The sequence below is a fragment of the Lacerta agilis genome, chromosome 2, assembly GCF_009819535.1.
Source record: "Lacerta agilis isolate rLacAgi1 chromosome 2, rLacAgi1.pri, whole genome shotgun sequence".
Classification (NCBI taxonomy): Eukaryota; Metazoa; Chordata; class Lepidosauria; order Squamata; family Lacertidae; genus Lacerta; species Lacerta agilis.
This window is the reverse complement of record NC_046313.1, coordinates 64,299,924-64,372,012: the sequence shown is the minus strand read 5'-3', so window position 1 is coordinate 64,372,012 and position 72,089 is coordinate 64,299,924. Positions and strand designations below refer to the sequence as shown.

General features: G+C 44.7%; 1 protein-coding gene across 1 annotated transcript; it reads right to left on the bottom strand.

The window, feature by feature from the left end:
* Window positions 1-33,765: 33,765 nt before the first annotated feature.
* On the bottom strand, window positions 33,766-53,533 carry HRH2 (histamine receptor H2). Its single transcript, XM_033140394.1, has 2 exons — window positions 52,435-53,533; window positions 33,766-34,462 (listed from the first exon to the last, which is right to left on the bottom strand). The coding sequence occupies exons 1-2, from the start codon at window positions 53,511-53,513 to the stop codon at window positions 34,276-34,278; spliced, it is 1,266 nt and encodes a 421-aa protein (XP_032996285.1). The 5' UTR covers window positions 53,514-53,533; the 3' UTR covers window positions 33,766-34,275.
* Window positions 53,534-72,089: the final 18,556 nt, after the last annotated feature.

Below are 72,089 nucleotides of genomic sequence, written 5' to 3'. Positions count from 1 at the left end.
GAAGGAGAGGCACTGTAAAGCATGGGTGGGTGGGACCTCAAGCCCAGGGCCCAAAATGCAGCCCTCCATGCCTCTCTTCTCTGGCCCCGAAGACTCTCCCCAGCCACACCCCTTTTCTCCAGCCCACACCCCTCATTGGTCCTGCTACGCACCATCTGTGAGTGTTTTTTGCCTGGCTGAAATGCGTCCTCGAACTCTGAGCATGTTTTGCCTGTCTGGATGGAGAGCAGGGGTGGAGAATGTGAGTGTGTGGCTAGCCCACAACACAAAGGTAATCAATTCTTTATTACAGTCACCGACCAGCACAATAAATTGCATTACATCGTCAATATTAATTTTTTTGAAATAAACTAAAATAACTTAACTAAAAGGGATCAATCATCGTTTGATCCTTATATTAATATTTACTATACACTATAAATTAAAGCCTGGCGTGCTCTGGTCCATGGGGTCACGAAGAGTTGGACACAACTGAACGACTGAAGAACAACAACAACATTAAATTAAAACGGAGTCTGTCTGGCTCTGATCAGGAGTTGATTTGAATGCCTCCCTGTATAGGCGCACCGATTCTGATAGCATTGGCGCAGAAACTTGCCACCATAGCGGTGACCTTTGGGTTGGAGTCTGAAAGGAGCTATTTATTGCAGTTCTTCAGATCGTCCAGGTAACTCGTCAAATATCTTTAGGGTAGATTCATTTCGCAGGTCTTTATAAAGGGAGCAACCGAAAAAAATACATGGATGATGGTCTCAATCTCTCCAGAATTACACCGGCAGAGTCTGTCTTCTAAGGGGGACTTGTCTATACTCCCATATAGAAACCACTGACTGCAGAATATGGAACCTGGCCAGAGTGAACGCCCTTCTGTGAGATGGTATCTCTAGATGGGTTAGGTAATTAGCTGAAGCGACAATATCTTTGTTCTTCCAGTATCGGAAAAGACGGATAATATTGCATCAATTGCTCTGCCCACTTTGCCTCTGGTCTGGCCCACAACTAACTGGCATGCGGACCACAAAATGTTGCCCGGAAGGGCCTGATTTCCCCCACCTGTGCTGTAGAGTGATCTCTTGCTTTTTCCTTCAGCATCCCACTGTGTAGTCATCAGGAAGGCCAGCTAAGCTCCTCTCACCTGCAAGGATCTCTGTGTGAGGGGAGTAGGCTGGTAAAAGGGATATCAAGTCTAGCGTAACTACTGGAAACCAAGCGATGCTGGCATGGTGCTGTCAGTGGCTGCCAGCAACGTACCGATAATGATGATAGCTTAATTAATCAAACAGTTGAGGATGGACATGGCTGAATCACAGAGCAGGCAAAGTAAATGAACCAGCCATTATCCCGATCTCTCCCCCCACCCCACACACTGTTGAAGAAGGGTTTGTCTATAGCTGCATTTATATAAGGACAAATATGCAGACTGATGCGCACTTTATCCTATACTGCTCTATACTTATCCAGACACAATCATTCTCAATTGCTTTATTTCACAAAGCCGCTGCTCCAAGGTGAGTCATGGATGCCCTTCACCCTCCAATCATTTCCCGATGATCCTTCTTGCTCCTTTTCTCAAGGGCAAAAACACACCTGGTATGTTATTTTGCAGATGTGCTGAAGCAGACACATTTCTCCGAGAGGGAGCACTAGCCTTGGAGCCATGTTTTAAGATGAGGAATTTCCAAGGGTTGTGAGAGGCTAGCTGTTTAAACGTGTGTGTGTGTGTGTGTGTGTGTGTGTGTGTGGTGTCAGTGTAGGGAGACCCCTAACCAACCCTTTCAGCTGCGAGAGCAAAGTTCAGGAGAGTGTGAAACCTGATCACCCTTCCAAGGTGCTGAGTGGGTGGGCTCTCTGGTAGAAAGTTCTGCTGAGGCAAAACCACTTCATCTTCACTGCCTTGTCATGTGAATGTGCTGTTTGGATTGAGTATGGTGGAAGTATTGGCAAGGGAGAAACTAGAAAAAAACCTTTTTACCTTTCGTTGTCATTTCTCACAGTGGCAATAAAGACAGAGAAGCACTTCCTGCAAAACCCATTTTAAAATTTCACTTGTCCCACTTCTCAAGTAGTGAGGAACTCCGGGGTGCAGCACTTTACCTGGGCTTGGTTTCTTTTGGAAGGAGATGGCTTGGGACTTTGTGGTGTTTTGTAACATTTGAGCTGCTTTCCAAACATACAGGTTGAGCAATAGGTGTGGGCACAGCTTAGGCGCACTAACAGACAGCCACTCCACACTGGATATCTGCCTACTCCACACTGGATATCCAGAGAGCAGCAAATCCCTCAAAGGCACTTTCCAGATCTTGCTCTTCTCTTCTTCTCCATGAAGCTACCTTATATGGAGACAGCCATTGGTCATCCAAGTAAGTACAGTGGTACCTCGGGTAAAGAACTTAATTCAATCTGGAGGTCTGTTCTTAACCTGAAACTGTTCTTAACCTGAAGCACCACTTTAGCTAATGGGGCCTCCCCCTGCTGCTGCACCGCCAGAGCACAATTTCTGTTCTTATCCTGAAGCAAAGTTCTTAACCTGAAGCGTTATTTCTGGGTTAGCGGAGTCTGTAACCTGAAGCGTCTGTAACCTGAAGTATCTGTAACCTGAGGTACCACTGTATTGCCTCTTCGCTGATTAGTGACAGCCCTCCATGGTTTCAAAAGCAAAAGCCTTTCCATGATCTACCTGGAGAGTCAACCTGGGGCTTTTTTCAGGCAAAGTAATTCTTCGCTACTGAGCTGTGGCCCTTCCCTTCCCCTCCCTCTCTGTGTCTCAGTCAAAAATGTCAGTTAAGGGACATTGCCAGTTATTTCCTAGCCCTATTTCCTGTCCACACCCCCAACTCAGAACAGTATCTTCAAGTGTGACCAGCAAACCTGAATCACCAGCTTCATGTTCCACAATGGTCTTCTAGTCAATTGCCTTGGCCACTCTTCAGTCCCACTCTCTTAAGCTCAACTTATTCTTTCATTGGTTGGAAGCAATTATGAAGTCTTTATCCAAGGTAACTTAGGGAGGAGGAGCCTGTGGCTCTCTAGATGTTGCTGGGCTCCCATCAACTCCAGTCAGGGATGATGGCAGCAGCCACATCTGGACAGCCGCAGGCTCTCCACCCCTGCTGAAATGATTGCTCTAAGCTTCTTCTTCCAGCTTTCTGGAAGCTGCCTCAACTCTGCGAGAGCAACGCGTGTGGTGCCATCAACTCACATGTGGGGAATTGTTTGTTTGAAATACCTCTGATCAACAACCGCCCTGTCCTATGGCGCCTTTTTCTGCAGCCTTGTCAAGTGGAGGGAGATGTGTGTGATGCTCTCAGACAAGTGACATCCTGCAGGCATATGAAGCGGCTCAGTCATGTGAAAGCATTCTATCATACAAGCGGCTACACATCTGAACTGGCTATTAAAGAAGAGTCTTAAGGATGAAATATTACGCAAGGCATAATTAAAAAGGCTCAGAACACCAGCCTGCAGTATCCAGGCAAGAAAAGTATTATTCCAATTATTTAATGCACAAGATGAAGCTCAGTTTACAACACCTCATTGTGTCCCCTCAGGTTGATTTGTTTCTCCCACCTGTTGTATTTAATTACTGTTGCCCTTGCGCAGAGTTGGAGCAGATGTCGGAGGCCTTGTAAATTGGTTTCTGACAGACACAAAATCAGCGGCACTAAGGCTGGGCATACTTGGAGCGTCACTGCTTTAATTGCCCAGCTGCACCAGCCCTGGAACATTAAACATCACCTGTGAGCACTTCTCAGAGACTGATTAAAAAAGAATATCATAAGGATATTACATGCTAAACATTGATCGTGAATACATCACTTAATTGGGCTAAAGAGCATCCAAGTCAAGTGAATTTTTGTCATGCAAGATTAGGCTACAGCACATGGCCACTGCTGAAAGCAGAGGTAAGGGACTAGTTCAGCTCCAGGGCCACATTCTCTTCTGGGGGCCACATGCCTGTGATGTGCAGGGCTGGAAACAAAAGCAGGCAGATCAAGGATTGTGCATTTTACCTTTGTAGAGTTGGCTAGTTTCTACACTCCTCCCTGTGCTCCATCCAGACAAGCAATAAGCATGATCAGAGGAGTTCAAGGTCATGTTCTAGCTAGGCCAAAACGCTCAAGGAGGGTGTGAAGTAGGCCTGGTGAGCAGTGTAGCTCAGAAGGGTGTGCAAACTGGGGAGAGTCCTGAGAGACAGAGAGAGAGAGAGAGAGAGAGAGAGAGAGAGAGAGAGAGAGAGAGTGAGTCCTGGGAGGATAGCAGTTGGACCCTAGGCCTGAGGTTACTCATCCTTGTTTGAAAACTAGCATCCACCAATATATTCTGCAATGTGGTCACAGTCAAACATACCAATATTCAAAACTGGTACAGTCTGTGGTGTGTTGCTCCTGTGCAACCTGCACTGGACTGAAAAGGATTGACATTGAGGTGTCAATTGGTGAAAATCTCTCTTTCCCTCTCTGGCACCCAGGTGCCAGATGCAGAGGCTGGAGGCTTCTCTGGGTAGATTTGGTAGCTGACCTATGCAACTGGGCTGTGGAGATAATGTCCTGGCTAATCCTCTGATCAGCAGCCCCAGCAGTGCAGGGAGTCAAGACCTAATGCTTGACTTCAAGACACTCGGTCTGAGCTCTGTGGCATACCTGACTCTTCATTTCCACTAGAAAAAAAGGTGTTCATTTTCTTAGGCTTGCTTGTCAGTTTGATTGAGCATTGGCATAGCCAGAAATAGATACGCACTCCCTTGAGTTAGAGCATATGCACCAAGGCAGCAGTTAATCCTCAACTCCCAAAGTCAGATCTAATCTGATTTCCTGAGCTAAGGCAACATTTTTGCATGTGGGGGGACTTCCGGCTGGCGACGCCATAGCGGGTGGTCGGGGCTGCTTCGGCTGCGAGGCGCCCGATCCATCCCGGGGGTTAGGAGCCGCGCTACCGCAGCGCGCGGCTCCGGTTGGGGTGCGGGAAGAGCGTCCCGCACCCTGGGCTCCCCGGCTGTGCCCGCGGAGGCTCCGAACCCTTCCCCTACCCCCCTGTAAAGGGGGAGTGGGGGTGAAGGGACAACGGAGCCGGGCTTACGGGGATATGCCCCAACCGGGATGCAAATGCGGCGGCAAAGCCCGCGGTGAGCGTCCAAGTTCTACCTGTGAAGAATGGAGCTAAAGGAACCCGGTGGTCGTGAGTAAATAATCTTGGCAGAAATCGTGTTTTTGGAACGATCCGGGGGGAAGGAGAAAGGCAGCCTGCCTCCCTCCCTTCGAGCCTAAGAAATTAACCAATTTGAGGGATTGCTGCCACAGAACTGGTTATAAAGTATCTAAAATCGATACATGAGACTGGCAAACTTTTTTCTTGGGAAGCTAACTAGCGGAAAATATCTCTATTTAAAGTTGCGGTGTTTGCGCTCCAGCTTAGGAAAATGGCGACGAACAAAGAGACAGGAGAAGAAATATGATACCCACTTCCTCCTCCTCTGCCAGTATGCTGGGTTTCGTCCTTGAACTGGTATTGAACTCTGGACTAACAGATGAACAAAGGCTCACTGCTTGAAGGTGGAACTAATTTACAGAAAAGTCAAAGTCTTGTGTGGGGGTCTGAAATGGAACCAACTGCCCACAGAGGAGGCTAACAAAACTTTTGACACTTTGGAAGGAAATCTTGTCAAAGAGCTGAGAGGATGGATGGAAAGATGGGAAGAAATGAATGAGCTACTTCGGAGAAGAAATTCGCTTGTTGGGGGTGGCAGCCCCAAGGCGATGTCAAGATTTGCTATATCCAGTCCCCGAGGTGTGAGCTCGGGGGCCAGGGACAGAGAATTAAGGTATTTACAAGAAGAAAAGGAATGCTACAAAGAACCGGAGAAGCTGAGAGAGGGAGAGTTGGATACCTCGGAGCTCGTGGCAAGGAGAGCTTTGGACTGTGCCTGGATCTGTGGACGTTGGGAGAGGGAAGTTGCATGGAAGTTCAGTGCTGATGCCATCAGGAGAAGAAGAATGGACAGAGGGGGTGTGGGGTGAAGTATTAAGTAAAATCTAAAGCAATCTGTTATGGTATTTTGAAATCGGAGGGTGAACACTGTCAACAATAGTTTGTTTTATTATTTGTTTGAACATGAAAAGAGATATTTCAAGTTTTTATGTTATTAGCAGCAGTTCAAAGGATAGAAGAGATAGATTTGATGAGGATGATTTGTGAGGATTTATGAGGATGTAGTATAAATGAAGTCATTTTAAGTGGTTTAAGTTTATAGATTAAGACGATTAAGACTAAGATGAAGATTAAGATGAATGTTTTACTTTATATATATAATTAAGTTTAATTTTTTTAAATGAAGAGGTTAAAAAGTAGATTATGGATATAAACTCGAAGGTGAAAAGGCAGGGGAAGTCAACTGTCAAGATTGGAAAAAGAAATTTTTTTTTTTTGTAGATGTCTAATTAAGAAGAAAAATCATGGCAATTTTTGTATAAGATGTGTAATTGTATTTGTTTTGTATGTGTATAAATGTAGGTGTGGTTAAGGTTGTATGTTGTTATAAGTAAAAATGTCAATAAATTCTTATTAAAAAAAAAAAAAAAAACATTTTTGCATGTGGGATACATGCACTTGATGCTCAGGAGCCAAAGATTCACTTTAGGGGGACTTCTTTTCTGGTAGGAATCCCATTAGCAATATTCTTCTAAAGCATGCCTTAATCAGCGTATGCCTCTTCTTCGCTCAACAATTTCTTTTCTCAGATTGGGCTACTAAAAGGATATATGGACCAGAGTTGAAAAACAAAAACCAGGGCTGACAAGGCCAAGTTGTGTAGGGGTGACCATCTGAATGCACTGCTGTGTGTGTGTGTGTGTGTGTGTGTGTGTGTGTGATCTATCATCACTCCTTCCATTCCTGACGTTCAGAGGTGAGCACCGTTGCTTATGCAACCAAAATAATGCTATCCATGCACAAAAGGCAGACTAGTACTTTTGCAGAAAATAGTGTGTGTGTGTGTCTTTGTGTGTTTTCTTTTCCTGAGCTGGGAGACACCCACCCAACCCCCTGATGAAGCCTAAGTGCGCTAAGTGAAATCTAAGTGCTCACAGAATACTAACCGACTGCTGGAGCATGGAATAAATGAGATGGAGTTGAGTGACCAGAATCCTGAACAGGGAGCACGCCACACTGCAACATTTTCTTGCAGATCCCACTTGTATGTATCAATGGTTTTGGAATGCCAGTTTGGCTGTGCACATTCCATTGTCTGCAGTGCAGTGTGGTTATACCTCCAGCTCTGCACTGGGATGCTGAGCTGGAGGTATAACCCATTTAACTGTCTCCAATCATCCAGGTGTGCTAGAAGTTGGGCATAAAAAACATGTCAGCATGTCCTTTGAAGTCAATTTTCCCCACCCAGTTTAAGTTGTGACTGGACAGTTCCCCTCCTAGCTTGCAGGATCAGCCACTAACTGGAAACATCACAACCTCAGCATGCAAGAGGACCCATGTGGCAACCGTGTGCCGGGTGATGGTGGGTGGTTCTGTGAGTGGGCGGAGGCAGTGATTGATTGATAGGGGCAACTGTTTTGCCATCCTACACGCTCTACCACCTGAGACAAGGGGCTCACCTTGTCTAATGGGAGGGCTGGTTCTGACTATGGATGGGATAAAAAAAAAAAGGTCATATTTTGAATGTGTGATCCAGTGTGATGTGGTGGACTTCAAGCAAGAATATTTTGCACCTTTGTGGACAAGGTGCAACGACTAGGCTAGCTACTTAATGCCAGGTCTGATCAAAGCTCTTCAGGTGTGTTGAGATATGAATTAGAAGTGAGGGAAAGGAAGGCGAAGGAACTTTCATTTTCTGTGCTTGTGGGGGAAGAGGAGGAGAGAGATCTGCCAAAAGGGACTATTTATTTGGGCAGTTTCATATTCTGCATAGAAAGCCACATTCATTTCCAGAAGGGAAAGGAAATGAAACAGAAAAATGACTTCCATTAAGAATAAAGGATTTGTGGTGGTGTGCGGTAAGGCTGTCTAGGAGTCTTTTTGAGCTCTGCCTTGTATTACCAGAGCCGAAAGGGAGACATAACACATGATATATATGCTTTTTTGTGCAGTAGTGCCAGCAAAAACAAGTTACAGTTTGGCCATGCTACGGATGACATGGCAAATCTGAACCAGCCAGCCTTGTAGCCAGTTCCTGTTGAATGATGTCAAGTAGACAATGTTCTTTATTTAAATAAACATAGTGTCATCCTGGGCATGTCTACTCAGAAGCAAGTTCCACTGAGTTCACTTGGGCTTACTCCCGGGTAAGCATATTCAGAATTGCACACTCCTAACCAGATTTGCTCAGAGGTATATCCTACTGAATGCAATGGGGCTTACTCCCAGGTAAGTGTGTTCAGAGTTGCAGCCTGATGAAAGCAATCTGAGACATGTGCATTCCTGTTAACTGTTGACCAGGGAGATATCTTTGAGGAGAAGTGGATATAAAAGCATAAGGAGAAACCTTCTGAATTGGACCAAAAATCTATCTAGCCCAGCATCCAAATTTTATCTTATCCTTTTGAAAGGTTTAGGTGCATTGCAGGGGATTGGACTAAATGACCTTTGGGTCCCTTTCAACTCTACAATTCTGTGAATGCTTCTTCCCAGCAAGTGGTGCTCTCCTACTGGTTTCGATGAAAGGTCTTCCTTCCCTCCTGGGAGGAAGACCTTTCATCGCCTACAGACAGCCACCCAATCTTAAACAACTCCTCACCCACAATAATACAACAACAGGACTTAACATGGACACTGGTACCAGAGCCTGCAATAAACCCAGATGCCAACTTTGCTGCCACATTCACCCGGACAACACCATTACTGGCCCCAACAATATCAAACATACCATCTCAGGACTATTTAATTGCTCATCTTCTAACATTGTGTACGCCATCAAATGCCAACAGTGCCCTTCAGCTCTCTATATTGGACAAACAGGCCAAACCCTGTGCCAAAGGATAAATGGACATAAATCTGATATCAGGAATTACAAGACAGAGAAACCAGTAGGAGAACACTTCACTCTCCCAGGACATTCTATACAAGATCTCAAAGTAGCTGTCTTACTACAAAGGAATTTCAGAAATAGACTGGAAAGAGAAGTTGCTGAATTGCAACTTATTACCAAACTTAAAACCATGGAGACACCTGGTCTGAACAAAGACATTGGATTCTTATCTCATTATACATGACAAAGCGATCTTTAGCCACCTCACCCCTTGCTTTTTCCTGTAAGACCAATTGCAGTCGTTAACAGTCGTCAACAGGTTTTCCACACCTATCAGCCAATCACCCATTCCCACCACCCTTCTGAGTAATAGCCCTCCCCACTCTCTCACTATATATAAGGGTCTGGTGACTTCTGTTTCAGTGTATCTGAAGAAGTGTGCATGCACACGAAAGCTCATACCAAGGGCTTCCGGCGGCTGACGCCATTATGGGTGGTCGTGGGTTGCTTCGGCTGCGAAGCACCCAGTTCATCCCGGGGGTCAGGAGCCCTGCAGCCGCATAGCGGGGCTCCGGTTGGGGTGCGGGAAGAGCGTCTCGCACCCTGGGCTCCCCGGCTGTGCCCGTTGTGGCTCCGAACCCTTCCCCCGCGCCCCCTGTAAAGGGGGAGTGGGGGTGAAGGGACGACGGAGCCGGGCTATAGGGGACATGCCCCAACCGGGATGGAAATGCGGCGGCAAAGCCTGTGATGAGCGTCTAAGTTCTACCTGTCATTAAGGAGCTGATAAGAACCCAGAGGCTGTGAGTAATTGTTTGACTCTTTGTATTCCTGGAACGCTCTGGGGGAAAGAAGAAAGGCAGCCCGCCTCCCTCCCTTCGAGCGGGGAAAGAGATTAACCCTTTAAGTGACTGCTGCCACAACAATCAATAGAAAGTACTTGGAATTTGAAAACTGAGTCTGTTGAGATCTCCCTTCGGGGGTTAACTGGGGAAAAAATATCTCCGTTTGAAGTTTTGGTCTTTATACTCCGGCTTCGGAGAAATGGCGGCGACTTGGTTTGTCGTGGGGAAAAACTGAAACAAAGGAAGGAAGAGACAGGAACTGAAATCTGATACTCACCCTCTCTCTTAAAATGCTGGACTTTGCGATTGCACTGGCATCGAACTCTGATTTAAGCGATGAGGAAAGGCTCACTATTTTGCAGATGGAATTGCTTAATCGGAAACTACAGGTCTTGAGTGGAATTATTCATAAAAAGGATGTACTTTCCACAGAGGAGGCTTTTCAAAAGTTCTACACAATGGAATCAAGCTTTGGCAAAGAGCTGGGAGGGGCGCTTGGAGGATGGTCTGAAATGGCTGGGCGAACCCGGGAAAAGAAAAGATTTTTACAAGAAGAAGGAGGGAAAGTATCGGAGGAGCCCAGAATGGAGATGAGGAACGCCCTGAGGCTCGATGCTGGGTTTGTTGTGGATGCTGCCTGGATCTGCGGACACTTAGAGGAAGACAATGAGAGATTTGGCTGTGAAGAAAGACAGAAAAAGACAATGGACAGAGGGGGAGTGGGTTGAAGCCTTAAATGTATAATTTGAATGGTCTGCCATGGTATCCGAAATCGGAGTGTGAAGTCTGTTAATTATAAGTTTATTTTAAATAAGCAAGGAGATATTGAATTTTAAGTTAAAAGCAGCATGATAAAGGACAGAAGAAATAAGTTTAGCTATAAGAATATTTGGTTATGATTTAGGTTATAATGCAAAGATTGAGATAAGTATGTTTTCTTTTTTTTAGTAAAGTTAAATCTTTTTATAGAGAAAAGTTGTTAAGGAAATAGTATATTGAATTAAAATCAAAGGTGAAAAGGCGGGGGAAGTCAAACGTCAAGATTCGGAACTAGAATTTTTTGTGTGCAAGGTATATAAACAAGAAGAAGAATCCTGACTTTATGTGTATTTGTATTTGTTTTTGTATTTGTAGGTGTGGGGTTGGGTTTGTGTTATATTATGAAAATGCTAATAAAATTTTGTTAAAAAAAAAAAAGAAAGCTCATACCAAGAACAAACTTAGTAGTTGGTCTCTAGGGTGCTACTGGAAGGAATTTTTTTTTTGTCCTGTTCTAAATGGGTGGGATAATTGTGGGCATCAGCATCACAGACAAATGTGTTTCCTAAGGTAGAAGGCAAATCGGAAGCTGCCATATGCCATGCCAGATTGGTTAGTTCCCAGCTGTCTAGCTGTGGCTCTCCAGAGAGATGCCAGGGACTAAACTTGAGAAGTGTTTGAAATGCAGTGCATGTGCTCTGCTACTGCCCTTCCCTGGGGTGTCTGGGCCAAAAGCAATGGGGAGAAGTAGTGTGAAGGATGCTAACAGCCAAAGGACAGCATGCATTTAAAGTTGCTCATTGGATGGAGGGGCTTCTTTTTCTTTCTCCTTGTTTCCAGTGCAAGGAAATAGAGATGGGACAGGAGCAGCGAGGGACGTTTGTGACAACAAAACAAGGGAATTTTCTCAAGCTGGAGGAATACAGTGGTAATTCCTCCTTCAGATGAATTAATCACCAGAGCTGACATTGTGCTCAATCAGCATCTGTCACCACTCTCCCTTTGGGTTTGAGGAGATTAGTGTCTCTTTCTGTAACAGCTTTAGGTTCCAGTGTTGTTTGGTCACCGATCTTTCGGAAGTTCTGGAGTGGCCAGGAAGGTGAGAAGAACCAAGTCCTTTGAGAATCATTTGAAAGATATGTTTAGCCTGGAGAGAAGCAGATCAAGGTATGAAGAAGCTGAAGCAGACATTCTCTGTTGCTCTAATGGGCTGGACTAGAACCAGTGGGTGGAAATAGCAGAGAAGCCCATTTCAGCTCAGCATGAGGAGAAACTTCCTAGTGGTGCAAGCTGTTCAGCAGATTGCCTTCAGGAGGTGGTGGGCTCTCTGCTGGAGGCAGCAACTGGGCAGCCACCTGTCAGGGATACTGTAATTGCATCCTGCATTGCAGATCCTGCATTGAGGAGGGCTTAGAGGAGATGCCCTTCAGGTACCTCTACGATTCTAAGAGGAGGGAAAGGAAGAAGCATGGGTTAGGTATTGTCTCTGTGTTAGTGATTGACGCCTACATAGTGAGCTGTCCTTTCTACAGCAGGACCCACAAGCCATGAGAGGTCAAGACATCAGAGCATGCTGGTAGTTTCAGTACCTAGGTAAGTTCCACACTGAGCAACATTTTTCAATGAAGTCTTATCCACACTTCCATTTGCCCCACTGCTTTCCTCTGGGAAACGCAATCTTTAGCACTCAGTTGGAGCAAACAGAAATTGGGTTTCCTGCAAAATCCTGTTCGTTCTGATTTAGTGCTTAAAGAGTGGCTTTTCTGGGGGAAAGCAGTGGCCCAAAGGCAAAGCCAACTGGACCCATGCTTTCTAGGCAACCAGAAATGTGAATGAGCCATAAGGCTGGACTGAAAACTTCCCTGCTCCCACAGCCAGATCATTCTCCCAGGTGCTGCCCCTCAAGACTGGGGTATAGTACTTCTCCTTTCCAGTAAGTTCCTTCTGGCATGTTGCCTGTTTTTATGTAGTGACTTGTGACTTGTGGATATGAATCCCTGACACGCAGGATTAGTTCCCAAGGAGAGAGTGCAAGCTCCCAGAGTAGGGGTCAACAAACTTTTTCAGCAGGGGGCCAGCCCACTGTCCCTCAGACCTTGGGGGGAGGCTATATTTTGGAAAAAAATAAATGAACGGATTCCTATGCCCCACAAATAACCCAGAGATGCATTTTTAAATAAAGGCACACATTCTACTCGTGTAAAAACATGCTGATTCCCGAACCATCCGTGGACCGGATTTAGAAGGCTATTGGGCTGGATCAGGCCCCCAGGCCTTAGTTTGCCTACCCATGTCCCAGAGTACAGACTCCAGAGTTCCTGACTCAGGGGTCTGGGGCTCCAAAGCCCCATATCTGGGGGTGAGTAGTTCCTGTTCCTAGATGCTTGGAAAGTTGACATAATTTTAATGCTTTTGTATTTTAAAGTTTGTGTGTTTTAAAGTATGGTTGTGATTCCCCCCTTTATTTTACTGTTTTATATTTTCTCAACTATAAATTTATAAATATAATTTGTTTATAAATTTTAATGAAATAATAAATAAAATAAAAAAATAAAAATAAATAACTGCTGGGCTTGGGTAACTGGAAACCTGCACAGCCTCACACTTCATTATATACAGGGTCTACAGTATTGAGCCATACATTGAAGTTCCAATAATCCTGGTTTAAATTATGGGAGTAGCTGGAGAACTCAATTAGTAGAATAGAGCACTGCGTTTTGTTTTATTAGTAGAAAATTTCCTGTTACAAATTCTGAATCAGCATTTGTAAATATAGAATACAACTGCAAGCCTGTTCATATTATCGCCTTAGCAAGCAGTGAAGTACATTTCACAGCACCCCCCCACCAACTATTCACTTCAGAACAGCTTCAATTTATTTCTCTTTGTGTAAACCCCAGGGGGTGCTGATTGGGCAGGGATGCCTTTACCCTATGCAAAGGTGTTCACGCCCTGGCTAGAGACTTAGGAACAACTTAAGGACTGTAATTATGTGAAGCTGGGACATAAAACAGTAGTATCTCATAACAAAGTACAAGGTATCTATGCAATGCTTAAGCAAGCCAGCTTATATTTCTAAATAAATCTTTTCCTAAATGCATCTAGCTGCAGTGTCCGTTATATTTCTGCTTCTCCTTCACTGCACACGAACTGTAAAAAAATAAAACCCAAACCACAAATGATTTTGTCACTGACTATCCCCCCCCCCAACACCTCCACAATTAACATATGCAGATCCTCAGGTTTGGAAATTCTTTTAAGCTGAGATAGGCTTGCTGGGTCTAGTTAGTTGTTTGCTTCAGGAGCAAACAATGTGCAATTTTAGAAGGAATTGCCTCAGTGCAATGACTGGGAGTGGCCATATAACACTGGTCCTGAAAGACCTACATTGGCTCCCAGTACGTTTCTGAGCACAATTCAAAGTGTTGCTACCTTTAAAGCCCCAAACAGCCTCAGCCCAGTATACCTGAAGGAGCGTTTCTACCCCCATTGCTCAGTCCGGACACTGAGGTCCAGCTCCGAGGGCCTTCTGGTGGTTCCCTCCCCACGAGAAACGAGGTTGCAGGGAAACAGGCAGAGGGCCTTCTTGGTAGTGGCGCCTGCCCTGTGGAACGCCCTCCCAGCAGATGTCAAGGAGATAAAGAATTACACAACTTTTAGAAGACATTTGAAGGCAGCCCTGTTTAGGGAGGTTTTTAATGTTTGATGTTTTATTGTGATTTTAATTCTGCTGGGAGCTTCCCAGAGTGGCTGGTGAAACCCAGCCAGATGGGCGGGGTATAAATAAATTTTAAAAAATGATGATGATGATGATGATGTAAGGGGGAGCATGTGAGCTATGATGAGTGACAAACACCTTTGCTGAAGACCTATGTGGGGAAAAGGGGTGAGGGGAACAGAGCACCCATGAAAGGATTATAGGGGGGGCGAAAAACAAGGAGCAGCCGTATGGGACTTGATTGGGGATGACTGCCAGGAGCCATAAGGTGTAGAAGGAACGGAGTGGCAATTTGGGGGAAAGACACTGGGTGCCCTCAGACTGTCAGCCGCTGCTGGGATTCTAGCATCCAGCTTACTTTGCATTTAGAAAGTTATGAGGTGTCAGACTATCTTTGACAGTTTCCTCCACCTCAGTAGAGTTCCTATCTTGTATATCATTTCACACGTTCAGCCTCATATCTGCAGTTCAGCAGCCAGGGCATTATTCAAACATGACATAGCACAGGACAACACTTTTGTACTCCAAGTTAATTAATCAAATCTGGAGCAAGTCCCCCTCCTTGGTTCCATACTAAACAACTGATGGCACAAACTCAATTTGATGTATGGTTCTAGGGATTTCTTTATTCATTTATTTGTCTGCGCTACTTGGCTTGGAGTTCCTGTGGATCTGGATCATAGCTCCAAATCATGCCTCCTAATTCTGAATGTTATACTTGGCTATATTTAGTTGGGCTTCTTGCCGTGGCCTCACTAGCTCTTGCACCTTAATAAAAAAGCAAAAGATTGAAATGACAATGCCCACTTCTCCCTCACACACATGCTTAAAAACAGAACCACCACCTTCTTCTGGCAGAGCTGTTCTGCCTTCAACAGCTGCATGATGGGCAAAACTCCAGCAGGGGCAGGGATAGGGCCTCAGATGACAGTCGCAGGGTCCGCAGCCACTCCAGAAGGATGCCATGGTCGATAGTATTGAAAGCTGCAAAGAGGTTGAAGAGAATTGACAGGGACACATTTCCCCTGTCTCTCTCTTGGCAGAGGTCATCATACATTCAGCATCCTATCCACCACGGGCAAGGTGGCTCAGATAGGAATATGGCCCTCAGGCTGAAAAGGTCCCCTCTTTCTGTTGTTGCAGCAAGATTCCTGCACTGAACAAAGACTTGATGGCCCTTTGAACTCTGTAATTCTATTATCATGTTGTGGACTTGTGGTAGCAACTCTGTTTATAGCATTTAACATCATTGGGTGGATCTCCCTGTAGAGTGTACTTGATCCCTGATCCTTTCATCCCACACTATTTTCCAATCAACAAGCACTCCTGTATCCCCACTATTTGCCCTCAAAGGGTTTTGGGCCAACATCATGTTAGCCTTAAAGGGTGGAAAAAAGAGTTATTTTAAATATGCTGGAAGGTGTCTTAATGAAAACCAGTTTAGTGGCTGTTTCTTTCCTTTTTTATTTTGCTGTTTTTAAGTGTTTTCTTTTCAAATTGTCACTAGAGAGCCAGTGTGGTGTAGTGGTTAAGAGCAGTAGTCTCGTAATCTGGTGAACCGGGTTCACGTCTCCACTCCTCCACATGCAGCTGCTGGGTGACCTTGGGCTAGTCACACTTCTCTGAAGTCTCTCAGCCCCACTCACCTCACAGAGTGTTTGTTGTGGGGGAGGAAGGGAAAGGAGAATGTTAGCTGCTTTGAGACTCCTTCGGGTAGTGATAAAGCGGGATATCAAATCCAAACTCTTCTTCTTCTTCTTCTTCTTCTTCTTCTTCTTCTTCTTCTTCTTCTTCTTCTTCTTCTTCTTCTTCTTCTTCTTCTTGATTGCTGCTTCTTCTTCTAGATTGTTTCAGGGCTGTGGGTGGCGCTGTGGTCTAAACCACTGAGCCTAGGGCTTCCCCCGTCGGCACCCTCAGCCAGTAAAGCAAGATGAGCGCCGCAATCCAGAGTCGTTCGCGACTGGACTTAACTGTCAGGGGTCCTTTTTAGATTGTTTCAATTCCTGCAAGGAGCTGAAGGTGGCACACATTCTTCTTCCCCTCCCTATTTTATCTTCAAGAAAACCCCACCCCTGTGAGGTAGGCTAGGCTGAGGGAAGGCCACTGGCCCAGGGTCAACAGGTGAGCTTCATAGCTGAGTGGGGATTTGAACCCAGCCCCCCCCCCCCCCCCCGGCCTTAGTCTGACATGCCAACCACCATTCCAGCTCATTCAGCTGTTGCTGCAGAAAGTTGAAGCTTATCTTCTGTATGGCTCTTAGCACATTGTTAAGAGAAGGGCAGATTTTTAAAAGGTGGTATTCATTACCTGTTAAGAGAAGAAAAGCATTGCATTCCAAAGCCCTGCCTTCAAGCCACCACCACCACCCCCATTCCAGATCCCTGCCTGTGTCTGTTCTGTCTCCTGTTTGGTCTGCCTCCAAGCTGAGATGCTGATTGCCTGCAGTGCCTGAAAGACATATTTGCTGAGTTGTATTCTAGGGTGTAATTAAGGTTGACAAGAGGATTACCATTTCCCCCCTCTTCTGGGCTTTAACATGGCAGAGGCTTAAGTCTTTCCTAATGGCTCTATTAACCTGTAAAAGGCTGGGGTTGATGCAGTCTTTGCTGGTGCGATTATGAAGAGGTCTTTGGAAGAAACATTATTCTTCCAAATAAAGATACAGTATTTACAATTAGCTTCTGAGGCCCTGTTCACCCATAAGAGCTGAGCGATTAGCAAGTATTGGGGCAGGGCCTTTTTGTGGTGTCCCTGCATTCCTTGGAGTAACCTCCTTGTTTCCTCTTTTTGCCACATTGGGGCTTCTTCATTCCAGTCTGGTTCAATTTAGTGTCCTGCTAAACAGACTTTTCCTCTGCTGCTGCTTTCTTGTTTGTAATTTTAATGATCCGGACACAGCTTGTTCATAGCTTTTAATTGTTTTGTTATGTGCCCTGTCTTTTGAAGTGATCTGGTTTGTGAGGGTTGTTTTTACCCTGCAACATGGGCCAGAAATCTATTAAATAAATAAAATTGGGGGAGCTACATTCTCTTGAAGAAGGGGTGGACAATCTGTGGGCCTTCAGATATTGTGAGACATCCAATTCCCATCAGCCCCAGCCAGCAAGACCAGTGTTTGGAGTGATGGGAGCTGCAATCCAGCAACAACTGGAGGGCCACACAGTGTGGGGGGCACAGGGACGATTGTCCCAAGCACAAAATTGCTAGGGGGTGTAAAATTTCAACACCCAGTGCTGCGTCAAGACAGCTGCTCACTTTTGTCGCTGAGCTCCATTGAAAATGACTTCTCCATGCAAACCAGGAAATGACCCTCCCCCTGACAGTGGAACGACTCTTCTTCTCCTATCTCTGCAGCTGCAATCTCCTGGGTGACGTGGATGCCATAAGGCAGTTGAATGTGCATGCGTCCTGCCTCTTTTCCCCTCCCATCCCTCTCTCTGCAGCTCTGGGTGCTGGCAACCCACGCTACACCACTGGGGCCACAGGTTCCTCACCTCTGTCTTAAAGTTTCCAAAGGCTCCTTAAGGAGACCTGAAACCTTTCCTCAAAGCCCCAATTCTATAGGACATAGAAGGACTACCCAGAACATGATGGGGAAGCTTTCTTAGCCTGAAGGCCACACTTCCTAATGGGTAACCTTCCAGGGGTCACTCAGCAGAAGAGACAGAGGGCAGAGAAATAAATGTGAATTTCACCTTTGTCCACTAGCTCCTCCACACACTCACACAATTCTTTCTGTCCTCCATCCAGGCAAGCAACAAGCATCAACCAGAGTTCTGGGACACAGTCCAGCCAGGCAAGGAGGGTGCAAAGGTAAAGCAGACGTCCTAGGAAGGGTGTGTGTGTGGCTGAGGAGAGTGTATGGCTGAGGGAGAGTATCAAAGGCCACAAATATACCTATGGAGGGCCACAATTATCTTCAGACCTGAGATTCCCCATCTCTGATATAGAAGACAGGAGGACAAAAGATTCCATAGTACGGGGGTCAGCAACCTGCGGCTCCGGAGCTGCATGCGGCTCTCTGACAGGTCTCCCGCGGCTCCGGCATGCCCCCTTTCAATGCCCTTTCAATAATAATTAAATGGTTATCGGCAAAAAAAAAGGGGGCCAAAAAAACCATGAATAATCCGCATCAACGTTGAAGAGCTGGGCGGTCTTTCTCAGCCCTCTCGGGGTTCCCGAGGACAGACCCAAGATTGATGTCCACCTTGACCACTCCCAGAGAGAGGAAGCGACTTCTTCACACCAATAAGCGTGTGGGGAGGGCTGAGCTTTTACCACCTCGGCGTGCCGATTGGCAGGACAGATCGCCCGCCTTGGCGCATAGGCTCGGAGCCGGGGCCTTACCGCCGAGGTAGCCACTGAGGATGGAGGCGGGCACGGGAGAGCGACGCTTCGTCCGGCCAATGAGCCGCCGGGATGCCTGTTCCTGTTTGAGGGGAACGTGCCAATGAGGGTGGCGTTAGGGCGGGGAGAAGAAGGAGCTGGGCTTTGCGAGTTATCGAGAGAGAGAGAGAGAAAAGAGTCGGGATAATAAAGGCGGCAGGAGGTGGCGGCGGCGATTGGAGTGGCCCCTGTTCTGAGCGGCCCCTGTCGGGCGGAATCCTTTTCAAAGCGGCCTCGCGGAGGGCGGAGCAGGCGGGCCAGGCGTCACCGTGACGGGAGGGCGGTGATGGTCGCTGACAGGATGAAGTAGAGCTGCTTTGGGGCGGCGGCGGCGAAAACGTCCGGGCTGCTTCTGAAACCTCTGCCAACCAGTGCTTCGCCAGCGCTCGCTGCGGGCGGTGTACATGCTCAACGACGGCCCCAAGGGCGGCTCGGGGGCCCGGAGCCCCGAGGCCAGCGAGCTACAGTGCCTGGCGCGATTTCCCCCCCCCCAAACCTGTTTTTTGCTTTTTTGCTTTTTGCCTTGCTCTCCCACCCCCCTCTCTTTTTCTTCCTCCCCTCCTTTTTTAATCCAAGGGGAGAAATCCCATTTTTAAAACAAACAAACAAACGAAAAACAAACACCCCCCACAGCTGCTGCAGCCACTCTATTTGAATTTTTATTATTACACTTTTCTCCCTCTATCCCCCCTTTTTCTTTTCTCTTCCCCTTTTGTTTTTGTTTTCAAAAAAAGGAAAAAGAAGAAAAAGATTTAACCCCTTTATTTTTATTTTTTAAACTACTGCATATTTTTAATAGATATCCTCCCCACCCCACCCCACCCCACCCCCAATTTATATTTTTCCACCCCACTTTTCCATTCCCACCCCCCCCTTTTTCTTTCTTTATTAGTTCGCTTGCCAACCTATCTTAGAGGGGGAAGCCCTCTCTCCCACCCACCACACCCCCCCAAAACAACTTTGAGCTGAACCCCCAAAAACGGGGGTAGATCACTGCTGAAAGTAGATCACAGTTTCTTGGGAGTTGGCCACCCCTGGTATAAGACATGTAACTAGAATAAAAATTTTAAAAAACCAAGCAAATAATTGTAATAACTACTGTAATAAAGCACTGCTATAATTATATATAATTTCCCTAAAATTTTGGTTTCATTCGCCTTTCCGTGCTGAAATGTCACAACCTGAACGACCATGGTTTGCCCCCCCCCCCAGTTTTGATCCTGGGTACGCCCCTGAGTCAATGCAAAAAAGTAAGAACTTATTCTTGTTGTTTTTACTAATTATACTTTGCATTGGCTCCTATACGTTATTTATTATTATTGCATTAAGGTAAGAAACAATATATGCAGCGTTATATTTGTTTTAAATGTCGCAATGGTTTTGCGGCTCCCAGTTGTTGTTTTTTCCTTTGGAAACGGGTCCAAGTGGCTCTTTGTGTCTTAAAGGTTGCAGACCCCTGCCATAGTACATACACCCTCCTCCTCACCTCTGGGGAAAGCCAGGATGTCAACCTGTCATCTTCTCATCTATCAGCCATTGCTACGCTGACAGCAGACTGAAAAGGGAGGGGAAATGAAGTTGGCCTCAGGAGACACATGGACCAGCTGTTCAAATATCCAGGTGGAAAGAAGATAGCAGAGAAAGAAACAACTTGCCAATTACATGCAAATGTTGTTTTGAAGGTCACTGTATGTTCTTCTTGGAAGTATCCTTCTTGTCCTTTAACAGTGTAGCCAGGACATGGAAAACCTCCAAAGGCTTTGTCTGGTAAATTGGGGGATGTACAAATGTAATACCTAGCTCTGTGATGAAGCTCTAGGAGGCTTCTAGCTGAGAGCAATACAGCAAAAGAATCTGACAAGAGAATTCTATTGGGTGGGTCCCTTTAATACAGGGATGGAGAACCTCCAGATGTTGTTTGACTTCAGCTCCTAGGATGACTGGCCATGCTGCTTGGAGCTGATGGGTGCTGGTATCCAATAATACTAAGAGGGCTACAGGTTCCCTATTCCAGCTCTACAGGTCCTTATACTCTCACCACCTGCATCTTCACTCAGGCAGCACCTACCTAATAGAGTTTCTGAACTGATTCACTAAAGCAAGGGTAGAAAAGTTGTGGACTTCTAGCTGTTCTGGATGGGGAAGGGCCATAGCTCAGAATTAAACATCTGTCCTGCATGCAGAAGGCCCCAGGTTCAGTCTTCAGATAGGGTTGGGAATGCCCCCCATCTGAAACTTGGGAGAACCTGCCAGCGGTAGATAGATAGATGGCTCTGTATAAGTCAGCTGCCTATGTCCTTCCTACATAGCTGGACCAAAACACCCACAGCTCTGATAACATGCTAGCTGGGGCTGAAAGGAGTTCAATATCAACTGGAGGGCCATGGGTTAGCCACCTCTGTGCTAAAGAGTGTGGCGTAGTGTTTAGAGTGCTATAGTAGGGCCTGGGAGACCCAGGACCAGATCTCCACTCAGTCTTGGGTAAACTTTGGGCTCTGTGTTCAGTTGCTAAATTCAGTAAACTCCCATGTTGGCATGTCCCAGGAGCAGGATGTGGAGGTTGTCCAACAAGAAGAGAAAACCGTGACTTCTTCTACAATTCACATATAGGAAACAACAGAGATTTGTGGAAGTGGTTTGGTGCAGTGTTGGATTAGAACTCGAGAGACCCAGGTTCAAATCACTCCCTTAGCCATAAAGTTCACTGTGGGACCATGGGCCAGTCACTTTCTCAGCCCAGCCTACCTTGGAGGGTTGCCTTGAGCAAATTGGAGGAAAGGCAGGATATAAATGCAGAAAAAAATAAGTAAATATCACAGGAAGGGAAAGGAAATATAGAAATATGATGGAGACATATATGTGTACACATAATTTTATGCATACAAAGTATGCATGTGTCAAAAGCTGTGAGTACATGTACTTGGGCTATGTATTTGTTGGGAGAGGGATGAGAGACCGAAAATAGGAACTGAGTTTGAAAGCCCTCCCTCTGGCCAGTGCTGACATCCATCTTGATGACAAATAGCATTTGGTTTGGTTTTAGGGTTTTAATCAAAGCAATGACTGCTGGAGAGACAAGGGAAGGGAGGGAAATTGATTGGAATACAAGACTGGAAAGAAAAGTAGAAAGCTCCCCCCTTTAGGTCTTCAGAAATGTACTAGATGGCTCCATGCCTGAGCTGTCTGCTTGTCTGTCAGCCTTCCCCAGGTGGACCTGAAGCAGAAAGGTTTGTTAGGAGTTGTAATATTACAGTGATGAATAGCGTGCAGATTTTGCCTTCCAGTCAAGCATACTGAATACAGGCCCATGAAGGTGTTTAGTGTAGGATTGGCTCACTCTGGGTAGAGCAGTCAACACCTTCATATGGCAAATACACCAGAAAGTCCATGTGGCTGAGTGGCACCCTTGGGTGCAAGGCAGAGGGAGGCAGAAGATCAGAGAGATATCCAAGAGAAATGCGGAAGACAAAGATGATTGGCTACAAAGAGATTAGGGGGACCTTGTAATGTAGACTAAGGTGCTTAGCCTTTGAAAGGCTCATCTAAGGATTAAAATAGATAATTCGTTTTTCTGAGTGGCTTCCCTGCACACAAGGGAAGCTGCTTGTGAAGGACCAGCACTGTGCAGGATCAGACCCTCCTGCTTAACAGCTAATAAGCAGGAAAATCTGATCCCGCATAGTGCTGCTTCAGGAAGGAGGAAAGGCATGGCAGTGGTGGGAAGAAAGAGAGGCCTGGAAGAGAGGCTTCCAAGATACAAAATTGTTATTTACTACCAAAGAACTAGATTTGACACTTTTGGGGTGTGGAGAGGGGAACCAATGCTGGTGCTACCTTATGCAAGTTCTCTTGAGTTGTTCAAAAGGTAGTATTAAATGTGGCTTCACCAAATCTGACTTAAAAATACAACAACGGTGGTCAGGAACACAGACCATCTAACACAGACACATTGGGTTCAGTGTTTCTCAATATCAAAACTCTGCATTCCTTTCAAAAATGTTGTCAGCTTCGCACATTCAAAGTTCTGACACCGAGTCTTTAGAATTTGAATCAGAGGACCTGAACTTTCTTTGAAAATGCTGAGTTCAGGCACGGCCAAGGTGGCTTCTAAGCCGGAAAGTGGAACTGAATCAATTTTTCTAACATTGGCGTTGCTTTTTTACAAGCAATTGGTTTGTCAGATTAGCAGCACCTTTTGTTGCTCTTCTCTCCCACTGTTAGGCTGGACTGCGCTCTCAAGGATCCTGCTTACCCAAGCTCTCGTTTGCCATCATGACCCCAGTTAATGCACTAGCTGTCTCCTCATATTATCTTCCCCAGAGCTGACAGGGTTTGGGGAGCTGGAATGCTGACTGTGACAGGCTGTGTCTGCTCCGCAGATGACATAGTTCCTGGGCAACGCTTCTCACAAGGAGCTGTTTGGGTCTGTCTTGTCATCTTCAGTTAGCTGCTCACTTGGATTGCATATGCTCCCCCATCCCAGGGCACACAGACCCCTTTGGAAGCCATGAGCTACGGTGTGTCAGAAGGACACTTTTCCCTACTATACAGATATGACTTTCATCTTCAGGAACTCTCACTTCCTTGGCTGGAGCCTTCCTGATGTTCGGTGATTTCTTTGGCTATTGGCTATTGACACTTACCTGTAGGGAAGGCATTGTGACACAAGCTGATCCTTCTTCTTGTTCCCAGTGATACAGATGTGTGCAACAGAGGAGGCTGTCAGAGGCATTGTCATATGCTTAGATATAAACTCAGATTATGATTCATGTTTCTGAAGCTCACAGTGGCTGGTGGAGTGAATTCTGGGAGCATACAATGTATGGGGAATGCTAAAAGTACTTCTGCTATCATGGTTGTATTCCAAATATGAGGGCTATTTCTCTCTAGGTTTGCATCCCCATAGGGAAGTATCAGCTAAGGTTCTGTATGTGCTGTGCTGTGATCTTTAGTTTCATGCAATGATGGGGGTTTGATAGCTAGTCAGGTGGCTTTCCTATGATTGATGCAAAGCATCACAAATCAACCCCCACTTTGTTGTCATTTCAGGTGTTTGCAGAACTAGGATGCGGATTGCAAACCAGCACAGACAGACATTTCTCTATCTCATCATTCTTCCAGGCAGGGGCTGTTTACAAGGGTGTAGGGGCAATTATATAGCAGTTCCACCCTGTAGGTGGCAAAGCCATGACTGTGGAAGATGGGAATGGTAGTCAAACAACATCAGGGGGGTGGGGAGGCACAGGCTTCCCAATCCTGCTTTAGGACAATGAATCCTTAGCCATTTTGGCAGCTGAAGTTCTATGTTAATTGTTCTCCCATGGTCTAGGACAGTGTTTCCCAACCTTTTTCTGACCGTGGGCCCCTTTTGATCTTGTTTCCACTATGATAGGAACATAATGGAATATTGTTAAAGCAGAAAAACATAGAATAATGGAGCTGGAAGGGACCCCACAGGTCAACTTTCTAGTGCAACCCCCTGAAATGTAGGAAACTCAGCTAAAGCATCCATGACAAGTGTCCATCCAACCTCTGCTTAGAAACCTCCAAGGAAGGAGAGTCCAGAACCTCCTGAGGGAGATCCATTTTCCATGTATTACTAAAGGTAAACAACACTCTTGCTTTGCTCCCCTTAACACATTTTTCACCTGTGGCCCCCTTAGAATATCCCGGGCCCCCGAATGTGAAACGCTGGTCTAGAACTCAGTGTGAGCTCTTTGCTACAACAGAAACATTTGGACACCTGTATCCATTCTTAAATTGTATTATCTGGCTACTGTGCTTTAAGCAGTTATTAATGCACACATGTCTTCCATGGAATTAATAGGAATTGTAGCATTAGAAAATACCTTGGAGACCATGCTCAATGCAGGAACTGCGATATAAGATTCAGATATAGCACTCCTGACAAACAGTCATCCAGCCTGTGCTCAGGTAATACCACCCAGCAGATGAGAGCCTACAGCCTCCCAGGACAGTTTGTTCTACAGCTTAGAAAAGCACTGAGAAAATAGTCAGAAGGATAAGACCCCCCCTCCTTCTCCCCCTTCCCTCCCGTCTTCCCTTTAAATATGTAGCCTTCCAAGCATAACGTTCAGAAGAAGTGTGGAAAAGATGCACACAAATGTGTGTCATGTTTAATGTGACTCTGAATAATACCCTTTGGCCACTTACAGATTGTTCTGGCACATGGGAGACATAAGTTTCATCGCTGTTTGGGGCGACTCCTCTCAGTGCTGCTTCCCCACAGCTGTGAGTCTCTGGCATTAGAAATATTTCCACTTCAACATGCAGGGAATTATTGCCATGCTACTGGAGGAGTCATTCACTTCCAAGCTCCACTTGCGACAAGCGTTGCTGCTGCTCAGATTGTGCATATCCAGTGATAATGTTCAAGGAGCACACAAGGGAACCTGGGCAAACACAACTGCCCTCTGGCAGGCTCTCCTCCAATTGATTTTCTAGAGGGGCCCTGATATCTGAGATTAACATCCCTCTCCTGAACTCCTTTCCCGTTCTCTTGGCTGGGTGAGCAATGTACTTGCTGCCCCTCAGGAGACGCAGTGAATGCGCTGAATCCACTTATAAAAAATGATCTTAATAAAGCTCCCAGCCACACAATTTTGCCTGCTGGTAAGATCAGGGCATGGGTTTTTGAAAAGCGCTTTCTGGAAAATTTTCTCCAGCAGCACAGCTTGCGCTTACAATGTCAACCATAGGTCCCACTGGCACTGGAAATGGATTGACCTTCAGTGCAAAGAGAGCAAAACCATTTCCATGGTTTATTTCAGAAAGCATTAAGCAGCCAGTGGAGTGAGATGTGGTCTGCGGGATCGTACAGGGCACTTTAAAGTTGTCTTTCATTTCATTGGAAACAAAAGTGAGTCCTGGGTCAAGAAGCTAGTGTGTGTGTGTGTGTGTGTGTGTGTTCAGCCCCCCTCCCCTCTCACACACAAACTGACAGCAAGCTCAGAAAGTTCAGCTGGCATGGTACTGAAGATTTGTTTGTAAAATAACAATTGCTTAGAAAGCTCCAATTTGCTACCATCTACTATTTGAAGGAGGCAGGTGCTTTTCTCCCCATCTCACCAAATTGCCCTCCCCACTGTTGTTTTTTAAGCCCTTGGTTGGCTCACTTCTCATCCACACAGATAGAAGAAGAACACCATGAACCATCTGTGGATAGAGAATCTCTGGGTTTATATTGGAAGACAGCTTTAAATTTCCCCTGGGGTGAAAGTGAGAGCTGGCCATAGTAAGTAATGGAGAAAGCCAGAATTTTAACATGGTTGTGACTGGGCATCATTGTGTCCACACACAACACACACAACACACACACACACACACACACACACACACAGAGAGAGAGAGAGAGAGAGAGCTGTGGAGACATGAGGTGGTGTGTTTTTTTTAAAAAAGAAAACCACAGGTCTTATTTCACGTGAAAAGTTTATTTTTAAAGCAGTTAAAAAAATCACCTGATCAATGCAAATTCCAATGCAAACACAGTCTGCTACCGTATCTCTATATTTCATATCAGGGGAGGAAGGTTATGGCTAAGAGAGAATGACTTATGACAGTCCTGCAATATGGTCCACATTTTTATTCTTGGGTGACAAGTTGCACCAGTCCACATTCCTTCTCCTACACAACTATTATCAGCACACACATGCTTTCCTCCTAGTCAGCCTATATTATTTGCTGCTGTAATTGAAAACCTAGTGTGAAGTGCTCAAAACTAAAAGATTCCTTGTGAGGTAACAAAGGCTCTGTGACTAATGCAACAGTTTTGCGATTAGCCTCCTCCAGCTTAGGCTATGCAGTGCTTTCAAATGGCAGCACATTGTGTCCCAGACTGAACCAGCGTTGATGTGTACCAAGTTGATGTGTATGGATTTTGTGAGGGGCTTCATGACCTTGACTAGAAGCCCACAAGGTGCAGTGGAGTGAGGAAAGCTAAAAAAATCAGTACATTGCTTCAGCACCACCTCCATATTCTGCTCCTAAAAAGGAGCCCACAGGGTGCAAATAGGACACGGTACACAGGTAACTGCAGCACCATGGAAAGCTCCCAGTGAACCACTTCATCCAACACCACCTCCCTATCCTGGTCTTGATGAACACCACTCAGGACAATAGGGGCAAGGTAGGTTGGTAATTGCAGCACCATGGAAAGCTCCAAGTGAGCAATTTCCTTCAACACCACCAGCCTTATTCTGGTCTAGACAAGGAGCATGCAGAGCCCAATAAGGAGCCCACATATGGGAATAAATAGTGAGCATCATGGAAACTGGTGGAGTGGAGAGAACCCATGGGGCAACCTTTTCTCAGGATATAAACTCTATAGGAAGGACATGGAAGGATGCACAGGAGATGGTGTTACTCTATATTAAAGAAGGCATCGAGTCCAGCAAGCTAGAAATGCCCAAAGACGCATACTCCTCCACGAAACCATTGCAGGTGGTGATTCCAGCCCCCAATAGTAATATAGTACTGGGATTGTGCTACTGTTCTCCCTAATCAAAACACTCAGGAAGATATTGAGATCAAGGAAGCATCGAAAAGATGAGATATTGTAGCAATGGGTGACTTCAACTACTCTCACATAGACTGGCTACATATGTGTTCCAGTCATGACAAAGAGGTGAAATTTATTGTTCCGCTAAATGACCATAACCAAAGTTGCTGCTGGAATCGACCAGAGTCGTGGCAACCATGAGCCTAATCTTGAGTGGTTCCCAGGACCTGGTGCAAAATTCCCTGGTGTTGTTGAAGCAACTGGAAGCAGTGGCTATGGTGCTAATAAATTAAATAGTCGAGTAATTGGCCAATTGCCATGACAACATAACATGCTTCCACTGGATTTCAAAAGAGAAATCTTTCTCTCTTTTCCATCTCACAGGTATCTCTGAATCCTACATTACCCCCCCTCCCTTTTCCTCTCTGTAACTGGTTGTGCAGGCTGTTCCCAAACACTTAGCATCCAAGAAACAGAAAGCTTTCCTTTCTTACGTCTGACCCCTTGTGGATCTGTGAGTACACTACTTCACGCCATCATTTTCTGTGCGTTGATACTCCTGTTTATTGTCGATATTTAATGCAACCTTACAGCAGTGAAAGGAAACAGGGCATTAACTCAAATTTACAGATAATGCTAGTGAATGCCTTATTACAGGATGTTCCAGCCCATTTATAGTTCAGCTGGTATGATTTGTCATTATTTATTAAAAGTATTCATGAATCGCCTTTCTGCCCACAAGGTGTCAGGCATATGAAAGGAGAGCTGAACTTTCTATTAGGACATGATCATTTCTTTCTCCCACACTGATAACAAATAGTTCTGTAGCACTTTAAAGACATTTATTATGGCACAAACATTTTGTGGGCTGGAGTCCACTTCATCAGATCTTTTGTGTAAGTCAAGTACTCTATGAACTGACTAAAATGTCCTCATTTCAATTTTCTCTCACTTTCTTTTCATCATTACCATAGTGAATAATGCTTTATACAGTATATCCCAGATCACTAATGTACAACAAAGAATGACAGTTTATAATGGATACATGATTTAGCATGCAATTCCGTACTTGAGTGCTGGCTATGGGATTTGGTGGAAGCCCCTTATCATCAGTGGAACTATCCAGATATGCCAGGGGAACACTTTGCTGGCAGAACAGCTCTAGCAGTGAAACTACACTGGCAGTGAAATGACTGGAATGGAGTTGTGGGCAGTAAGGAGTAAGAGTCAATTGCTGTGGAGAAGACGGCATGCCTTTCACGTGGGTGGGAAGTTAGCTTGGGCCAGTACAAGTACAAACAGTTGTTGGCACAGATGTTGCAGATTTGTCCCAGCCTCACCCTTTGCAAGCGCATTAGTATGAAAATTAAAAGTTAACATTTCAGAATTGGGAGCTCTTTTCCAAGACCCCAATTAGCAAATCTTTTCATCCCCCAGGGCTACAATCTAATAATCAAAAACCAAAACCAAGCCCCCCAACCTGATTTGATGAATCAGGAGAACTGCTGTAACCATTAATTTTTTTTTTTTTTTTTTGCTTTGCACGGTAATTAAACACTTCAATTGCAATTATTTCTGCAATTAGATTAGTCTGTAATTGTTATCTTATGTAGCAGGCCTTTTCATTTTCTTTTTTTATTTGGGGGTCAGAATGATTTCCCATGGGCTCGAATGGGAAGAAACTTCACAGATATTTTGAAGTCCTGCCCTTCCTAATTGCTAAGGGACTGGTGGGATCCATTATATCATACAGATGTTTCCAATAAGCTTCTTGCACCAGCACATTACCATTTCCTTGTAGTAGCAGGCATGAGATGCAGTCCCTTTCCTTCTGGGCTAAGCTGCATGCCCCATTATCTAAGCAACTTGTCTCACTGAGTAACAACAGTGCCTTGCCTTTATCTTGCATCCAGTCATCTATCCTATCCAGCATTTGACGTCCAGCTTGTCTGTGACTATGTCTCTTCTTGCCCTCCATTCCTGTTTGCTTGATCGGGTACCTGATACACACATCAGATTTGTGAACATCATTGAGCTCCTCCATGATAATATGACACCAACAATCACAGATAACAATGGCTCTCAAAGTGAAGCATTCAAAGTGGGATCTGGTGTTAAACAGGGTTCTGTTATCGCCCCAACTCTATTTATTATTTTCATTGCCATGATCCTACACTTTGTCGAAGGGAAACTCCCCACCAGAGTAGAAATCATATATCGAACATTGATGCAGAAATCCAGCATCAGCTGAGCTCTGCGAGTGCAGCATTCTCCCGATTGAAGTGCAGAGTGTTTGAGGACTGGGACATTTGCAGGGAAACCAATATGTTTGTTTACAAAGCTATTGTACTACCAACTTACTGTATGCTTGTGAAATGTGGACCACTTATAAATGCCATCTCCAACTCCTTGAAAGAGTCCATCAATGGTGTCTCTGAAAATTTTTACATATCACTTAGGAAGACAGGCGAACCAATGCCAGTGTACTGGAAGAAGCAAAGATCACCAGTGTCAAAGCAATGATCCTTCAACATCCGCTTTGTTGGACTGATCATGTGCAGATGCCTGATTATCGTCTTCCAAAGCAACTACTCTATTCTGAACTTTAAAATGGAAAGTGTAACACTGGTGGTCAACAAAAGAGGCTTAAAGACTCTCTCAAGGCAAATCTAAAAAAAATGTAGTATAAACACTGACAACTGGGAAACACTGGCCTGCAAGCACTCCAACTGGAGAACAGCCTTTACCAAAGGTGTCGTGGACTTTGAAGATGCTTGAACTCAGGATGAAAAGGAGCAACGTGCTAAGAGGAAGGCACGTTTGGCAAACCCTCACCATGATCAACTCCCACCCGGAAACCTATGCCCCCACTGTGGAAGGACTTGTGGATCCAGAATTGGCCTCCACAGTCACTTACAGACTCACTGTTAAGACTGTGTTCACAGTGGTGGAGGAAGGGGGAGGGGGGCTCCGCCCTGGGTGCCAGCCGGGGTGTGTGTGTGACATCACCATGGGTGGACACCTCCCCCTTGGGATGCTTGCCCCGGCGGGCACCGCCCCATTGGGACACTACTCGCACGGGCAGGCACCTCCTCCTTGGGAAGCTCGCTCGCACAGGCGTCGTGCCCTTGTTATGACCCCCATGTGAGACATGCCACGCCCCCAATCCCCCCAGTACCGATGCCCCTTCCTCCGCGACTGTGTGTTCATGGAAGACAATCTTACTTGCCTACAAGTGATCACCAAAGAAGAAGACACACACCAGCCTATTCATGGCAATGTTTCTGGCTTCTGGCCGATGTCCCCATCACCTTGTGCCAGACCCAAACTCAATCATAGTCTGTTGCAAGCTAGGCCCCAGGCCCAACAATGTGTGAGTTATTTTTCTGCACCTTCATCCAATGGCTGCTGTAATATTAAAAAACATGGCACCACATGAAACAGAGTCAACCGCACAGATTTTCCCACACCCTCATTACCTGATCAAGATTTGCAGGTGAGGGTTTGGTGGGAAGTACTCATGTGATTAAACCCTGCTAAATCACACGGGCAGCACTGTAGGGTGAAGCCAGGGGGAAGAAGCCTCCATACTGTAATAGCTAAAGGGACCTTATGGATTAAAAGTCACACACACACACACACACACACACACACACACACAGCATCTGTATTAAATTAGGCCTATTGAATCATAGAACCACAGAATTGTACAGTCATCTAGTCCACCCCCTTGCAATGCACAAATTACAACTAAAGAGTAGAATAATAGTAAATGATCAGATTCCATGTATACACAGAAGTTTAGAGGATGCTAACCAGTGAGTCCTTCCCAAGGGCCATAACTCAGTGGTAGAGCATCTGCTTTGGATGTCAAAGGTCCCAGGTTTATTCCCCAGCATCTCCAGGTATTGCTGGGAAGGTCCACAACCTGAAACCATGGAGAACTGTTGCCAGTCAGTAGTGACAATACTGATCTAGATAGACAAGTGGTCTGACTTGATTTAAGGCAGCTGCTCATGTTCCTATGCTCTGCTGAGGCCTACCAGTCTAAAGGAACCATGTGGGTGGGGTAAAGATGAGACAAAGGCATGAGGAAATGTCTCATTTTCCTTTGTGCTTACAATAGTGTAGGAGTTGAATTTTCACTTTTGAACTTTGGGCACAGAACATGCCACGTGACATCAAAAAGAGCAGAATTAGCAGAGGAAGAGAAAGTGGGAAAATACGATTGTCTTCATTGTGTTGCTCCTCCCCATTCTAAAACAGCTCTGTGAATTTTGGGAATTGACGACATTTCAACACTTCAATACAGCAGAAGGATGTTGAAAAGGAGATACTCCCAGTGCTGTCAAGTATCCCATTTTCCCCGGGATTCTCCCTTATTTCAAGCAGTTTCCCGCTGCTCTCCCTTATTTTTTATTTCCCTTAAATTTCCCGTTTTTAATGGAAACAGCTCCTCCCCTGCTGGCCAGGGACTGGGTGGGAAGACCTTGCCTACTTGGAGAGAAAAGCCTCAGCCCTCAAAGCAAGTGGGAGCCGTTTCCTGTGCTTACAGGGGGGTGTATTCCTCCCCCCTGCATCAGCCCCTATCCGTTGCCACCGAGCCCCTCAGCTGGCCATTAGGGTTAGCTGGCGGGCGGAGCCTGGCTGCCTTTGAGCAGCTGCTGCTTCCTGTCCTGTTTTGATGGGATCAGACAAGAAGACGATGGGGCTCCATCGTGCGGAGCACATGACTGCCCTCCTCTTTGCTCCGCTCCAAGCCTGAGCCCGCTTGGAGTTTACATTGCTGCTCCACCCACTTTTGCTTCTGGCTCCGCCCACCACTGACATGTGACTGTCCCCGGGATAGGTGAGACTGCTGATCCCTTATTTTCAAATCCGAAATTTGACAGCTATGGATACTCCTGGTTCCAAAACTTGTACGCACAAGTGTTGCAGCTACTTTGATCAAGACAGTTCACTCAAATAAGATAGCTGCTGATTCTGAGTTTAGATTACCTGCTTCACTCACATTTATTCATTATGAAGTCTATCCAGTTTGGTCTATCCAGTTTCAATGCAGCCTGTGGACTCAGGCTCAGAGGACTGCTTCATGCATTGTGCTTTCCCTTTGAGAAAAGATCCTCTACATAAAAAAGCATTAACACTGTGTGCAGTTGTTAAGTATGTATTATATGAACTTGTGTGTATTTTGCAGCATGTCAGCAGGTGTCAAGAGAGTGTGGTCACATACTGCTACAAGGAATTGGGAGAGATCCAAGAAGAACAAAACACTGAATTCCTATAAATCTCCTGGGAAAGAAAAAGAGACAAAAGTTGCAATAGTTATATGAGAGTATTCCCTCACATATTAAAAATTGCAACACATTCCCAAGAACTGACAAAACAAAATCCTCTCTCTTTCTCTTCCTGATTCATCAGAATTATTTTTGTTCCATTGAAAGTAAATTTTGCAGTTTCTGGGAGACATGAGGAAACAAGTCTCACGTATTGAGCGAGCAATGCCAGATTTGTATCTGGCAGGTAGGTGGCACTGCTAAGCCTTTCATTGCAAGTTTTTGCTCATGATTTCCAAACCTGAAAGCTGTCCATTACCGGCAATTTTGCCTCTTTAAAGCAGGACAGGGAATCTTTTTCACTCCAAGGGTCACTTTCCCTCCGGACAACCTTCTGGGGACCCCATGCCAGCAGTAGGCAAAGCCAGAGTCAAAAGTGGGCCTAACAGCGAGTGCAAATCTTACCAATGTACAGTAGTCTTAATACAAAGGAATTTCAGAAATAGACTGGAAAGAGAAGTGGCTGAATTGCAACTAATCACCAGACTTTAAACCATGGAGAAACTTGGTCTGAACAAAGACATTGGATTCTTATCTCATTACACATGACAAAGCTATCTTTAGCCATCTCACCCCTTGCTTTTTCCTGTAAGACCAATTGCAGTCGTTAAGAGTCGTCAACAGGTTTTCCACACCTATCAGCTGGTCACCCATTCCCACCACCCTTCTGAGTAATACCCCTCCCCACTCCCTCACTATATTTAAGGGTCTGGTGACTTCTGTTTCAGTGTATCTGAAGAAGTGTGTATGCACACGAAAGCTCATACCAAGAACAAACTTAGTTGGTCTCTAAGGTGCTACTGGAAGGAATTTTTTATTTTATTTTGTTTTGACTATGGCAGACCAACACGGCTACCTACCTGTAACTGGAACGATGTACAGTAGGTTAGTTCCCCCCCCCACACACAATTGTACATTCCTCCCCAGCCAGGCAAGCAAGAAGCATTATCAAAGTTCAAGGACTCATTCTGCTCAGAAACAAACAAACAAACACTCAAGGGTGGTGCAAAAGAGGGCAGGTGAGTTGTGTGGCAGGAGAGGGTGTGTGGACTGGGGAAAAGGTCCAGGGGACCTGAAGTGCTCCATTGACCCCCCTGGCCTGAGTTTCCCCATCTCTGCTTAACCTTAACCATCTCTGCTTAACTATGGGGCCTTTCTTTTTCCCTACTGTTTTTGAATAGAAATACACTGAAGACCAAATTGAAGACTTGATAAATAGAAGCCAAACACTGTTGAATCCTGAAAGCTAACATTTATTAAATATTCAAAACATTTGTCAAATGCACTTTATCAGATGTTTTGGAAACCACAAACTATGTTGAAAATGCAAGATGACTCCATATTGAATACTGTCAATGCAAGAAATATCCCCAGGGCATAAATATGACATTTATAGGCTAACAGGGCAATAAACGCCTTGGAGTGTAATGACTATACCAAAAAGAATGAAGTCCTTCCTTTTTGTCACTTCCTCCCAACCCACGGTTATTTCCTGTCCTAGATGTGAACAGATAATCCTATAGGTACACATAGTCACCCATCTCCAAGTACTTTTGGATTCACACCACATTTATAGTCAAGAGTTTTTCAGGGAAATCGAAGTCCCTGCATAGTAAGCCCTCTATCGAACCATCTTGAGAAGACTTAGATGGTGCACCCGATGCAGCAACCTTCAAGCAATCTTTGGGCTACCTTGGGTCATAATTCTTTACATCCAGCTTCATAAGAAAGCAGGTCCTGGCTCAGGTGAAGACACAATAGATAACTGTATGGGGTGCAGAAGGTTGCCTTGTCTTCCGTGCATTTGCCACTGGCTCATCAAACATTGGGCTCCACACATCTCTCTTGGGAAGAACCTTGGCCAAACAGAGACTTTGACAGCAGGGCAGGATAGGACAGGGTGATTTATCACATGGTGGGTTCAGATTCCTACAAGGGGAACAGCAATGAAAATAGTTCAGACTCACAATTAGAAGATACTTTTAAATATTTTCCCAATGATTCCCCAATGTTCCCATTTTTAGAATCTGCTTCCTTGTTCCAAGTACACAACAGGCTATGTGATGGTGCTAGACATGTTGATGGCTACAAAAAAAACAAAGCAGAACAGATCAAAAGAATGTATATTCTGCGAGGAAATACAGGGTTCATTTCTCCAATTACTCAGTTACATTCTTCTATGATAAAAAATTTAGTGCTGGAAAACGAGTAGTTACTAGTGTAGTTTACAAATGGAGAGATGTCAGAAATCAGTTTTGATTTACTATCTAGAAGTGACCTATGAAGAATGTCTATAAGCCACAGATTATAGTGCTGTTTGAGACAGAACGGCATTCAGTAAATCTAAGCCATGTATTATAAGGATAAAAGCATTTAACTACCTATTCATCTACTGTACAGCTGTGGAAGTGAGATGATGTAAATGCTGCCGTCGGGGATGATGATCCAAAGGCACATTTACAGTGCAATCCTACACAGCTCTGCTCAGAGGTCCCCCTGAGTTCAATGGGACTTACTATCAGGTCTGTGTGAATAAGACTGAGGCTTTATATGGTCAAATCACAGAATTATCAGAGCTGCTGTAGATCGGTTTTTTAAAAACAACAACTGAGACCTGCCCATTAAACCAAATATAATGCATAAAATGGAGATGAGCAAGGGGAACAAGTTCCAGAGTGAGGCTGTACCAGAAAGAAGACCATGGCAATGGGAAGACCAGACTGGCCACAGACATAGGCCAAGGAACAAGCAGCTGTAGGAAGCTTGCTTCCCTCTTCCTGGCTGAAGAGTTCTGCTCCAACTGCCAGTTGTCTTGCAACAGACGTGTGGAGAAGAACAATTGTCTTGGAGACTACTTGATCAAAAGGCAAATGTGCCTTTAAGAATAGCATCTGGGTGTATTTTGAAACCACAGGAGAAAACTGCAAAAGGGAAATGATGTATGATGAAGAAGAAACCTCCGCAGATGCAATGAGCTGTATGTGGTCTGCAGCAAATATTTCAGTAGAGGAAATGAAGCATTAAGAAAAAGGAAACCAAGAAGAAGAGGTAAATGCCTGAAAAGCCCCCCCACCCCAACTTTTATTGCTACATGGTGGGGAGGGGACAACTAGAAGCAAAAATATTCATTTTCTTTGGCTCAATGGCTCAGTATGTCTTGTCTGTTAATTGGAAGGTTGATTCAATCCCACCCAGGGACAGTTGTGGGCAGGATTGCTGAATTGCAGGGGGCTGGACTAGATGGTCCTCAGGATCCCTCCCAACTCTACAGTTTTTTTTTTTTTTTTTATAAGAATTTATTGACATTTTTACTTATAACAACATACAACCTTAACCACACCTACATTTATACACATACAAAACAAATACAATTACACATCTAATACAAAAATTGCCATGATTTTTCTTCTTAATTAAACATCTCAAAAAAAAATTTCTTTTTCCAATCTTGACAGTTGACTTCCCCTGCCTTTTCACCTTCGAGTTTATATCCATAATCTACTTTTTAACCTCTTCATTTAAAGAAATTAAACTTAATTATATATATAAAGTGAAACATTCATCTTAATCTTCATCTTAATCTTAATCATCTTAATTTATAAACTTAAACCACTTAAAATGACTTCATTTATACTACATCCTCATAAATCCTCACAAATCATCCTCATCAAATCTATCTCTTCTATCCTTTGAACTGCTGCTAATAACATAGAAACTTGAAATATCTCTTTTCATGTTCAAACAAATAATAAAACAAACTATTGTTGACAATGTTCACCCTCCGATTTCAAAATACCATAACAGATTGCTTTAGATTTTACTTAATACTTCACCCCACACCCCCTCTGTCCATTCTTCTTCTCCTGATGGCATCAGCACTGAACTTCCATGCAACTTCCCTCTCCCAACGTCCACAGATCCAGGCACAGTCCAAAGCTCTCCTTGCCACGAGCTCCGAGGTATCCAACTCTCCCTCTCTCAGCTTCTCCGGTTCTTTGTAGCATTCCTTTTCTTCTTGTAAATACCTTAATTCTCTGTCCCTGGCCCCCGAGCTCACACCTCGGGGACTGGATATAGCAAATCTTGACATCGCCTTGGGGCTGCCACCCCCAACAAGCGAATTTCCTCTCCGAAGTAGCTCATTCATTTCTTCCCGTCTTTCCATCCATCCTCTCAGCTCTTTGACAAGATTTTCTTCCAAAGTGTCAAAAGTTTTGTTAGCCTCCTCTGTGGGCAGTTGGTTCCATTTCAGACCCCCACACAAGACTTTGACTTTTCTGTAAATTAGTTCCACCTTCAAGGCAGTGAGCCTTTGTTCATCTGTTAGTCCAGAGTTCAATACCAGTTCAAGGACGAAACCCAGCATACTGGTAGAGGAGGAGGAAGTGGGTATCATATTTCTTCTCCTGTCTCTTTGTTCGTCGCCATTTTCCTAAGCTGGAGCGCAAACACCGCAACTTTAAATAGAGATATTTTCCGCTAGTTAGCTTCCCAAGAAAAAAAAGTTTGCCAGTCTCATGTATCGATTTTAGATACTTTATAACCAGTTCTGTGGCAGCAATCCCTCAAATTGGTTAATTTCTTAGACTCGAAGGGAGGGAGGCAGGCTGCCTTTCTCCTTCCCCCCGGATCGTTCCAAAAACACGATTTCTGCCAAGATTATTTACTCACGACCACCGGGTTCCTTTAGCTCCATTCTTCACAGGTAGAACTTGGACGCTCACCGCGGGCTTTGCCGCCGCATTTGCATCCCGGTTGGGGCATATCCCCGTAAGCCCGGCTCCGTTGTCCCTTCACCCCCACTCCCCCTTTACAGGGGGGCAGGGGAAGGGTTCGGAGCCTCCGCGGGCGCAGCCGGGGAGCCCAGGGTGCGGGACGCTCTTCCCGCACCCCAACCGGAGCCGCGCGCTGCGGTAGCGCGGCTCCTAACCCCCGGGATGGACAAGGCGCTTCAGACCCGAAGCAGCCTTCGACCACCCGGCGATGGCGTCGCCGCCGGAAGTCCCTCCCAACTCTACAGTTTTATGATTCTAAGAGCAATATGCATGTCACTTTAAAAGAGACAAACTGCAGTGTGGTATGTAGCACGATCCTTCCTATTCCTTCCCTATCATATTCATTTTAAACTCGCACACCCTTGTTGGATTGACCTATGTTTCTGTGGGAATGACTTGCTTTACTTCCAGTTCAGGCCAAATTTGGCCAGGGAGACATACTTGTCCCCAGCCCCTGCCCCTTTCCCTTTAAACCACATTTAGAAGGGCCCAACCTCCCTCCTTCTCACCATGTCTGGAATCCGTAAATGCCAGTTAAAGGGAACTGGGGTTGGGGGGCAGTTGGGAAGTGAGTTGCTGCTTGGGCAGGAGAGACTATGTAAGCAAGTAATTCTTTTCTGCCTCATATTTTAAACCAAGCCAGGAAGAATTCAGGGATGTGATGTCTGCCTCTTCTCAGAGCTGAGCATTATGAGCCTCCAAAGGTCACTCAGGGAAGTTTTGCTGGCATCCCTACAGGCCTGGTGCCTGCTATCCTTGCTAACGCAAGGGAAATGTCATGCATACACAACTATAGCTTGAATTTTAGCTGAGGTTCTCTGGCTGACGGGTTTGTAACAGGCAGAGGCATCTTTGCAGGGCAAGTTCAAACTAGTCTGCAGCCCCTCTCTGAAAGTGATTTAGCGCAAAGCTTCTGACTCAAAAGACGCTCGCGTGGAGTCGTCATCTGGATAAAACAGCATATTCACATGGAAGCTATGCATATATCTGCCAGGATTCCCACAAGTATGGTACTCCTTGCTCAGCCACCACGGTTGCACAAATGGCAGCAGGGTGAGCACAGCCCTCATGTAGCTGCTCTGGAACATCTTGATCAGTCCCTTTGCATGAGTTGTCCCACAGAGGCATCAAACATTCTTGTGGCACTGGGTTATCAAAGTGCACTTATGGAGGCCACCGGCTCATATGAATTTTCTGTAGGCCAAAATGCAACAATGGCCTGCTCAAACTGTTTGAAGGGTTTGCTTTCAATTTTCAACTCCATTTGCCTGCTTGTCTATAAAGTGTTTAGGCTGCATAGTAACATGCACATATGCGTTAGACGGATGTTGTACTATTAAGCTAACTTCTTCTGTTTCCCTGTCAATGGGATAGATACACTGATGCGAAGCAGAATGTATCTGTAATCTTTCTTCCCAGGGTCAACAACCTGGAAAGACCCCGAAAGCAATCTAGAGTTAGATGTCAGCCGAACTACTTGAGAAGTTCTCATCTGGCCATTTTGCCAATATGAAAGGTTTTAATAAGAAAAGAAAGCTAATGCTCTGGGTGAGAGATCTGAGCAGGCCTCAGGAATGAGGTTGTCAGCGACACGCTCAATTACATGCCTACCAGTCAGCTTGGTCATGCACAAAAGCTCTTCCCTTTCGTCTTTCAGCCAGGCCTGGCCTTCATATTTATTCAAAAGGAACCACTTAAGTGCCCCTACCATCTTGCTGCTTTTATGCCTCTGTGATGTATGCACTCAAGGGTCACTGGCTGTCACATCACTACCGTGGGGCCAAGAGACACTTGCAGCGAAATCTCATTTCAAACCTGAAGAGGTGAGTTGATTGCACTTCTTAGCTTGTAAATCCGCCAGGCGCAGCTGCTTGTGGGCAGTGCTGCTTCAAGTCTCCATCCGGCTGTTTGCATGTGATCTTGTGCAAGGTTATAAGTGCCCTGTGTGGAGCCAGCACAACAATTGTATCTGCCTTTTGGCAGTCAGGTGACCTCTAGTCCCCCCCCCCCCTTCTTGTGACACAGTCAATAAAGCTGAGACATGTTATCAGCAAGAGAGGGTCGTGGGACGGTATGCAGAGGTGATTCTGTCCTTACTTTGCTAAGCCCTGCCCACGTTTTCCAGACTCACGGTAAATAATCTCAAAGTCTGACTTTCCATGTATGACTCAGGGCTTATCCAAGCTTACCTTTCCTCCTCCTTGTTTTCCAGCTACTTTAAAGCTCTGGGACCAAGCTCCCCACCTTTTTTCATTCCAGCTCGTTCCCTGTGAAAACCCACTCTTTAAAGCTAGATCAGAGCAAGCGGCAATCCGCGAAAAACCCAAATTGCTGTTTGTTGCCCTTCAGCTTGAAAGAGTGGGCTTTTATGGGGAAAACTCTGGGGCAAAGGGGAAAAAAAGAGTGTTCCAACATGGAGCTTTAAAAGTGAGGACCTGTGTCTGGAAAATGTGGGGCAAAAGGGACATGTGGATTAAGTCCTCAGACTCACTTTCCATCATCACTGTGAATCAAAAACATGTCGGGGGGGGGGTTAAATAACAATGCAGTGACTGCCATGCTACGAATACTTGCTGAAAACGGAAGCCATTTGCATTCTTGGATAGCTGAAATGAGTTTGTGGGAAAAGTATGTAAAAGATGGAATCTTCACAAAGGCAGCTACTGACATGCAGCCACCTCTGGGACACCCATAAGAACTGGCAGAAATAATAATGAAAAAGAACAGCAGCACTTGGAAAGGCAACTGTGAAGTCAACAGAAAGCAGTTGCTCAGGTGGAAATTTCACAGTACGGTTTCTTCCTTGCTAACATTAGGCATAGAAGGCATTAGAGCAGGCATAGGCAAACTCCGACCCTCTAGATGTTTGGGACTACAATTCCCATCATCCCTGACCATTGGACCTGTTAGCTAGGGATGATGGGAATTCTAGTCCCAAACATCTGGAGGGCCGGAGTTTGGCTAGGCCTGCATTACAGCTTGCTCCTGCAGGACTATCCCCTCTCCCCACAGGGTCATCTACCGTTAGCTGCCCTGTGCGGGGTGGAATCCCCTGGTGACTTTTGACATTTGGATATGGTTTGTTTATTTATTTTAAAATGTTCTTGCAAACTGACTTGAAATGATTTCAAAGGCAAGACAAAAGCATACGTGTGACTGCTTCAGTATATTTATACATGTGTTTACATATAATGTACCTGTCTTGCAATGAGCAGAATATCTTGCAAACTAAAAGCTGCACAAGGACTATCACATGTAGGGGAAGCACATCCAAATGAGAGAGCGGGTCTTTCTCTCACTAAGTTACACGCTGTGCTGTTCTATCACATCCTGTACATGCTGAAGCAGAGTGATAAAATTTCTCCTTGCCAACGTGACCTGTGATAGGCTTTCTATTATCTCACTCTTTGCTTTGCAGAGAAAGTACAGGGAATGTGACGACGGTGGTGACACTGCCTGTTCAAGCATCTTAACAATTTTGTGTCAGTTCTGCCCTTGCTCTCAAATCCTTACATGATTTAGCCTGCATCTTAGGGGTGCTTCCTTATGATGTACTGTAATATGTGACAGGAAAATATACATTGTTTTTCAAAGAAACTTTTTTCAAAATCCATTAGTGAGTGAGTCTTGCCAGTCAATGGGCTTATCCACACTTCTACTTGCCCTATGCTAAGAAATCCCAGGACAAGCAGTTTCCCTGTCACTCCGCTTCTTTCCCAAGGAATACCTCTTTAGCTCTAAATCGGAACAAATGGCAACCTGCAGAAAACCTGAATTTCGCTTTGCTCTGATTGAGTGCAAAAGAGCAGTTCCCCCCTGGGGAAGCAGCAGGACAAGAGGTACTGTAGATAAGCCCAGCGAAAGCAGATTCCTCATTTTGTTTAGTCGGTACTACAGGGCAGAACTATGTGTTCTTTATTTCCGCAATTGTTTGTTCTGATGACAAATATGTTATGAACGCAACAGCAAGGGGTGCTTGCATGGGCAGGCTGCTCTCTCCATCTTTTGCTCAGGATGTGTTTGTTTCTGGTTGGGAAAAACTCATTTTACAATGTTGGAATGAACTGGGGACTGATCCAGAAAGGGTTAAGCCAGGAGTAGGCAACCTAAGACCCATGGGCCAGATGCGGCCCAATCGCCTTCTAAATCCAGCCTGCGGATGGTCCAGGAATCAGCATGTTTTTACATGAGTAGAATGTGTCCTTTTATTTAAAATACATCTCTGGGTTATTTGTGGGGCATAGGAATTCATTCATATTTTTTTCCAAAATATAGTCCGGCCCACCACATGGTCTGAGGGATGGTGGACTGGTCCACGGCTGAAAAAAGTTGTTGACCCCTGGGTTAAGCACTCATGACCATCCAGCCTTTCAAATCCTTCTGCACCCCTCATTCTCTCACCATTGTGATGGAAACATCGGCCTAGTGCTCCCCTTAGGGGCATAGCAACATTCTTTCTCCTCATGAAAACATGTAAAGCTATTTTCATCTTATCAGTATCAGAAACTTGGAGAAAATGGTCATTTCTCCCTTGTTCCTGTGAGAAATGAGTAAGCAGCTGACGGAATGTTACTGGAACCTAGGGGAAGTTCCTGAAGGTTGTTCAGGGGGCAAAACCAAAGGGAGCCCAGAATATGAAGCAAGAGAAATACTGGGATGTCGTTTTGGGGGACTATTCCAGTAACTCAGACAGGCAATTATTTGTAGAGATGGACAGTGGGCCTTTCTTAAGAAATCAACATTAGTCATTCCTGTCTGCCTTTAACTCTTCTCTCAGGCCTCGTCCCAAGATCCCTCCTCCTACCCACAGACCCTTCCACAACTCAGCGCTGCAACCATGTTGATTTATTTCTATCTTTGTCAACTACTTTTAAGATTTAGCTATCATGATAAGTGGTAGAAGGCATATACTTTAATGCCAACTATGTTGTGGGGATGCTGCAGAAAACCTGCACCGATCACATGACAAACACCCACTAGAAGCAGCTCCAGGGACAGGAAAAGTGGGACGGTATTGTATCTGCCTGAACTGAAAAGAAGTGGGGTGGCTCCATTCCACTTTGAGCCCTGCCTGCGAGCCAATCTGGTGTTTTTTTCTTGACAGAGATTCTGCACCTTTTAGCAGCTGTGCAATGGACAGAGATCGCATAAGCTGTGCCGTTTTCCCTAGCATGGAGATGCCTGGCAGCTGTTTATAAATGGAAGGAATGTCTCTCTGGGGAAAAGAGGCAACCCTACCTAATCCAGGGATTCCTGTTGGCCGTAGAAGGAAGGAAATTCAATTGGGCCATGCAGAACAGCTTTATCCCTTTCTAGACGCGACACCCCTTGTACTCACCCAAGTGCCCCCGGTTTTAAGCTTCCCCCAGCGGAAAATCTAACTTTGTCCTTCTGTCCTCAATGGTTTTTTTTGGAAGAGGACAGTGAGAGCTATGTCACAGTGACCACTGTTAACGGCCTGGCCTGGCCTGTGTGCACTTTAGGGAAAAGGCCCAGAGCTGAAAAGGTTAAAGAGAGAGAGAGAGAAAGAGAAAGAAAGATTTGTCAGTGACACAAGACAACAATATGCTGAGAATATATATATATATATATATATATATATATATATATATACACACACACACACGCGCTAGTCATACTGTTATTATCCTGTTACTTGGCTGCACGATAACACATTGTGTTCCATGTGCTCTGGTTTATGTTCCGAGGTGAACAGGCAAGGAAAACCAGAATTACAATTCAAAGCAGTCTCATTTGCGACCGGTAATGCAGTTACTTCTGCAGGGAAAATGAGCATATTTCTCCTCATATTTGACAGGTCCAAGCAGCAACCTGCAGCTCACCCCCAGGATCAATGTAAACATGAAAGGGACAAGACCCAGCTGAGGTCTTGCCGAATTATAGAAAAGGGTTGGGTCTTGGGATCGAAAGGACAGTTTGGTTGGACGTGGCTGGTAGGACTTAACCCTCACATCCCCACTTTTTGCCCTCAAGCTGCTATGCTTCAACCACTTTTTCTCCCACCAGTGGTCATGTCTGGTTTTGGAGCTTGGCTGGGGGTGGGGGGAAACAACTGGGCTGCAGTTGTTATTGGGAAAAATGTATAACCAGAGGAATGGTTCAGCTCCATACCACCCCTACACACTGATGCTAGCTTGTTGTTTTAAATTTAGATTCCCATCAGTCTGCTTTTGTCACATGTAGTTCCTTGTCCATTGGTAAGAGAATATGCAGTTGGTCTGTCTAAAGTAGTAGTACTGAAACTTTCCCACCCAGTGTCCACTTGAAAACTACTGAAGGTTGGTGGCCAACTTAATTATTTTTCTGTCTGCTGCAGCAATCATAATGTGCTGTGTTGGATGCTGTATTATTTTTAGTTGTGATCTTACAGACTTGCCATGGAACACCTGGATGCAACTTATAACAGACCACAGTTTGGAAACCTCTGGTTTAAAGTAAAAACAATACTGAAAAAGGGTGTGGAACTTTCTGGTGGAAAAATGGTTCAAAATCTGATCTGAAATTAATCTCAGACAGGAGTCTAGTTTTGCTTCTTCATATAATACAGATTAGTATATTTGATTTCAAAATATACCATCTCAAGAAGAAGACGAGGAAGAGTTTGGATTTGATATCCCACTTTTATCACTACCCGAAGGAGTCTCAAAGCGGCTAACATTCTCCTTTCCCTTCCTCCTCCACAACAAACACTCTGTGAGGTGAGTGGGGCTGAGAGACTTCAGAGAAGTGTGACTAGCCCAAGGTCACCCAGCAGCTGCATGTGGAGGAGCAGAGGCGCGAACCCGGTACACCAGATTACAAGTCTACCACTCCTAACCACTACACCACACTGGCTGAATAATAAATATAAGCACAGATCACAATGCCTGTGAAACAAAGCAAGAATGTGCATTTCTTGTTTTACTCTAGGATTCTCAAGATTACTCACCCTATAACTTTAATCATTAGGGTGGTCATGTGTTGTATATTACAGAGGACAGTCCTCTGCTTGAAAGCATCCTCTATCTGAAAGGCTGGGCCGTCGAAGAACCCTAAGAAGGAAGAGTAAGAGGGGCCTTGAAGTTGTCCCTCATCAGTTAGTCAGTTGGTCACAATCTTCCCTACCACTATATTTCTATTTAAATCATAGTACTCATTCTTCAATTTGTACCTATACATATAAATTAGCATATGCATTTTAATGCAAATATGTGCCTTCATTTGTCCTCTTTTTTGCAGTATGTAAGTGGCCACCCTGTTCATAATACCCTATGCATATCCTCCAACACGACGTGGCCCAGATCCAGGGTACCATCTTCCTGGTCTGAAATCATGTGAGATTGTGGACCTGAAAAAAGAGGTATTTGGGGGTACAGTGCCCAAAAACACGTGTTTGGGGGCCCTGTGTGAGATTGCTTTTTTCGGAGCCAAAAATTGTGCAACAGCAAGATGCCCAATATGGCTGTATTCTTGCAGGGGGAAATGGGATGTTCTGGTTTTTCTGGGACTGTTGACAGGCATGTCTATGCTGCGGTGAGTTGTTGTTTAGTCGTTTAGTCGTGTCTGACTCTTTGTGACCCCATGGACCAGAACACGCTAGTCACTCCTGTCTTCCACTGCCTCTCGCAGTTTGGTCAGACTCATGTTGGTAGCTTCGAGAACACTGTCCAACCATCTTGTCCTCTGTCGTCCCCTTCTCCTTGTGCCCTCCATCTTTCCCAACACCAGGGTCTTCTCCAGGGAGTCTTCTCTTCTCATGAGGTGGCCAAAGTATTGGAGCCTCAGCTTCAGGATCTGCCCTTCCAGTGAGCACTCAGGGCTGATTTCCTTAAGAATGGATAGGTTTGATCTTCTTGCAGTCCATGGGACTCTCAAGAGTCTCCTCCAGCACCATAATTCAAAAGCATCAATTCTTTGGCGATCAGCCTTCTTTATGGTCCAGCTCTCATTTCCATACATTACTACTGGGAAAACCATAGCTTTAACTATACGGACCTTTGTCGGCAAGGTGATGTCTTTGCTTTTTAAGATGCTGTCTAGGTTTCTCATTGCTTTCCTCCCAAGAAGCAGGCGTCTTTTAATTTTGTGACTGCTGTCACCATCTGCAGTGATCATGGAACCCAAGAAAGTAAAATCTCTCACTGCCTCCATTTCTTCCCCTTCAATTTGCCAGGAGGTGATGGGACCAGTGGCCATGATCTTAGTTTTTTTTGATGTTGAGCTTCAGACCATATTTTGCACTCTCCTCTTTCACCCTCATTAAAAGGTTCTTCAATTCCTCCTCACTTTCTGCCATCAAGGTTGTGTCATCAGCATATCTGAGGTTGTTGATATTTCTTGCAGCAATCTTAATTCCGGTTTGGGATTGATCCAGTCCAGCCTTTCACATGATGAATTCTGCATATAAGTTAAATAAGCAGGGAGACAATATACAGCCTTGTTGTACTCCTTTCCTAATTTTGAACCAATCAGTTATTCCATATCCAGTTTTAACTTTAGCTTCTTGTCCCACATAGAGATTTCTCAGGAGACAGATGAGGTGATCAGGCACTCCCATTTCTTTAAGAACTTGCCATAGTTTGCTGTGGTCGACACAGTCAAAAGCTTTTGCGTAGTCAATGAAGCAGAAATAAATGTTTTCCCGGAACTCTCTAGCTTTCTCCATAATCCAGCGTATGTTTGCAATTTGGTCTCTGTTTCCTCTGCCCCTTCGAAATCCAGCTATCACTTCTGGGAGTTCTCGGCCCACATATTGCTTAAGCCTGCCTTGTAGAATTTTAAGCATAACCTTGCTAGTGTGTGAAATGAGTGCAATTGTGCGGTAGTTGGAGCATTCTTTGGCACTGCCTTTCTTTGGGATTGGGATCTTCTCCGATCCTCTGGCCACTGCTGAATTTTCCAAACTTGTTGGCATATTGAGTGTAGCACCTTAACAGCACCATCTTTTAAAATTTTAAATCGTTCAGCTGGAATATCATCTCTTCCACTGGCCTTGTTGTTAGCAAGGCTTTCTAAGGCCCATTTGACTTCACTCTCCAGGATGTCTGGCTCAAGGTCAGCAACCACACTACCTGGGGTGTATGAGACCTCCATATCTTTCTGGTATAATTCCTCTGTGTATTCTTGCCACCTCTTCTTGATGTCTTCTGCTTCTGTTAGGTCCTTTCCTCTTTTGTTCTTTATTATGGTAATCTTTGTACGAAATGTTCCTTTCATATCTCCATTTTTTTAAACAGATTGGTAGTTTTTCCCATTCTATTGTTTTCCTCTATTTCTTTACATTGCTTGTTTAAGAAGGCCCTCTTGTCTCTCCTTGCTATTTTTTTTGGAAATCTGCATTCAATTTCCTGTATCTTTCACTATCTCCCTCGCATTTTGCTTGCCTTCTCTCCCCTGCTATTTGTAAGACCTCATTGGACAGCCACTTTGCTTTCTTGCATTTCCTTTTCATTGGGATGGTTTTCATTGCTGCCTCCTGTATAATGTTGTGAGCCTCCATCCATAGTTCTTCAGGCACTCTATCCACCAAATCTAAATCCTTAAACCTGTTCCTCACTTTCACTGTGTATTCATAAGGAATTTGATTTAGATTGTATCTTACTGGCCCAGTTGTTTTTCCTACTTTCTTCAGTTTAAGCTGGAATTTTGCTATAAAAGCTGATGGTCTGAGCCACAGTCAGCTCCAGGTCTTGGTTTTTGCTGACTGTATAGAGCTTCTCCATCTTTGGCTGCAAATAATATAATCAGTCTGATTTCGATGCTGCCCATCTGGTGATGTCCATATGTAGAGTCGTCTCTTTTGTTGTTGGAAAAGAGTGTTTGTGATGACCAGCTTGTTGTCTTGACAGAACTCTATTAGCCTTTGCCCTGCTTCATTTTGAACTCCAAGGCCAAACTTGCCAGTTGTTCCTTTTATTTCCCCCCTTCAAACAGGTTCATTCAATGAGACAAAGAATGAGTGCTGATGCCATATATACAGGGTAGCTTTGCCAGGGTCAACCCAGGAAGAGTGTGTGTGACATCTCCATCCTTGACTCATGCGGACTTGCTATCTGTGTGAACTGACACCACTACATGAGTAGCATTAATGTGGCTGCTGAGATTTCTGTGGTGCTTCTTTGGGATGCTGCCATCACGGAAATGGTAGTGGTTGTATATTTATTTGGAAGACTGATATCTCACCTTTCAGGGACAAGAGTCCCCACGTCAGCTTGCAGCATAATGAAAAATAAATGCAAAGGAAATCACAATAATATCACAATAAAACATACAAAAGAACTGAGAGTTTTTTTAAAAAACAGAACAATGTTAAAAACCAGTTGTAGCAGCAGGGTGCAATGCAAAAGCCTGGTGAAAAAGAGGTATGCCGTGACCATTTACCTAAAGGCTAAAAGAAAGAGAACCAAATTGGTGTCCCAGGTAAAAGCACTCTACAGTCTTGGTGGAATGAGGAAGGCCCTTGCTGAGAAGACCCTGTACTGTGCTGACAGAGCCTTTGAACACAAAGATGACAAGGCCGACAGACTTAGAATTGTAGAGTTGGAAGGGACCCAAGGGTTATCTAGTCCAACTAGGAATCACAACTAAGGAATCCCTGACTGATGGCCATCCAACCTTTGCTTAGAAACATCTAATGTAGAAGAGTCCACCCAAAGGCCATCCATATAACAAACCATTTAGAGCTCTACAGTCATCAGCAACTGAAACTGCATTTGGAAACAAACTAGAAGCCAGTGTAGCTCACATAACCCCAGAGTGACATGCTCTATATGAAGCAGATCCCAGCCAACCTAAAACCTACATGGAAGCATTGGCTTTTACACTTGCATGTGACTGGGGCCTGGCTGCAAGTCGCGTGGCAGCTTTTCAGGTATCAAAGACAATGTGACTCCATTGTAGAGAATGGAGAGCTCTGAATTGGATTGCCTAAGTATGTTGCAGGGAACATTCAGGCAAAGTAAATGCTATTTTATATTCAACAATAAAACCTGTCCATGGTCTAATTTCTGTCTGGACTGTTGGACATCCTATAAAAAACCTATTTGATAGTGAAATACTTCTGCAGATCAGGCCTTGGTGACAAATTACCTATCCTGTTTGCCTTTCGTTTCAATAGGAATTGGTGTCATTTTAGCTTCCAGCCATAAGCTGCTTCTCCCATTCACCTCTGCTGCTTATTAAACTATTCCAGTGCAGCCAGTTTTTCCTCAATGAACTTTCTCCACGTCCACTTTCATTTCCCATCTCCTGGACTCCTTTATTCTCTGGTGGTATCTTATTTTTGCAGAGGAAAGACTGAGAAACTGCTGCTTACGAGAGTTTCAGAATGAAGCTGTTGCTTTGATTTAGAAGATGGCAGTACAGTGGTACCTCGGGTTACAGACGCTTCAGGTTACAGATGCTTCAGGTTACAGACTCCGCTAACCCAGAAATAGTACCTCGGGTTAAGAACTTTGCTTCAGGATGAGAACAGAAATCATGGGGCGGCGGCAGTGGGAGACCCCATTAGCTAAAGTGGTACCTCAGGTTAAGAACAGTTTAAGGTTAAGAACGAATTAAGTTCTTAACCAGAGGTACCACTGTAGAAGATCCTAAGGCAGTAACTAATGGGCCTGATTTGCAGAAATGCATAGTCTGCATCAACAGGCAGAGTTTTCTAAGAGATTTTTATTTAAAAAAGGAGTTTTCTCATTTACGCAAAGTACTCATGTTATCAAAATTACTCTGCTGATTCAGTGAGTGTAGCTCATTTACTTTTACATTACTCTGCAAATTGAGCCACTTATTTAGGCTGCAATCATACTTGGGAGTAAGTCCAATTCAACTCAGTGGAATTTACTCCCAAGTAGACATTCATAGGCGTATGCTGTTAAATGCTTAAATGACAGCCACAGGGAGCTCCAACATGTATTCTGGTCACCTCCAGACTCAGTATTTTGGGGTACAGATTCAAGTGCATACCGGAAATGTAGCTGAAGTGGATTGGTGCAGGGGTTGCCAGTAATGCAGGGATCACCAAACTTTTTGGACTAGTGGACATATTTCAAATTTTGAGGGAGCGTTAGGGATGCCAGTCACAAAATGGCTGTCATGGAGGATGCACAGTATATAACACAAAGCTAGAGAGACAACCACGAGGGGCAGACTTTGGTAATACAGTGCCCTGAGCGAGGACAAAATTTGGTGCCCCACAAAATATTTATTATTTTCACAATAATTGAATAGGTACCCATATAAATATAGGGTTGTTTTTTGTGTTGTTCTTGTTCTTTCATGTCCTCTTGGCTCGGTGCCTTGTGCGGAGGAACTGCCTGTTCCACTCAAAATCCAGCACTGACAACTACCCTCAACAACCTTTTGCTTACTCTGGGAAGTCAGCTATGTCCTGCTGGTCCTGATTATGCAGATCACACATACTGTTTCAAATGCATAAGAATCATTCTCTCTCCATTAAAGTGCTGAGTGGTTAAACCATCAGGTGAACCACAGTCCATAGTAACCTGAACAAAACTTTTGGAACAGAAATACATCACGGAACAGAAGCTTCCTCCCTGTATATTTAAAGTTTGCCCTTGCCATCATTAAAAAAACTGTTAAGGAATCGAAACAGAGTGAGTCATCATGGTTTCTAAAGAGCAGCAGATAAAATCTCTCGGTGCTATTGCATCTGTAAATGACACAATTGTGCCACAAATCTGTGCTTCGGAGACATTTTCATTGTAACATACGACGAGGCAGCAGCACCAGTCCAAGGTGTACCATTGCTGTTGATAAATCCTTTTGCCTCACTACCTTATCCCAGGGTCAGTCGTGATAAAACAAAAGAATCAACCCTTTGTTGGCACTTCCTGGAGCCATGGCAGTGAAAGTAAGTGCTATCTGCCAGATGGAAAGTTTCCTTGCTGCTTATCAAGTTGCAGCCATGGGATCAGATCAAAGCTTTGGAAGGAGGTGAAAGTCAGAATTGCTTATAGGAAACAATGAAATTATACTGCATACCCACACTCCTATTTTCTTTGGCCTTTAGGAGTGTAAATCCTTAAAACCAGGGTAATCAGAGCTACCTAAGTTCTTCTGACACTGATTACCCTGCTTCTTCTTTCTGCATCTTACATTGGGAACCTTCGCAAATTTGTTACTGCTTATCTCAAACATCCACTTAGCTACTGTATGTGCACATCACACTTTCTAGTCTCTTCAGAAGAACAACCCCTCCCCCAAACTAGTGAACTAGGGATGTTCTTTATTCATTCCACGGCACAACCGAATCGATGTAGAACTGAACGTACCAAATGTTAATGACAGGAGGCTCTGATTTTGAGATACATTGGTACCTTTCCAATTTAATCTCTGTCTATGTTTTTGTATGATGAACAACAACAACAACAACAACAATCAAGGCACACAATGCTCTGCATTGCTTCCGAAATGATGAAAATAAATGGCTATCAGAGACTAAACAAAGCTATTGGAGACTATTTCATGTAGAAATAGTGGCTGATTGCGAAAGAGAAACCTGGCTTAATGTAGAGCAGTTGCTTCTCATTAGACAGTTATAATGAAGAATTATATACTTTAGGGCCCATCCCTATGTTACCTCAGCAGTGTGGATGCTTCTGAAGTGTGATTGCTTCCCAATAATATCACGATCCTAGATCATGTGGAAGGGATTGCCATGGCAGTATTGTAATTCCTGGGAGAACTTTGCACCCCATGCTGCAGACTTCCCACAGGAATCTGGGAAACAGGGGGGTAGACTGCATGGGTCTTTAGTCTGATCCAGCCAGGCTCTTATTATGTTCTCACCATGTATTCCTGCCATGCTGGAGTAATCTAGGAGTGGGCCATTAAATACAAGAGACATAGCCTGGGTATCTTTGCACAGAGTAAGGCAACCCCCTCCCCCAATCCCCCTGCAGCCAGTACTGCAGAGACCTGTCTTTCCCATATACTAACTCTTAATAACTAAGATAATAGTTGTATTATCTTGCATGTTATTGAAAAGGAAGAGCCCAGACTAGAATTTAATCAGCAGATATAGTGGGAGCTTGTACTGATTAATGAACTTGGCTGCCACTCAAGCCACATGCAAGCACAACATGTGTGGATCTGAAATGCAGTGACTGCCAAAGTTGCAAAAAGGAGTGTTCAGCAGTGCAGGAGTCTACCTCCCCCTTCGCCAGTCACTTTCAAACCCAAGTGACTGTTGTTTCATTTAGTACGGATACATCTTATTAGTTCCTCAGCATTTTCTGTCAATGCACCTAGCAGGATTTTAAAAAATATTTTATTTCTCTTATGTATATTTATGTTGCTATGAGTTTGGGGTGGGGGCAAGTAGACTGTGCGCAAAGACTCCCGGAGCCAGTGTTAAAATATAAGCCAGGCTAACTTCCTGTTGAGGTGATAGCTTGGGTGATTGGCCATTAAGGGAACCAAGGAAGTGGATCTGTGTGAGATAACAAATGGGTGGGGGCCCTGCCCTGAAGTGACTGGTAGTTAGAAAAAGAGAGTCGAGCAATGTTTGAGAGAAGTATCTGATGTCTGTTTGAATCCAAGCCTGTGACTATGGGAGAAACCAGATCCTTTGGGAATGTTAATGCTCAAGTTGCATATATGTATAAATAAACCATAAATCATGAACACCACAGTCTCTGCTGTCCCATGTTCCAAGGAAACAGGACCCTGGGTAAGTGCCTGGAACCCCTGGAATCTCACACCGCTCGAAGATTGGGGTGGCATGCAACAATATATTTAGTAGTGTAGGTGTTTGTGTGCTTAGCATATCTCTGACAGTTCCCTCTGTTTGACAGAATATATCCAAAGTTAAATTACCTAGGCAGAGGCAATCTCTCTCTGTGCTTCCTGGCAGGGGAAAAATCACAACATTTAAAAGTTGTTCAGTACCTTGGTGAGACTAATCAGGGCTGGAGTTAGGAAAAAACAGACTTATTTCATCGCTCTCAACAAGTCTGCCAGTGGATGCATGCCCCACAGAGCACCAAATGCAACTTTAAATATATTTTGCATGCATCCTGACTCTAAACAGTGCCTGTTCCAACCCCTTTTTCTACCACCAAAACCCTCTCAACAACAATTCCCCCTCAAAGGTAAGAGAAAGCTTACCTGTCTGTGCCATCTTGGACAACAGGGTTCTTTCCATTCATTGCATGCAGCTGTAGAAGTTTACTTTCCTTATTGCAAGTCTTATTTCTCATTTCATGTGTTAGAGGCACCTCTCTGGCATCTGGTCCCACTCTCCGACACCTGAGTAACCGCTGATAAGCTGTCCGGAAGTCCCTATTCAGTGCAGCATATAAAACTGGATTCAGTGCTGAGTTGGCGTAACCAAGCCACATGACAATGGTCATCAGGCTTTTGTACGCTTCACCCGTCACGCCCCGATATGTGAACACTGTAAAATAAGGAAACCAGCATATAATGAAGGCTCCCATCACAGCTGCAAGAGTCACAGTGGCTTTGTGTTCCTTCACAGTGGGTAATGCATTTCTGATGGTTGTGCAACTGTTGGTGTGGTTGATCCTCTTTGCTTGTTCCCTGGCTATTTTGAATATCCGGTAGTATGTGATGCACATGACAAGCAGAGGGAGGTAGAACGTAAGCAAACCATCCACCAGAACATACCCAGTATTGACCTCCAGCTTGCACTCCTGCTTCCCGTCAGTTTTGTGTGTGTTCTGGACAGTGCTGCCATTGGTGTTCCAGGCCAAGTGGATCGGTAGGAACGAGACCATCAGTGACACCACCCAGATAAGGAACATAGCCACAGCCACTCGCTTAGGAGTGACCATAGTGTTGTAGCGGAGAGGTGCTGTGATAGCATAGTAGCGATCAAGGCTAATCATGAAGAGGTTGAGGATGGATGCTGTGCATAGCATGACATCCAAGCTGATGTAGATATTGCACAAGGTGACACTGTATTTCCACTCATGGGAGTAGACCTCATAGATGGCTGAAAAGGGTAGCACCATGAGGCCTAGCAGCAAGTCTGTGAAGGCCAAGGAGACAATGAAGCAGTTTGTCAGGTTGCGGAGCCGCCGGTTGAAATAGACAGCTAGACACACCATCACATTTCCAAACACAGTCCCAATAATGAGGACTGTGAGAACAATTGCGGTTGGCACTTGCCCCCAACCTATTGTACTGACTGTGGAATTCATGGTGGTGTGATTGGGAAGTATCATTTTGCAGACTCACATGGCAGCTGCTGCTCCAGGTACTCTGGAAGAAGTGGTTAGGTCTGATTCCTTGAAGAGCTTGTCCAGATGCCTTCATTCACCACCTTTCACAAGAGGCCCCTGCATCATGGCTGTGAAAAGATGCTAGGAATCAGACAACACCTCTGGCTGCATATTTACAGAAAGACTGAAGTCTAAATATATTCCCAAATCTGAGCAAATTCATTCTCTGCTGGAAGGACCCTCAGATCTGCAACTTGCAGCAGAAATATCAAACTAAGACTCCTTGTTAACAATGTTGTGGTGTGACAGATTTCTGGAGGACATGTCTATTAGACAGTTATTAGCCATGATAGCTAATTGGAACATCCATGTTCAAAGGCAGTAGATAGCTGGATAAAAGATTTTGGGAACATGTAACAGAGTAGGGTTGTTGCCTTCATGTCCTGCTTTTGAAGACCTCATGGAACCATCTAGTTGGCTACAATTGGAAGCGGGATGCTGCATCAGATGGAAGTTTAGTTGAATCCAGAAGGGCTCTTCATACACTGTTTATGTTCTACCAAGTCAGTTTTGCCTAGTTTCGGCCTCTCCCTTTTCTTCCCTCTCTTCTTCCTCCTTTCAGACAAATCATTAGGCTGTATTAAGTTGTACGATGCATTAATCACCACATGTGGTTTTATAGGTCAGGCCAGAAAAGGGCTGGAAGAGTCCTAGTAACCTCATTATTCTTAGACTGTGTCTCAATTTACATCTCTTGAAGGTATCTATCAAAATAGAAGAGGGATGGATATGCACGCTTTCCTGGTCAGAATCTGGAAGGAAGAATGAAGAGTCATATGACATACATAGGATATATGAAGCTGCCTTATATCAGGTCAAGATATTAGCCCAGAATGACCCACTCTGGGTGACTTTCTAGATAGACTCAAACTCTCATCAGCCCTAGCCAGCATGGCCAATGGTCAGAGATAACGGGGGTTGTAGCCCAGCAACACCCAAAAGGCCACTGGTTCCCTACTCCTTGTCTGTGATGCATATTATCCAGACTCTCAGATGGAGAAAATGATTTTCCCATTACCTGCTGAGTCATTTAATTGGAAATCCAGGGAGCAAATATGAGTGGGAATTTCCCATGCAATGAATGTGCTCTTCCACTAACTAGTGTCCCCTCTTCCTTCAACATGACTTAGCTTAGGACTTTACTTTGTAGACATGGAAAATTCTCATTGGAGACTCACTGTTATCCCTGAAAGTGCTAAGACCACACAGTTGCTGATTCATACAAAGAATGCCTCAATATTCAACACACTGTTTCTGGTTTCATCAACAGCTGCTTCACTGATGACATCAGAAGAGAGCCTGATGGGGTTAATCAAGGAGTGACCAATATGTGGTCCTCCAAATGATGTTGGACACCTACTCCCATCAGCCCCAGCCAACATGCCTAATATTCATGTATTATGGGAGTTGTAGTCAAACAATATCTGGAGGGCCAGAGGTTAACTACTCCTAGGCTACAAGCTGAGATCAAAGAAATAATGGATAGAGCTAGGAACATATTCTAGGTTATGGAACCCTCACCTACCGCCCACTCAACACCTGGAAGGATAACAATAGGAAATTAAAGCAATTGTACCCCATATAGACAGCAAATGCAGTGTAAAGCACAATGGGTGGAATCCAATGTAGCGCCAAGTGGGGTATGAGTGCACAGAAAGAGGTCTTCTTGTGCAACAAGACTTCACCCCTCCAACCCCCAACACAAGATTTCCCTCCATTCCCTGCCTGCTAAATCTGTTCTGGGTCCCCAGTCCTCTACAGCAGATTGGAGGGTCCGTGGGGGTACAGGGGGAGGAGAGAGGGAAGTCCTACCGTATTGTGCAAGCAGAGTCAAGGTCACTCCAAAGTTGAGTGACTTTGTCCTCCAAATGTGTAGCCAGTGGGGCACAGTAGGTCTTCCAATGTTCCAAATGTTCCTCTCCCACAGCGAGAGTCAGTCACCTTCAAACCATCTGAAACAACTACACCAGCTGGCTACTAGAGGATGTAATGCAAGCTGCAGAATGAGCCTTCTTTGCACCCTCCACTGCTATGTGGTAGCCACAATTACGTGCTCCAACCAATGTTTGGTTGACATCAGATTGAGACTTGTACTGCTTGTTTCATAGCCCAGAGCTCCTCAGAATACCAAGGGACCACTTGGGCTCCACAATGCCAGAAAGGATGCTTGGACACAATCATGTCAGCCAGTTGTTTCACCTCACCGTTCCATAGCAAGACCAAGGCTTTGACAGGAATGTCTCCTTTCTCTGCTGGAAACACCCCCCCCCCCCGAGTATGCAGCAACACATTAGGTTCCTCCAGGTCTGAGGGTGGGCCACCCAAACTTGACCACCTCCCTTTCAGGAGGAAACTGCCACCATCCGTCCAAACTGTACCAGATAACAGTGCATTCCTCATATCACTTGGGACAAAGACTACATCCAGGGTGTGACCTACCTGATGTGTTTGGAGTCACCCCTTTTGGGGACAATTCTGCCACAGTTGACCTCGCTGTCCATGGTAAAGCTTGTTCTCCTAGCAAGGCGGGTCCTGGTCCACACCCAAACCCCTGCTGTATCTACTCAGCAATCAGACAATGCCCAACACTGCAATCAGCACGAATACTCTCTTACATGCTGGCAAATACCTCACAGAACAAACTAACTGATGCAGTCAAAAAACAGGCACACGGAATCTTACTAGTTGGGAAAGCAGCCGAGACAGGAGTCAGGATGGCATGAATTGCCCCTCCCTCTCCAAGGGGGAAAGTGTGTCAGAGCTTGTTAGGGCAAGGCAGGCCACACCCACAACCTAGCTGTAGCCACTAAACTATATCTACAACATTCTGTTCAAATTAAACTGTGTCACCTATCAACTTGTTTTTTCTGGATGAGCAAAGATTCACGTCATACAACAGCTTAACCCCATAATCCCCAAACAAATACAAGCAAGATCTTTATTTTTTAAGGTCAGCTCAGATTTCCTTCGCATCTGGCATACTCTGATAGAGAACTAAAACATGGTTATGAGAAGCAAGGAGAAGAGGCGTGGTATTAGCTGGAATCTCAGGAAGGCGGTAGCTTAGATCATGCCTGATGTTAAGTTTTGTGGGAGCTAGCCAGCACCTTAGTTCACAGGATGCAACAAGCAGCTCAGCGTTGACGTGGCACAAGATGGAATCAATGGAATCTATGGAGCTTTGAAAGATCTTTTACTTCACTTGCTTTAAAGCTGGCTTTTTCAACAGGTTTCCTCCAATTGCTTTCAGTTCAAATGCCCTTGCAACTGAACGTGTTGTGTATTAGTATTGGCACTCAATGCATTGAAATATTAGTTGCCAGGGTTGGCCCAAGACATCCTGCTGCCTGAGTACTGTCGGAGGAAAGGGGTGGTGGGCGGTGACAGGCTGCACCTGTCCCAGCTGGCTGAAGGGAGGAGGAAAGCGGGGAGGAGCTGAGATGGTGAGCTGCGTGCTAGTGGTGCCACAAGGAGGGCTCTGTGGTAGTTCTATCGCTTGGTTAAAGGGCTGGATGGGGGGAAGGGAGTGTTGTGTCAGCTGGTGGGAAAGGAAAAGAGGCGGAAAGGCTCTCCCTAAGGAACTCATGCATGAGCAGCCCTTGACCTTTCGTGCTTCAGGGTCTGTTACTCAGTTCATTACGGCCTTAATGCTGTTCTTGGGATCTGAGGTGGCATTGGAGTAGCCCATCAAGTTGGAGAGGTGGGGGCCAGAAGAGGAGAGGAGGTGACAGGCCTTCTTTTTTCTTGGGCGTGTGAGACTGGCCCCACAATGCATCCCCTCGCCAGTTTTCTTGCCACAGCTCCTCCTCCTCTGAGGCAGAGAGGCAGTTTCCCCCAGCTTTGGTGTGGTGGTTCTGCCCCTCCTCCCTAAGCATGTGGCAAGGGTTCAAGAGTTAGATAGGTTACAGGGAAACAGGCAGAGGGCCTTCTTGGTAGTAGCGCCCACCAACGCCCTCCCATCAGATGTCAAGGAAATAAACAACTACCTGACTTTTAGAAGACATCTGAAGGCAACCCTGTTTAGGGAAGTTTTTTAATGTTTGAAGTTTTATTTTGTTTGTAATGTTCCGTTGAAAGCTGCCCAGAGTGGCTGGGGAAACCCAGCCAGATGTGAGGGGGGTTAGAAATATATTATTATTATTATTATTATTATTATTATTATTATTATTATTATTATTATTATTACTGCAGCAGCTGCCCAGCTTTGCCCCAGAGAGAAGGCAAATGGAAAAGCCTTCAGTAATATCTAAGTAATAATATCCACAAACAGTAGGTATGAGTAGGGGGTACCTGTTGCCATAATTATTCTGATGGATTTGTAGAAGTCTGACTTTACTCGAAGGGAGTCTGCCTTCATGTGCACAGTTCTGGAACTGAGGCCACGTGTGTTTGTACTTCCATCTCCAGTCATCTGCAGGTTCACAATAGAGTTATGACAACCAGAGCTATAAGATAATGCAGGAGCCAAGCGATCTTCCTCAATATATCTGATGCCAGTGTTGTATGATCTCTCTACCAGCTAGCTGAAAGTTAAGACCAAGGACCAAGTGACAAGCACCGAATAAAAGAATACTGTAATTCAAATCCCAATCGCTTAACGTCCATGCTAGAATTTGCCGCTTTGCCAGCATACAAATTTTCCAGATGCCTTCAAGCTGCTGCCCACCATCACTGAGTTCAAACAATCCAAATGATTTATCATATTTTTGGTACCCTTATGTATAAACTCATAATTTTTATTTCATCAGTCTATGACAACAGGAACAGGAACCCCATCCTTGCTTCTAATGACAAGTGAACTCTTAAATCAGGGGTCAGCAAACTTTTTCAGCAGGGGGCTGATCCACTATCCCTCAGACCTTGTGGGGGCCGGACTATATTTTTTTTTTGGGGGGGGGAGAACAAATTCCTATGCCCCACAAATAATCCAGAGATGCATTTTAAATAAAAGCACACATTCTACTCATGTAAAAACACACTGATTCCCGGACCGTCCACGGGCCAGATTTAGAAGGCGATTGGGCTGGATCCGGGCCCCGGGCCTTAGTTTGCCTACCCATGTCTTAAATCATAATCTGAATCATCTCTGCTGTGGTACTTCCAACATCATTAACAGGTAGATTCTAGATTAGTATTAAAAATTAATAAATTTAATTAGTAGCAACTGATCTCTTTTCTTCCTTACTTTGAATGGTAATTGTGCTATTTGTTCCTGGAACACAGGGAGCAGTTTTATACCAAGTCAGACCACTGGTCCATTAGTATTGTCTACACAGATTTACAGTAGCTCTCCAGTAGTAGTTGCCAGGGATTGAACCTGAAACCCTCTGCATGCAAAACAGGGCCGGCAAGAAGGAATTTTGTAGAATATTTTGTAATTTGGAAAGGTATGAAGTTGAAAAAAAGCTCTGTTCATTTTCTTTTTTTAAAAGAGCTAACAAAACATCACACACACAGCCCAACAAGACGACAAAAATCTACCGACAGCATACAAATCAATATGGCTAACCTGATCCAAAACACCCACCCACCCCACTCACACAGGAAGCCAAAGATCACCACAGCCAACCACAAAGGAACAATCACACCCTACGCCAATCCTGACCTCTCACTGCCAAAGAAACACAAGCAAGCAACAAAGAACCAACACGAATGACGCTGACACCAAATCCTACATATATTAAGGAAAATAGAAGCATCATCTCCCCACCCCCACCCTCCCCCATCCCACCCACCTGCTTCCCCCTTCTCTTCCTAATGTCTCAACAACCAAAACTGATCTGTAAAAATGTTATATGGAAAAAAACGAGAGACATTACACACACTTCTGTAAACCAAGAAAATCTTTAATAAAAATTAAAAAAGAGCTAACAAATGACTGGTGATTTCAACACTTTTCTTATAAAACAAGAGTATGTTTGAGAAACACCAATATCTCCACTACAATAAGTAAAGCCAAATCAATGTCCAGCAATGCTGGAAACAGTTCCAACAGCATCAATGAAGTTGTGATGTTATAGTTTGAAATAATATGAGAATGTAGGGTGGATTAGTTGGGATCAGAATGAGAATTGTCACCAGCAAATGTTACACTCTGCCTAGATCTAGATCTAGATATATAGATAGATGTATGAAGGGGGAGCCTTGGGAAGGAAGCAGCCTTTAAAAAAAAGCAAACCAACTTCATATCTCAACAGAAATTCATATTCCACTGATTGACTGAGACCTGCACACTGTACAAATAACCTTTCTGAATACTCTTGGCTCTCAAATACAGAAGCAATTGTTTCATAAACCCTCTGCTGCATAGATAAATGCAGCACTTTGCTCTTATTGAAAGATTCTCCTATTGCAGTCGTATCCCCTTAACCGATCAAATACAATGTTCTGACGACATAAATAAATAGAAGCAAAACATTAACATGCCACTATGTAGGAAGCCACTGTTTACTTTGGTGTAGTCCTATTTAAATCAGAGCACAATCAAGGAACCTGTTGCTGTTGGCATCTGTCTGCCTCAAGAGACAATGGAGTGCGCCTCCAGGGATAAAGTGAAACGGCGGCATTAACAGTACCAAAGTGATGTCCTAAGGGCACAAGCCTGGGCAGTGTCTATGGAGCTCATGGGCTGCTGTTGCTGTTGGATCACTGTTGTGGTCCAAAGGAAAGCAGAGAAATACGTTTGGCACCAGCTGCAGGAATTACCAGAAAGAGGCGTATAAGGCACCATCCAACTGTCTTTAGGATAGGTGTAGAGTTTACTCCTTAGCCCTTTCTCCTCCCAAAGATATCCCACATGGCAGGGGAGGTTTAGGACCAGAGTTTTCCTTCTCCTAGATGGGCTACCTTCCCAGGTTGAAGAGCCCCATCTGCCCCTCACTTTGCTCTAAAGCACATACAGAAACCCCAGGAAATGAGGAATCTTAGGAAATGAATGAGATCTTTCAATTGCCTTCTCTTCCTAGGTCACTTGGCAGGTGTATGGTGGGAACAGTACAGTCTGAATGATGGGGAGAATAGGAAGGTAATACATTAGGTCTGAAGTATAGAGCTGTCAGCATGCATTTACCCTCGATGATCAGTGTCAAGGGAAGAATCAATGCCTCTGTGATATCAGCAGCTATTACTCCAATTCCCACCCCTCATCATAAATCTATTTGCACTCCCTAGCAGCCAACGCTAAAGAATATTACCAAGACTGCTATAACTAACAAGTCTGGAAGTAAGAATGAGGGGGCATGTAGTAAACAACCATAAACAAATGTGAGAATCCAGTGGAGGCAGAGAGGAATCAGTCGCAAAGAGAGGACGAAAGATTGTTAGAGCATTGCAACCCATCCTTATAGTCCCATTTCCAAACTGATACACATAGCTTCACTAGTGATGCATATTTTAAATTAAACACGTGGAACGTCATTCCTCTGTCCTAGTAACACAGAAATAACACCAGCCCATCGAACAAGCAAGCAAACAAAAAGAAAAGGATACAAAGAATACAAGGAAGAATGACTAATGATCATTTCTGACTAATGGTCAGAAAAAAGAGCAAGTTCTTCAGAATTTGGTTCTTGTATCGGAAACTTAAGTGTAGCAGTTGAGGTTCCTAGTCTTATTCTAGCTAAAATGCACTTGTAGAACACAAAGGGTTGACCTATAGTATACACTGGGAAGGAAGAACATCAAATACTTTTATTGCAAGTATGTTTCAGATGCTGTATGGAAATGCATGTTTGGTTATAAAATCAGCAGCAGAATCTCCTTAGGGCAGGGGTAGTCAAAGTGGTCCCCTCCAGAATTTGTTGCAGTCCAGCTCTCCTCCACTCCTGCTGGCATGGCCAATGGTCAGGGCTGATGCAAGCTGGAGTACAACAACATCTGGAAGCTATCATAGAACCACAGAACTGTAGGGTTGGAAGGAACCCAGGGGTCATCTAGTCCAACCCCTTGTGATACAGGAGTCCAATTCCTGCCAGACAGCTGCTCCCAAGTTTGCTGTTTCTGCTTTAGGGCCCAATCCTTGAGATAAACTGCCAGCTCAAAGGACACGCCAGTAGAATATTCCAGGGTTGGGGCTGTTCTGCTGGTGAAGATATGTAGGCAGAACATCCATAATGGGATGGAGATGCTTATGGCACAAGAGAAGACCACACTTATGCCATAACTTGTACTGCCCAGACTTGTGCTCACAGTCCTGTTAATGGCCACCTTTATACCAGCTCCATTCCTGACAGAAAAAAGTGACTTCAAAAGTTAAACAAAATATTGCATTCTGTTCTAAAACTGAAGTCAGTATTTGTATTTGTACCGGTATTTTTAGAAAAGGTTTTTTTTTTTTTGCATTTCTATGTAATTCAAAACATTTAAGAAATAAAGGTTAAACAAAAATGGAAGGAATAAAAAATAGCCAAGATCAAAACTCTCACCTTTCTGTCCCTGAGACCCTCTTGTTTTCAGCTCCTGAACCTCTGGGCCAAAAGGTGCAGAAAGGGATGTGGGAAATAAAGCCACATTCGCTTTTGAGCATTTTCTTCTTAGAGTGTTCTGCTAAGTATTCATTCACCTTGTTTCCTAGGGGCCTCAATAATCTTTGCATTTCCTGAAAATGACCAGAAGTTCTAGGAGTTCAAGATTAGCATCAGGAAGTCAATGGAATGGGGCTGAATGATGAAACACACACACACACACACACACACACACACACACACAAAACAGGAACGGTGAGCTGATGTAAGCAAAAAAATCTCTTTGATAATCCACGTATGTGAAGTGAAAGGAAAATGCTGACTTGCCCAGAGACACTGTGCAGTGCGGAAAGTCAGGGCAAAGGGAAAGAATACAGAAGCTCACTAAAAACAGGTGTTTAATGTTTCATAATAATGGAACAATTAAGGGAAGGAATCACAGTGCTGTTTCCAAGTGGCCAGAGGGACTTCCCCTGCAAAAATGGACATCAAATGGCCATGCTATCTTCCTGATTCCACTGTTTATGATTATATTAAGCCATTTAGAGTAAGGATAAGAACTTGCCTTCCAGTCATCCGAGGGTCTGAAGTTCAGAAAGCCCAATCAATGTGGCCTGGTTACATTGTTACTCAGTTAAGTGGAAATGCACTCAGCACATATTCAGGGCTACACACACACACACACACACACACACACATGGGGTAATGGGGGATGGAACATTTTTTTCAAAAACACCTCTCATCCTCTGAAATCAAGGAGAACAGTCTGGGCGGGGCCCAGACTCACCAACTCTGCTGAAGAGTCTCCTCACGAGGCTGGAGGAACATCACCTGGCTTTGAGGCATGAAAACCGCTTCCTGCAAGGCCATTTCCACCTGGCCTAGGTGGCGGGGCCTAGACTCACCCAGCCCTACCATGTTAAATATGTATTCTATAGTTGACCTCCTTTGTAATGTTCTGTTTTGAAGTCTTTAAGATAATATTTTAATTTTCTGTTTTGTTGCTTTGACTAAATACTCTATATTTGACTTTCTTCAGATTGTTTTATTGATTTATTAATTTAATATGCTGTAAACAGCTTTGAGGTGTTTCTTAAAAATATAAAGTGGCATAGAAAATAAATAAATAAATAAATAATGTTATCTTCAGTGCTTACTTAACAGAGGTGCTCAGGGTCAAATTAGACATTATATTTGTCACACACTCAACACTTGTCAAATACAGCCTTGTGCATTTGATGTTTCCAAAAATTTTGTGTGTGTGTGTGTGTGTGTGTGAGAGAGAGAGAGAGAGAGAGAGAGAGAGAGAGAGAGAGTGCACCTTGAACAACCCCATATGGGCTGAAAAAGGATGGCAAATCCTAAATCACAGAGTCTAGAGGAAAATACAGATAGCATCTACATTTGTGTTTTGTTTTCCCTAAACCCAGGCCAAGAGGAATTAAAAGGGAACTTCAGGAGGAAATTTTGGATTGGGGAGTGGCCGATTCAAGAGGACTGGGAGAGGATTTCCCTTGCACTTTATATTGTTACAGATTTGGAGTAACAGATTTTTTTTTGGGGGGGGGGGTGGTTCAAGGACACCCATAACTGTTGTGAATGCCAGAAATTATTGAAGGGACGATGCCCAATCAGTGAAAAACACAGGCTAAGCTTATTTTCGAGGCCAGGACCCCACTTGGGCTAGAAGTCCTAAAGAATGACAAAAGCTGTTGAAGCAAGTCATTATGAACCCATCACCAGGGCAGGGCGTAGGGGGCAGGGCGCCCCACGCAGTGGGACCCCGATAGGGTTCCATCTCGGCATGCCATGCCCCCAGAATGTGCACCCCGCCCCCAGAACGCACACCAGTCCAGCCTCCACCTGTTTCCTGCCCCCGGTGCTGGAGCATGAAGCTCTGCCACTGGAGCCAGAACTCTAGGCAGGAGGCCATGCAGGGCAGAACCATCTTGCCAGGTTAGGACAGATGCACAGAGATGGTGTGCAGGATGCCTTGGACTCCAGTGCTGCACTGGTGCATCTGAACTCTCTCCATTGAAGACTTCAGGTGTAAATATGTGCAAATAAGCCACATTTCGACCAGTCTTCGCTGTGCCTTGATTTGCCAATGGAATCACAACCCTGGATGAGGGCCTGGACTCTTGTGCAGCCACCCAGCAGAGACTGGGATGGCATGTAAAAATATGTTTAAAAGTGCCCTGCATGGAGTTGAAATGAGGAAAGAAGGAACCGAGAAACCCAGATGCATGCACCAGTGTTGCACAATCTTGCAATACTCTTTGAACTCTAGCCCTGGTGAGGAAATCATGATCCAAATTACTGGCAATTCCAGCTGAACATGGGCTATATATAACCATTAATACACCCTTCCCCGTTCCTTCTGCCCTTCCTCTTGGGGAGTTTCTCATCAGAGGCAGATAAACTCCCCAAGAGGAAGGGCAGAAGGAACAGGGAAGGGTGTACTAATGGTTATACATAGTGCGTGAAAGTATGGCAAAGGGGCCATATTGAACAGGGGGCTGGCCTTGGTGGCCTGAGCAGTGGAATGCTTTGAGCAGACTTGAAAGCATGGATGCCCTCTGAGTCTCAGGGCTCCAGGGGGTTCCTTTAATCTCAGGGACTTCAATGGCCAAGAGCAGAAAGCCTGGGATTATTTTTTTCCTGAAAGCAGTCAATGATCAAAGTTGTAGGATAATCAGAAATGGGGGGAAAGCATATGGGCTGCTGTCGTTCTCTTCTCCCATCACAGATATGGGCATTTCATATTGAAAGGTTATGCTCCATACGATTTCCGAAAGGGCAAAAACAAAGCTTTCATGAAGCATGATGTCCACACTGTTGAGTCTGTGGAAATTACTATCGGGGACTGAGAGTTTCTGACAATACAGGGCTAGAGATAACCTTGGTGTGAGTCAGCATAAAACAATTCACAACTTCCATATTCTCTGGAAGTAGAGAAGTATTAGTGTGCATAAATCCTGTGTATTTAATCTGAGTTTAACCATCCATAGTAGAAAGAATCCAGCCATCACATACAGTCATTGGCATTATTTATATGTTGTAGTGGCAGGGAGGGGGGAGAGAAAGCAATATTTGAGTAAGAGCACTCACTACTGTTTTGCCTGCTGCTAGCTAATATTGCACATCCTAGACAAAGATCCAGTTCACACATAACACTAAGACAAATCATGGCTTAAGTGTGCAGTTTCCCAGAGAGGTAAACTGTGGTTTGGCTTTGTGTGTTAACTGAACCTGGGCTTGTCGTTTACCTTACTTCAAACAAAGAAAGGTTTGTTCTTGGTTCACAGCTTGTGGTTTGTATGGCAGAGAAAAGCCATGAGTCTAAGTTTGGACAGCATGCTCAGCCAAACCATGGCATAGAGCACAGCAGCAGAACCAGATGGGAAGCCAAGCAGCTGTAATCTATATGTAGACCTACATTGGCTCCCAGTACGTTTCTGGGCACAATTCAAAGTGTTGGTTACTGACCTTTAAAGCCCTAAACGGCCTCAGCCCAGTATACCTGAAGGAGCATCTCCACCTCCATCGTTCTGCCCAGACACTGAGGTCCACCGCCGAGGGCCTTCTGGCGGTTCCCTCACTGAGAGAAGCAAAGCTACAGGGAACCAGGCAGAGGGCCTTCTCAGTAGTGGTGCCCACCCTGTGGAACCCCCTCCCATCAGATGTCAAGGAAATAAAAAACTATCAGACTTTTATAAGACATCTGAAGGCCGCCCTGTTTAGGGAAGTTTTTAATGTTTGAAGTTCTATTCTGTTTTTAGTTTTCTGTTGGAAGCTGCCCAGAGTAGCTGAGGAAACCCAGCCAGATGAGTGGGATATTATTATTATTATTATTATTATTATTATTATTATTATTATTATTATTATTATCATCATCTCTTCTCTAGGATCCTACAGACTTGAGGAGTCATACTAAGCTGTGATTTGATTGAGCATTTCATGAAAACTGAGCCAATGTTTCAACAGCACAGAGAACATTTGTCTGCTAGCTGTGCAAGATTGTCTTCTTAGATCCTGCCATGAGCAGAGATGAAGTTTTTTGAGGAATTCATAGGTCAGGTTGTCAGGATGCAAAGTACGATTCAAATACAGTGAGGAGTTGACCTGCGTACATAGTAAAAGTTAACAGAAGCCAACCATTCTAATGAGGCAGAAATTTTGAAATGAGCGTATCCAGGATGTACTGGGATCTTGGTACAGCAATTGTGTGCTGGTTTTCCTACACTTTGCATCTTAAGCAACATTTACCAGTTCGTTGTCAATCTAGTGTTGGAATCTTTGCAAGCAAAACACAGGCTTTGCTGTGGGCTGCTTCTCCATAGCCTCAAGTTAAGTCGGATGCATTTAATCTATATCCCTGAAATGCAATAACGGTTGTACGAATTAGCCCTAACTATGCATCATATAACTGGCTTGCAAACATACTTCTGCCGTATTCTACACATGGCAGTCTTTCATTGGACTGCCATCTTGTTACAGGGTTGCTGAATATAACATTGTATTTATTTACTTAGGTTATTTTTAGATCCCCATATTAACAAAGTTTCTGAGGCAGGTTAACAATGTCAGTGTAACGGGCATGGGATTTGTCCCACATACTTCACATGTTGACATGGTTACAATTCTAACTGTGAATGTGCTCTTAAAGAGGGCAGTGGTGTATTTTCAAAATGACTTGCCTTCCGCTGTCAGATATCAAAACAAGTTGAGGTAACACCTTAGCAAAATGAATCCATCTTGTGCCTTGTTTTGCTCCCAAGAGAATGAGAACTTACTCTTACTTCTAAGTGGCTGAGGTGTGTGTGAGGTGCAATAAGGCTTCTGTTTACACCCACACAGAGGTGTTGACATCACAGTGGTGACAGTGAAGAAACAAGTTACAACTGCCAGACAGGAAACTGTGTGTGCAAAGATGAGGCTACAGCTTCTTGATATAATCTCTTCTTAACCCAGGGGGCTTAAAATGCATATCCTCCAACATTTCTCTGATGAAAATAGGGACGTTCTATTCAATAATAATAGTAATAATAATAATAATTTTATTATTTGTGGGGGGAAAATCTGATAGGGTTGCCCCAGCCACTCTGGGCAACTTTGGACACACGCACACACACACACACAACAGAAATTAAACATTAAAAAAACTTCCCTAGACAGGGCTGTCTTCAGATGTCTTCTAAAGGTTGTATAGTTACTTATCTCCTTGGCTCTGGGGTTGCATAACTCCATACCTTTCAACATTTATCTGATGAAAATAGGGATGTCCTAAGGAAAAGTAGGACGTTCTGCGATCAAATCAGAAAACAGGATGGCTTCTGTAGATCCAGAATTGTCCCTGGAAAACAGGGACACTTGGAGGGTCTGAAAATGCAGCACCTCAACTCAACTATCACCATCCAGTTTCCTAAAGCAGACCTTTCCCAGTAGCAATGTGTCCATGCCCATGTTGGCCTAGTCAACCACAGCATCTTTTATGGCATTCGCAGCCAAAGAAAACCAAACTTTCCAACAGACATCTGTATTCCTCAGCTCTGTACCCCCTGGGCATTTGGGACTACATTTCCTATCAACAGTGGTCATTGGTCATGCTGGCTGGGGCTGATGGGAGTTGCAGTCCAGATCACTTGGAAAGACAGTAGGGGCCTGGCAGACCATTAATAGAGATAAACTCTACTTTGGCCAAACTGCAGGAGGCAGTGAAGGATAGGCGTGCCTGGCGTGCTCTGGTCCATGGGGTCACGAAGAGTCGGACACGACTGAACGACTGAACAACAACAACAACTACTTTGAGGAGAGCAACATTAGGAAAATGAGAGGGACAGAGATACATGATTACCCATTCCAAAGAAGGTAGAAGGAGTAGGAGTCTCTCTCAGGTGTTTGTAGCAACCCCCAAGCCCTGTTAAAACTAAGGATTCTTGGAGTGGTTTGGTACAAATTCTTGGGGATCAGTCCCTCTGGTTCTCTGATAACAACAGGACTCTTGTCCAGAGGCATAGCAGGCCTGCTTGCACCCGGGGCAGGGCAAGTATTGCACCCCCTCTGCAGCAATCAGGTTTCCTTCATAGCTGATTCCCCACATTTAAAATTGCCTTTCTGTTTTTAAAAGGTGCAAATCTTATTCAGCAATGTTAAGTCATGAAAGAACTGAAGGAACACACACACACACACACACACACACACACACACACACTTGCTATGCCATGTGCCAACTGAGCCAACAAGACCTGAGCTGGCTCAGCCTGGCAGCCTCTGGACTCCCAAAGCAGCAGCAGCGAGGCCTGGGAGGAGCGCATAAAGGACAGCCCTGGCCGGCAGCTGCAGGTAGGAAAAGCCTGGGAGGGGTGCAGCCCCCAAAGAGGGCACCTGCAACTCACCTTCCCTTGCGGCTCTTGCATCTGGGTTGTTTTCCTTGGGCATGCATACACGGCCATTTTAGGCAAACAAGGGTTGTAGGTTGGGTCGTCAATGTAAACATGCTTGGAGGTGAGGAAGCATCCCTTGCCCTTGAAAATTTTTGCACCCGGGACAACGGACCGCCCCCCCCCCGCCCCACCACTGTGCTACTGCCCTTGTCCTCCACAAACAACCAGAGAAAAGACTCTGAGGGGAAACCAAAGTTAGGCAACCATTCATCTCTCCCCACCCTGTAGAATATGTCAAATTGCTGTTGGCATAGGCTGTGCCTTATCTGCATTGCCTGTATTATTTTAGCTGTACGCACTTTCCACATCTATTAACTGATTTCTATCTTGCCATGAGTGCAAACTTGTGCTTCTCACCTTAAATGGAGGCTGTGCCCTAGTGCTGATCTCTCCCTTGATACCAGTGCAGAGGGCAACATCCCTGGGACGCAACATGGCTCTAGGGAAATGAGCTTGCAAATTATGTGTCTGTAAGTGACACACATGGATACCCATGTATGTGTGCTCATTAATGCACCATTTTGTGAATGGAGCAGGCAATATCCAGCTGACCCACAAAGGATTTTATGCACAGACGCAGTTAAAAATGGAGACCCTGCTAAGCTTCCATGGTTCTTGGTCACTAATGGATATAAGAGCATTGCACTCCTGATGTACTTGACACCTGAAGAGTAAATGCTTTGACCTTCTCTCTAAATAGTGCTGGTTTGCTTTGGACTCATATGGACCTTTTCAGAAGACTCCTGTAGCTGTGGATTTAATATGCCCCACAATTGCAATCTTTTTATTGGAAACATTTTTATATCACACTTTAATTCAAAATCCAGGATAGTTTATTATGCTCATAAAAACACAGTTGTAGTTTTTTTTTTTTAAATTGCAGTGTTGGATGGGGTCCTTTGGCTTATTTGTCTTTCTCTATAGCTTGACGCAGGTGAAGGTCAATCGTTCGAATCCCCACGACGGGGTGAGCTCCCGTTGCTCGGTCCCAGCTCCTGCCCACCTAGCAGTTTGAAAGCACATCAAAGTGCAAGTAGATAAATAGGTACCGCTCCAGCAGGAAGGTAAACGGCATTTCCGAGTGCTGCTCTGGTTCACCAGAAGCGGCTTAGTCATGCTGGCCACATGACCTGGAAGCTGTACACCGGCTCCCTCGGCAGTAACGCGAGATGAGCGCCGCAACCCCAGATTCAGACACGACTGGACCTAATGGTCAGGGGTCCCTTTACCTTTACCTTACTATAGCTTGATCAATGCCAATATCTATTGAGCATTGGATTTTCCCTCCTTCCTACCCTTCTTCCCTCCCTTCTTTCCCTCCCTTCTTCCCACCGCTCTTTTTTTCAACTTCCAGACAGGTAGCTTTGTGAATCAGCATGGTTCCACATTGGGGCAATCAACAGGAACTGCAAGCAAATTGCATTGGGCAGCCACAGCTCAGCACTCTCAGCTGAAATATATTTTCATTGTGGTGTAGACATCAATGTTTACCAGCACACATCCCTCCACAACCAGCCCATGATGTCTGGAGCATCACATTTGCCTTTCCCTCAATCCTCATTATCCCACATTGCCAGAACAAATAGCTTCCACCATGGCATCTTGGGTTCCATATGGAATTAGAGCATGAAACATTAGAGAAAGTGGATGGAGGTGCTTAATATTTTTTTCTCTTGCTATAGGAACAGCAGGGAAGCGCAAAATGAGAAAGAAATAAACCAGCATTTTACGAAGAGTATGCTTAAGGGTCCATTATCATGTAACTGGAACTGTAATGGCCCCTGATTAAAAGACGGAGCATAACATATTTCGTTAAATTTGTTCCCATCCTAACAAAGCTATCCCTTCCTTAATTTGCTGTTGATCTGCTCGCACCTTCTAGCCCCCCCTCAACTGTTAGGACTTATATGGAGATATTCAGAATGAGATAGTGTACATTAAGAAAAAAAATCTAGTGTACATTGGATTTGATATCCCGCTTTATCACCACCCGAAGGAGTCTCAAAGCGGCTAACATTCTCCTTTCCCTTCCTCCCCCACAACAAGCACTCTGTGAGGTGAGTGGGGCTGAGAGACTTCAGAGAAGTGTGACTAGCCCAAGGTCACCCAGCAGTTGCATGTGGAGGGGCGGAGACGTGAACCTGGTTCATCAGATTACGAGACTACCGCTCTTAACCACTACACCACACTGGAAACGGTTCTAGAGGAAAACTTACAAATGCTTCTTTTGTGTGCTGCGAATCAGTTCCAAAATGTTGACTGTTGTTTGCAATAAACATGGGTTCTATGGTTATAATGTTGCCATGCATTTCTGCTGGACTGCCCCATATTATACTATCTCTTGCTTTCAAGGCACTTTCTAATTTCCCCTTTCCCTTCCTGCTGCTTCTGGAAGGTGCTGATTCAGCCAAGTGGACAAGCCATGCTGTGTTGGAAAGAGTTCTGTGCTTGTGGTCAAAGTAAACGATAGCAGTAAATTCTCCTAACCTGCACGGCTCCATGGCCTCAGAGTGCATCAATTCCTAGAAGCCAGCACAAGTGCTTACTAAAATCCCACCACAAGATCCTATGGTAGTATCCAGTGTGCCTCTTAGAAATCATGAAATTGTCACACACACCTGCAGATGCACCACAGAAACCCTTCTGAAGAATACCAGCAGATGAGTGTTCCTCAGAGCAACCTTGACTGTGTGAGAAAGATGCTTTCTTTCCTTTTCTTTTTAAAAAGTATTTTTGTTGTGTTTTCCCTAGTGTACCTGAAACACAATGTCCAGTGAAATACACAAGCATTACTGAATAAAGATAAACAGAAACTATACCTTCAACAGCTGAGGCACCCCTGCTTATGCTGCATAGAGGGCAATTCCCGTGAAACGAAGGCAGACAGTATTACAACAAATAAAATCCATCACAAAATCCACAAAGAAGCGTAAACCCTGGGGAAAGAGGCTTTCAAAGCAACGCATGCACTGCTTATTTTATAATCAAAATAAACTGGCACGTGTGAGCCTGACCCCACCACTCTTTCCATTTGTGCTGCTAGCTTCTGAGGGAGACAGTCCCCTCTGCAACTTTTCCCTCTTAAATAGTCTGACAACCATATTGTCAAGAGAAGAGGTGAGATGTAGCCCCATTATAGTTAAGAGAAGGGTCTGCAGCAATACGTACACATACACACAACCAGTGTGCTCCCATGGCGATTGGGCACACACAAGATGTCAAAGAAATGGGTTCTTATTTTTCTTGTTCCCCACTCATAAATAAAAAGTCACAAGGAAGGCAGTATCCAGGAAAAGAAGGAGTCATAGCATTACCTGCAAGGAGAAGGGAGCAAAGAAGAGGCAAGAGATGGCGATCAGCTGGAGTATCTCTCCTCTGCTGTGCTTCCCCTCTTAAGTTTTGTCTCTCCGTTAGCCTGCCGCTGAATTTCTAAGAGCACAGAAGCCAATGCTCCAGGGCTGTTACAGTGTGCAGTAGCTCCCTCCCCTCCCCTTTCCTCTCCCCTCCCACTTCCCCACACATATTGAAACAGCTAGCGGGTTGTCTGATTGTAGTTTGAGTCAGAGAAACAGTGGGCCAGATTAGAATGGCCACAAGCTGCAGTATAGCTG

Excerpts from the sequence above, each read along its gene's own strand:
- HRH2 (XM_033140394.1), bottom strand. The coding sequence starts at position 53,513 with ATGATACTTCCCAATCACACCACCATGAATTCCACAGTCAGTACAATA. Across the intron at positions 34,463-52,434 it reads GTCCAAGATGGCACAGACAG|GAATCTGAACCCACCATGTG; the intron begins GTAAGCTTTCTC and ends TTCCCCTTGTAG.